This window comes from Lactuca sativa, chromosome 4, assembly GCF_002870075.4.
Source record: "Lactuca sativa cultivar Salinas chromosome 4, Lsat_Salinas_v11, whole genome shotgun sequence".
Lineage (NCBI taxonomy): Eukaryota > Viridiplantae > Streptophyta > Magnoliopsida > Asterales > Asteraceae > Lactuca > Lactuca sativa.
The window spans coordinates 136,364,796-136,436,884 of record NC_056626.2 but is presented as its reverse complement, the minus strand read 5'-3'; the positions used below and the strand labels follow the sequence as shown (position 1 = coordinate 136,436,884).

General features: G+C 37.2%; 1 protein-coding gene across 4 annotated transcripts; it reads right to left on the bottom strand.

The window, feature by feature from the left end:
- Positions 1 to 45,203: 45,203 nt before the first annotated feature.
- Positions 45,204 to 47,955, bottom strand: LOC111886158 (uncharacterized). 4 transcript variants are annotated; one of them, XM_042901169.1, is made up of 8 exons: positions 47,869 to 47,955; positions 47,507 to 47,618; positions 46,952 to 47,049; positions 46,652 to 46,883; positions 46,372 to 46,568; positions 45,876 to 46,063; positions 45,500 to 45,777; positions 45,204 to 45,404 (listed from the first exon to the last, which is right to left on the bottom strand). In XM_042901169.1, the coding sequence occupies exons 3-8, from the start codon at positions 47,047 to 47,049 to the stop codon at positions 45,354 to 45,356; spliced, it is 1,044 nt and encodes a 347-aa protein (XP_042757103.1). In that variant the 5' UTR covers positions 47,507 to 47,618; positions 47,869 to 47,955; the 3' UTR covers positions 45,204 to 45,353. The 4 variants fall into 4 exon arrangements, with proteins under 4 accessions (XP_042757103.1, XP_042757106.1, XP_042757104.1 ...); XM_042901172.2 differs by lacking the exon at positions 47,869 to 47,955 and adding an exon at positions 47,727 to 47,856; XM_042901170.2 differs by lacking the exon at positions 47,869 to 47,955 and adding an exon at positions 47,706 to 47,853.
- Between the last annotated feature and the right edge of the window lie 24,134 nt (positions 47,956 to 72,089).

Below are 72,089 nucleotides of genomic sequence, written 5' to 3'. Positions count from 1 at the left end.
AACCGATTAACAAATCCTTACCTCATAGACGTTCCGAAAGAGTTAGAGTTCAACCCCAGTTTTATGGTTTTCATATTACTACCGAAGGGGAAACGTATATTAGTGATGGTACACTAATAAATCTTGATGAACCTAATAGCTATAAGGAAGCCATGGTAGGCCCGGAGTCTGCGAAATGGAAAGAGGCAATGGATAGCGAGATCCAATCCATGTATGATAACCAAGTTTGGAATTTGGTTGATAATGTGCCTGGACGTAAGACCGTTGGGTGCAAATGGATCTTCAAGAAGAAGACCGACGTGGATGAAAACGTACACACATATACAGCACGATTGGTTGCGAAGGGCTTTACTCAAACTCCCGGAGTTGACTATGATGAGACCTTCTCACCAGTTGGCTTTACTCAAACTCCCGGAGTTGACTATGATGGAAACGTACACACATATAGTTAGCTTCCTCGTTCTATATGTCGATGACATATTACTCATAGGAAACGATATCCCGACTCTGCAGGAAGTTAAGTCCTGGCTCGGGAAGTGCTTCGCTATGAAGGACCTCGGAGAGGCTTATTACATTTTGGGAATAAGGATAGTAAGAGAAAGAAGTAAGAGACTAATAGGACTTAGTCAGAACACTTACTTAGAGAAGGTACTAAAACGTTTTAGTATGGAAAACTCAAAGAAGGGAGAATTACCGATACAAAGTAATGCCAAGTTGAGTAAGACTCAAAGTCCGAGTACCGAAGCTGAAATAGCAGAAATGAGCCGAGTACCATACGCTTCCGCAGTTGGCTCAATCATGTACGCTATGACTTGTACTCGCCCTGGTGTAGCCTTTGCTTTGAGCATGGTTAGCAGATATCAAGGGAATCCTGGCAGAGCCCATTGGATTGTGGTTAAGAATATCCTTAAGTACCTTCGGAGGACGAAGGAATGGTTCTTAGTCCTCGGAGGGAGTGATGACTTCAAGGTGCGAGGGTATAGTGACGCCAGCTTTCAGACCGACAGGGACAACTACCGTTCGCAGTTGGGCTTGGTCTTTACCCTGAATGGAGGAGCAATGACATGGAAAAGTTCCAAGCAGGAAACCGTAGCTGATTCAACGTGTGAATCAGAGTACATTGCAGTGAGCGAAGCGTCGAAGGAGGCAATATGGCTGAAGAACTTCATCGGTAATCTTGGAGTCGTACCTACCATAAAGGAGCCAATGGATATTTTCTGTGATAATGAAGGAGCGGTTGCCTTGACCAAGGAACCGAGGGATCATGGTAGATCACGACATATCGACAGAAAATATCATTTTATTAGACATCGTATAGAAGAAGGACAAATCGTATTTAAGAGGATATCATCAGAAGATAACCCAGCAGATCCGCTTACGAAGGGACTGAGTAGGGTTAAGCACTTGCAGCATGCTAGGAGTATTGGGCTAAAGGATGATATTAGCATAGATTAGATAGTATTAGATACGTGTAATAGATAAATGTAATTAACATTTGATGATTCAATAAAGGAGTTTTACTTATGAGTAGTGTTACTATCTTATGTTAATTGTTTAACTATTGTTTCATTTTGCATGTTTTGACTTCCTGAATAATTGAGTTTATTAAGAATAATCGAATTATTCAAATTGTCCACAATCATTCATATGTTGAAAGTAGATATGAATGAAGATTGTCATGAATTGGTATGTAGATTGTCTAAATGGTGTTAGACATAGCAAAAGATTGTTGCGACGTTCATGAGTGCTTATGAACTAGTTTTGAGCATTGTAACAAACCCGCGGTTACTGGAATCACCTTATGGAATATGATATAAAGGGGTGATCGCAAGAAGATAATATCATATAGTCTTAAAACCTAGATATATGGTTTGTTATTTGTTAATTGGTTGTACATTGATAATGCGAAAACGCATCAGTAACTCGGTGTTATAAAACGCATTGTTGTGTATGGTTGTTTAATGAATAAGTAAATGCATATAAGTCGAAGTTTATCTGTAACTTTTATCCTAAAAAGGTAAAAGCGATATCTCGGCCGCTCGATGATTTGATTTGACTTATGTGTCGGGCCCGGTCAGAACTGAATTGATGTGTTCGATTAAGTTCTATGTCGAATAAATCAGAGATCGAGGAACCTAAATGCTTGACTAATCATGCTATAGAATTGTCAGCATGATATCTAACAGAGGACTATACGATTCCTTATCGAAAGGATAAAATTGATTAGATCAGAGTTTGACAGCGTCTTTGAGAGCTACGATTGCAAATCGAATTGTACTTGTACATATAGTTACTAGACTTATCCAAGTGGGAGACTGTTGGAATAGTGTCTAAGGCTGCAACTATATTAGGCAAGTATTTGACCCGGTTGTGCATGGTCCTTTTGGGTTGCCTTCACCATAGCAACTTGATAGGATGATTTAATAAGAGAGAATAAATATTATTAATATATTATGAGAATAATATAAAGAATAATAATATTGTTATTTGATTAATATAAGTCATAAATTAATTAGAATTAATTTGGTAACTTAAAGAGATTAATTAAATAAGAGGGTATAAACTGTCAATTGTTTGATAGTTAAACTTTAGACTGTAAATCCTTTGTGGATAGAGGTTGGACGAATTCTAGAAGCTGAGGATAGCTTAAAATCATCCATTGCTTATCTAAGGAAAGGATTTGGATTGCTTTAAGAGAAGATTATCCAACTAGGGTTTAAGATGAAACCCTTAAGGAGTCTACAAGTATAAATAGACCCTATGGCCAAGGGAAATCGGGATCTCATCAAGAGTAGAGAACCCCTGGCCGATTTCCTCCTACCCTCTCTCTCACAAATCATCTTCTTTGCTATTTCGTGTTTGTAAGCCATTAGAGGTGTGACAATTGTGACTCTAGAGCTCCAAGACAACAAGATCAAACAAGAGATCCAAAGGTATGCTTCTAGATCTGATTTTGTATTGTTCTTATACCTAATTAATCATTAGAAGTCTTAGATTCAAAGCATGTTTAATTAGAAAGCCTAGATCCAAGCATTAGGGTTTTGCATGCGCACATAGGAAAGTTCTTATGGCTAAAAACCCATCACAATCAAGATCAGCAACCGAAGTCATCATGTCTTAGTCTTAGTCTAATATTTGTTTTTCTATAAGTACTTTCTTTTATCTAGTGGGTGTGTCCTGCGTGGCAACTTTTAACAGATTAGACTATATGTAATCCTCGAGACTCTATAAATAGAGTTCTCTTCTTCTCAATGAAAAACATTTCTCTTACGCATCTTGAATCCTATTACTCATCTTCTTTTCTTCTTATTTATCACTTAAATATAATCTTAATTGTTTGAAATCTCTCTTCGGAGCAAGTCTTTCTAGACTGAATCACTATGTTTGATCTCACTTACTATCTTGGTCTGATTGCATTCCTTGTTAAGAATCAACTTAAGTGTATACTTGATATAATACATGTTGTCTTTTATATTTCCTTATATTTCCTCATCTAACCTTCTAACCTTCTAACTCTAACTTATTATTATTGTTCAGCTTTAATGATCCTTTGACTTAAACTTTATTTCGCATTATCACTTGTTCTAACATTTGTTCAAGTGTGACTCAAGTTTTTCTCTCAACACACTACAAAACTTTGTTGTTTTACTAAAAACCATTTTTATTAGTAAAATAGTCATAATATGTTGTCATATTTTAAATAGTTTGAACACTTGAAGGATTATACTATTTACAAACTATATATTTCAATAAGATGAGTTCATCAATGATTATTTATAAAATGCTTTATAAATAATTTATCTAAAACGGTATACAAACCAGAATTTTTACGACAGAAACTTTGGCCTAAACCTGTTAAGGCACTTGTGAGACTCTCCTTCGCCGTACCTACCTAGCTTACACCGTAAGTCATGTAGTTATAACCAGAGTCTCCTGGAGGGAGAGCGAGGTAATTGTGTATTGATATATATGGGTTTGACACCCCCATACCTAAGTTGTTCGCTACAACTAGAATAGGGCAGTCTAGGGTAACAACTATCTTCCCGAAACCAACGCCTGAAGAACGTCATGACAGGAAATTTAGTCACATCAAGCATGGTTGTAACGACTCACATAGGGATTAACAATGATATTTTGGATTTACGAAATTATACACTCCCGTACTTTACTACTACCATGCCAGTCTTAGGGTTTTAAGACTACAGTTTTTCATAAAATAGGAAATATGGGATTTTATAGGTATACACACTCTTTTTACTTACAAATAAGAGAAAACAAAGAACATGCATGCAATTATTCATAGTTATAGAACAATACTATAAACCACTTTTCACAGGAAATATCAGATTTCATGGAGTTTTACAAATAATTACAAATAAAAGATGTTACAATGCTTTTTATACAGATATGTTTATGAACTCACCAACTTTTTAGTTGACGCTTTTCAAAACGACTTGTATTCTCAGGAATCCAGTAACAGGTAATCAGCTCTGCTATGAGGTCAAGTGGTGCAACCTTATGAAATTTTACTTTTTGTCACTTTCGTGTAACTGATGAACAAATACAATATGTAAACAATGTAAGTATGTATTTTCAATGTATGTCACTTGTAATGCTATGTTTCATTCATATTCAATTGATATGGTACTACACAATGACATCATCCGCCCCCGGACGTTTCCATCGTACTAATTCAGGGGTGTTACAACTCCACCAGCCACTTCCAAAGAGACGCGGAATAGAAACACGAGAAAAAAGTATGTTCAATACTTTCCTCATAGGAACGACAAAAGGCACAAAGAATTGAAGAAATTCCAATACCACGCTTTATCAAATTACATAATGTGGGAATACGATTTTTAAACAATCTCCAAATAAAACAATTTATCTTGAGCGGAATCCAATTCACCCACCTCATCAAGTTGTCATGTGACTCACTGGACCTATCAATTAATTGTCTTAATGCTTCAACAAAGAAATTGTTTTTGGAATCCCCTATACACTGTCATCTATCACAACATCTATTAAAATGAACAGTACCCACCAAATCAACCATAGCCAAGATTGCATGGATTCCCTACCTCTTCTCACATGTCGAGCCCATTCCGAACACCACATTGGCACCGGATCATCTCCTAGATTCATCATGTCCTTCACTAAGAAGTCTTTATTTTTTTTCCAAAGCATAAAAATTAGGATAAATATCTTTCAAATCATAATGGCCACACCACACATCTTTCAAAAAGTATGTCTTATTACCAATGCCAACCACTCTTTTGAATAAGTTGGACAGAAAAATGCTCTTGTCCTCTAACTCAATAGCAATATGAGAAATGTAATACCATACACCCTTTAAAGTGTATCTAGTTAAGGATTCATAGTATCAAAGTGGTTGTAAGAGAATTAACAAAATTCGCTATAACTTACAAAAATAGATTATCTAACTAACAGAATCATTTGTGAATGTTTGGATAGAATAATAAAATAGTTTCCATAATAAACTTGTAAGAGGGAAGGATTTTGCTATATAACTTACGTACAAGGAAGTAAATTGTGAAGTTTCACGAGAAAGATACGTTAAAATATATTGATATGAAGCTATTATAACTTTAAGTATGGGAATATGTACTATGTGAGGTTTTAATGTTCAAATATAAATATAACAAGATTATGACCCGCGTTAAACGTGAGGAACACATAAATAAAAGACAAATTTATATAGATATTACAGAATAATTATAAAAAAGCAGAGTTATTGGTATTATTGAAATATGTAGAAATTACACTAAAATAGGTAAATATATATAGCGTTGAAGGACCTCTTTATAGACAATTTTTTGTTTTATTAGTTCAATGACCTTGCTTGTCACATATACGTACCTTCAAACATTTTTTACTTGTGACATGGAAAACAACTATATATAGCCAACCATGCATGAAAAATGGGTCTACACAAGTATAATCCAACATTTGACAATGTACTTTCAAAATACATTGTTATTTTATGGCTATATTGCGAAATATAACTGTTTATTTCAAAAAAATAGCAACTTATTTATGTTCATTCAAAATGAACCACATAACCCCCCCCCCCCCCCCCCCCACAATATTAAATATAAAGAAACTATAACCAATAAATATGCAACGAAGCTAATCATCTCCCTCCACTTCATCTCTAATATCAGGTTTTTTTTTCCTTAATCTGAATTATTGTCACTATCATCGACAATATTAAGATTCATTGATGGCTTCTTTTTTATTTTAGGGATAATATGACATAAATCATTTATCAGGTTCATCATCTATGTTTATATCTTTGTTTTTTTTTTTTTTTTTGATTTTGATATGCCTTCTTCGGTTTACCACCATCTTTTTTTCAGACTCCTTTTCTTATGAAATAACATTTTTTGTGGAATTCGTTCTACGGTTTTGAGTATGTGTTGGTACGTTGATTTTTTTGAAGTAAAGAAAGTAGGGTTTTTGTTCGATGTTGGTTCCTAGGTTTGGTTCTTATTTTTTGTGATTTCTCATAATCCATTGCGTTTTATTTTTCATCTTTATCTACAATCTTTATGTATAGAACACTTTATCCATATAATCATTTACTATAGAGTTTAATGAAGGAAAAAAGAAACACCCCCTTAGTTTTATTTACTTTGCAGATTATTGAGCCTCTATGCAAAGCTTACAACATAATGAAAAAAACAAAAAAACCCTTATGAGGTAAATGCCAATTACGATTCTACCCCTTTTCCTCTTGTAACAATTATCTCACTTCAAAACTTCAAAAAATATGTTTTTGTATTTCAGCATATTATTGATAGTATGAAAGATCCAAACATTGTTGCATTTTGGTTAATCACAATGCCTCAAATTATGGGAGGATTTAAAGATGATAATGAGGTCAAACATAAAATATGGTGGTAATACAAGGTTCTTCTTCTTCTTATTTATTTATTTACTTATTTTTTAATTCAACTTTATTACGAAACTAAATAGCTTCTTTTGTTGATATTAGTGTTTCTTATTTAGAAAAAGAGTAAATTACATGAATGGTCCTTATGGTTTGGGATAATTTGCGCGTTTGGTCTCTAACTTATTTTTTTAACTTGGAAGGTCTATATTGTTTGTTTTTGTTATGCACTTGGTCCATACTATTTGTTTTTGTTACGCGTTTGGTCCCTATCTTACCTAAAATAATATTATTTAAATAGGAAAAAAATGGTGGGTTAGGTAAGGAAACATGAGGGAGGTGGGATTGTGGGATTGGAGGTGTGTTTATTTAAATAGATTAAAAAATCAAGGGAAAATAGTTGTTTTAAGTAAGACAGGGACGAAACGCGTAACAAACACTAACAGTAGGGACCTTCCGAGTTAAAAAAAATAAGTTAGGGACCAAACACGCAAATTACCCTAAACCATAGGGACCATTCGTATAACTTACTCTTAGAAAAATATGCGATATGATCAACTTCATGATGCTATAGCAATGAGAAAACTTGGATGAGCAAGAAGTGAGATAAATTTATAATTTATTAACTTCAATAAGAAATTAGTTAATTACAGTTTTGTTATTGCATTTGAAATACAACAGAGATTATATCAATGGATCTTGAACGTGCAAGAAATGATCCAGTGGTAGTAAAGAACATTCCTTACTATAAAGCAAAGAGCAAATTAGAGGCAAAAGTGATGAAGCTCAATCCACCACCATGACCTCAAAACTCGGGGGGGGGGGGGGGGGGGGGGGAATCAGTATAAACAAAAGTTTTTTCATTTATTTTTAGTAATTTACATATTTGGTCCCTATGTTTAGTTGATTTTTTCAGTTTTGGTCCCTAAAAGAATCATGTTGTAGTTTTTGGACTTTGTTTCACTGTTTCATAAAACTTTTATGATTGCCTAAGTTAACAGCCTAGCTGTTAGTTTTTTTTTTTAAATGACCATTTTGTCTTTGAACCAAAACTAAAAAACATGTACCATAACAACAAAATTTATATTTTTCTTTTTTTACTTAAGTTTAGAGTAGATTACATTTTTGGTCCTTGAGTATACTTGATTTTTTTTCAGCAGGTTCTGAGGGGCATTTTTGGTATTTCAGGGTCAAATGTTGACTGTAGTTGAGTATACACTTCTATTATACCGTGCATTCATACCTGATCATGTATGGTACCTATTCTTTTTGAACAAAGAATACGGGAGCCTATTTTCATCTTTCACAACATGTTTATATTTAACTTTAGAGCTCACATCAATTGTTGAGAATGTATATTTCTTATTCTAATTCTGTTACTACCGGACTAAGAAAACTTTCTAATGAGGGCGTTCATGTCTTTTGTAGAACCCGTTTGTTATATTATGTCATGCCATCTCTTGTCTTGTCTATTGATTTTTTACAAAGGTATACACACACGTGTAATATCATAATTTCATTATATATAACATCTAATTTTAACATTGCATTTACTGTTTTCGAAAATAGGATCATAGTTACCGATTAAAAAGATGAAACCAAGAACCAAACACAACATAAAAAAAATCAAAAACAACATTATACATCCAAATTATAAGTATTCAACAAAGAACCATACGAATGAGTAAAAACATATAAATTCGAAAACAATATCAAACTTATAGATTAAAAGGATTTAAGGAAGAAGTACATACATTTATTCGACTAATCAGACTGATGGGAAGATTGAGATTTTTTTGCATTTGTTTTCTGCGGAGGAATTATGACATAATGTTTGTGTAAATCGATTATTAAAAAGGTTTGAAATATATATACAAGTCAATATGATGAAAATTAGCAGGTAATCGATTGAAATCTCATTTAAACTTAAAATATAAGATATGATGCTTGAAAGTGTATTGGTTCATAATAATATCCGAAACTTTTGAAATTTGAAATTAATAGTTTCCAAGATTTAAACATATAATATATTTGGAAATCAATTTTGAATGGAAATAGAGCCTAAATTTAAGGTTTATATTAATAAGGAACCAATTTTGTAGTTGTAAGTTTGGAAAGAATTCAAGTATCATTTCCATTCAATTCCTATATTTGATTTCCTAATATAACGGATTGACTTCTTGTTTGATCAAGGTGACATAATCAAATTGATCTAAGGGTGTAAAACCTATAAAGAAAATACAATCAACAACCCAGATTGTTTTAGATGATGTCATAAGGTTTCTCTTTTAATAATATTTAGAGAAGTTTAGAGTAGATTACATTTTTGGTCCTTGAGTATACCTGGTTTTTTTTCTGAAGGTTTTGAGGGGCGTTTTTGGTATTTCAGGGTCAAATGCTGACTCTAGTTGAGTACACACTTCTATTATACCTTGCATTCTTACCTACCCATGTATGGTACCGATTCTTTTTGAACAACGAATACGGGAGCCTATTTTCATCTTTCACAACATGCTTATATTTAACTTTAAAGCTCACATCAATTATTGAGAATGTATATTTCTTATTCTAATTCTGTTACTACCGGAGACATAAGAAAACTTTCTAATGAGGGCGTTCATGTCTTTTGTACAACCCGCCTGTTATATTATGTCATGACATCTCTTGTCTTGTCTATTGATCTTTTACAAAGGTATACACACACATATTTCATTATATATAACATCTAATTTTAACATTGAGTTTACTGTTTTCAAAAATAGGATCATAGTTACCGATTAAAAAGATGGAACCAAGAACCAAACACAACATCAAAAAAAAATCAAAAACAACATTATACATCCAAATTATAAGTATTCAACAAAGAACCATACGACTGAGTAAAAACATATAAATTCGAAAACAATATCAAACTTACAGATTAAAAGGATTTAAGGAAGAAGTACATACATTTATTCGACTAATCAGACTGATGGGAAGGTTGAGATTTTTTTGCATTTGTTTTCTTCGGAGGAATTATGACATAATGTTTGTGTAAATCGATTATTAAAAAGGTTTGAAATATATATACAAGTCAATATGATGAAAATTAGCAGGTAATCAATTGAAATCTCATTTAAACTTAAAATATAAGATATCATGCTTGAAAGTGCATTGGTTCATAATAATATCCGAAACTTTTGAAATTTGAAATTAATAGTTTCCAAGATTTAAACATATAATATATTTGGAAATCAATTTTGAATGGAAATAGAGCCTAAATTTAAGGTTTACATTAATAAGGAACCAATTTTCTAGTTGTAAGTTTGGAAAGAATTCAAGTATCATTTTCATTTAATTCCTACATTTAATTTCTTAATATAACGAGTTGACTTCTTATTTGATCAAGGTGACGTAAGCAAATTGATCTAAGGGTGTAAAATCTATAAAGAAAACACAACGAACAGCCCAGATTGTTTTAGATGATGTTATAAGATTTCTCTTTAATAATATTTAGAGATTCGTAATAACCATACTACGTTATGGAAAATTTATGGTTGATTAAAGCTTTTGTAAAAACTCATTTAGACAACTATACTTAAGAAAGAATATAAACAAGTTATTAATGCATATGGAGAGAGGGGTGAATTTTAACACCAAATTATTTTTAAGTAACTTACTCATGCTTCTAACTTGAATGTTTATATAAGAATTGAAATAATGTCAAAGTAGGTTGTTATTTTATGAAATATTCAACGAAAAACAAAAGGTAGATTATTGGTATGTTGTATAATGGTAAAATACATTAGAAATGTTCGATACTGTCAAACAATATGGTGTCAGCTACCAATGTGTTATTTGGGATAAAACCGAAGTAGGTTGGTATTTCTTGAATTTATATGGAACAAAGATAAAGAATAATGGTATATCATTTCAATGAAAAATACATGAGAAATATGAAAAACCTCAATACAATTTGGATATATGTCATAGTAGTTTATTGTTTCTTAACTATGCATGAATCTAAATGGAAAATAAAGTATTGGTGTCTTTGTTAGTGAAATAGACTGTGAGGAACACTCAATACCTTCCTCATATATTTTTTATAACTTCGGATAGTGCTAATTAACCAAGTTGCAACATTGGATAGCTATATAAGTGTAAAAATGCTCAAGTTGAAAAAAAAAAAAAAAAAAAAAAAAAAAAATCAAAGTAGCTAGTAGATTGAGCATATTGGAGAAATCCTATAAAGCAAGAAAATTTTGAGTATTATTTGTTGGAATCTTTTAGTACGATATATAAGAGATTTTTTTCATTGGATCGTCGAACCATCCATACAATGTGAATAACTAAGCATGTGATGACGACCATAAGACCATACTACATGGAGATAAATAAGTTGTGTAATATGAAGATCTCAAGCAAGAGCCATTAGAGAAAATAGGGGCAATCTTGACTAGATTCCTAATACACGACAATTTTATGTAGAGTCATGTGTACATGGGATCACTAGCATTCATGAGCATGGCAAAATCTTATCATTGTATTGGGCATACACAATTTGTATCTTTATTCATTACATTACATTGATAGATGTATAAGAATATTGTTTTAGTGATATGTGGTCGTTACTCCTTAAGCTATGTGCTTGCAAATGTTATGTTGAACTCTCTTTAAAGGACTTGGATTAGTAACAAAAGGAATATTACAGAGTTACACTATTTGTGTGATCATTTGTAAAATAATGTAAATCTTTTGAAATGAAAAAAACCCTTATGAAATTTACATCAACCACTTTAATATTTCATGTTGAATTAGAATTTTTAATTATGTGGATATGATTAATTAGAAATAGTATATTAACCAAATTAACTAAATGTAAATAAATAAGTTGAAACACCACTACAACAAAAATATAATAAAAATAAATATATTTTGAGTTTCAAAAATATAATTATTGAGGGTAGGAATAATATACATGAGGCCCAAAAATCAATTGCACAAAGTCCGTACAATCATACACCCTCAAATTTGTGGTTGTTTCTCATATTGGGATTCAAGAAAGTTTATACGGCTATAATCGAATTAAACAAATATGAATAAATGATTATTTATGTCTTTTCATTTAATGTAATCGAGCAATGAATAGATATTAACTTAAACAAATGAATTATATTGTTAATTTATGTTGGTTATAAACAAAGGTACTAAACATAAACATATATATTTGAACATAAATGAACATAAATATCTAAACAAAAAATAATATGCAAATAAATAAAACTAAACATTCAACATATATGGACATGTTGTTAGTGGATGTTGTTAGAAAAGAATTAGGAAAATAAAAATACTCTCAAACCATAAAAGAATGTAGAGTACCATCCTCCCTAATAAATGAAATTAATTTTATCACATGTCACTCTCTCATTAATTTAGACACATGTCATTTTTTGGTATTTTTGATTAAATGTTTTTTTCATTTGTCATTTTCTTATATTTTTATATTTTCTTAATTAATATATTATATTTAAACCTCAATTAATAATTGTCATAATTAAAAATAACCAATAAATTATAATATTAGTACTCATATAGTATTTAATATGTTTCCATTTAATTCAAATTTTAAAATTTAAATTTAAAATCTAAAATTTCAAAAGTTAAATAAATTTTTTGTTTAAACTTTTATATTTAATTTTTGTTTATCAAACCCGTATAATATACAAGTCTCACACCTAGTAACTAATGAATATAAATGAATTTTCATGAATATAAAAGAAAGAAATAGACCATTGTTTGTTTTCGGTCATTTAATTAAAAAAAAAAAAACAAAAAATCTATATGAAATTTATCTAATAAATAAAAATATATTATAATATACGTTCATTTACTAAATAAATTTCTTATTGAAAAGTTTTGTTTACAACGCTAAAGTTCGCTGTCCTTTTTTTAAAATATTAATTTAAGTATATTTTATTATAAATGTTTTAATAATATGTAAGAGTACAAAATATTAGAATATTTACATCGACTAAACCCTTTATGTATCTCTATCTACAATAATGATAAGGATTATTATATATTTCAGATTTAACTATATTAAAGTTTGTATGAATCTTACTACTAATAAATCATATGCTCTTTGGTCATAATTAACGCTTTTTAGTTGATTTTTATTGTACTTTGAAAACCTTTTTTTCCCTTTTAAAAAGTAAGAATTTATTTGATTATAAAATTGAAAAATAAACATGAAAATGGGGTTAATAATGTGCATGGATGTGTTCATAGACACAATGATTACATTTATTTTGTGGTCCATTCTTTCAACATGCACAATGAATCAGTATCGGTCTCGTCTTATTAGTTTTAATAAGTTATTTTATTACTAAAATTATGTAAAACAAAAATAGTATGATTAACAAAATACTTTCACTTATACAAATATAACAATTTGTTGTAAAATTTTAAATTAGAATATACATTTGATTTTTCATATTGACAATAGAAAATAATTACACTGCAGTCTGACCAGTGACACAACTAGAAAAAGAAAATCCATACCCGTTTTCTTCAATATCCCTATAGATTTATATGGATTCAGATCCAATATAACTGGATTGAATTCGGATAGGATACTAACAAAATTTTAAAACCGGCTATTCGGGTTATCTATTTTTCTATTTTTTTTCCACACATTAAATTTAAATCCAACCAAATATATATTTCTATTATATTATATTTTAAATTTAAAATAAAAAAAACATGGTCAAAAACAGATAACATAAACCTTGAAAATGAAATACAAGTTTTCTGGGATAGTGTCTGATTCGTCCTTCATGTCACAGCAAATTCTTGAATAGTGTCTAATTTGACCTTCATATCACCTTCATCTATTTTGGTTGTTAGATGTGATATGGCTACCATAACTTCTTCCAGATGAGTTGCTCACATGGCTCGAGAAGTTCGTATGCAAACGAAATTTTGTATCTTTTATACTCTGTCAAAGAAATCCTTTACACAAAAAAATATTTTTATTGGAGTGAGACCGTTAATACAATTATAAGTGCATATAGGCCAGATTATATGAGGATAATGATTTAAAGGGGTAATATATTTTTTGATTTGTACACATCTAGTCATTGATTTTTTTTTCATCCACATTTACCCTTTCAACTTGTTAAACTGTACATATTTAGTCCTTATTACCGGCTACTCCAGGTTAATCGGTAAAAATGACTTAATAGAGTAATATATTTCTCACTTTGTACACATTTAGTCCTTAATATTTTTGTACATATTTAGTCGTTAATATTTTTTTTATTGCAAAATAAGTTATTTTTGTTTTTTTACTCATTCAGTACTTATGAATGATTGCCTTAGGTTTTTCTCACGACATCTTGCGTAGGATAGCCATATGGACTTATGGTGGTGGGATAGGTTGAGGTAATCATGTTATATGTTGTAGGCTAAGATACATGGTGTGGGTCGGCTGTAAGCTGTAGGGACGGAGGCTCAAGAAGAGTGGTTGGGTTAAGACAACATGCCGACAAACCCTAGGTATTCTAGTCCGATGACTGAGTGGATCTGTTGTACGTTGGCATTCCAGTCTGATGACTAATTGGGCATAGGTATTCCAATCTGATGAGTCTGGGCTCGTTATGCATAATAATACGTTTGTTGTATCGAGTATTTTGAGGGAAACTAACTAAACTTTGTACTTACCCAGTTGTTCGAATGCATGAGTGTACACACTCATCAACAATATTGAGGATTTCGCGTTTCTTATATTACTCTTATTTTCCATAAATGTATTTTGGAATAAACATTTTTTCTTAATAATAGATTTATAATTAGGGACTTTTGCCTTATTTAAAAATGAAAATTTTTTTTTTGTGAAAATGAGACGTTACACATAAACATCAACAGTCCCACACACTTCATCAATGATTGTCCCATGTAAGATGTCGTAAGAAAAAACCTAAAGAAATCATTCATAAGTACTGAATGAGTACAAAAACAAATATGCCTTTTTTTTAAACAAAAAAAATATTAATGACTAAATGTGTACAAAAATATTAAGGACTAAATGTGTACAAAATGAGAAATATATGACCCTATTAAGTCATTTTTCTCGGCTAACCTGGAATAACTGGTCGTAAGGACTGAATGTGTACAGTTTAACAAGTTGAAGGGATAAATATGGACGAAAAAAAACTCAGTAACCAAATGTGTACAAATCGAAAAATATATTTACCATTTTAAGTTATTATCCTGATTATATGATATCCAAATTTTTTGAATTGAATTTAATCCAAAAAAATATGAACCGGATTTCACCAATATTCCGATAGTATTTCTCTAGATTTAGACCAAAAATGTTGGATACAATATAACCCGATTTTTAAATCGACTGTTCAGTATATCCATTTTTTATTTTTTATATTTACAACAATAATACAGTTATATCCAACCAACCATATATTTCTGTTATACTTTACTTTAAATACCATTAAAATTTAGGGATTTCAAATAACAATATAACTTGGGTGTTTCGAGGATCGTAATTGTATCATTTTTCGAAATCTATAATTTGTCCTGATAACAATGGGTACACGAATTCAAAAGTGTGATAATCTAAGAACTTCAAGTTAGATTGCATTACATGCCTAATCATAATTAGAAACATAGAATACTAGTTCTGATATGTTTTCAGAGAGACAAAGAGATACAAAATAAGCTAATTTCAAGTATGGAAGTTGTCCCTTTTTCTGGAAAATTCTTCTTCCTTTTATATAAGGAAGAAGGTGATTACACACCAAATTGGTGTCAAAAAGGTTGGTTGAGGGAAGTTATTATAGAAAACCGCAACATACATAATCAAAATGTCGTCAGTAGGTATTTGGAGGGAAAGAAATGTTCGGACCATTTACTGTTATAAAATTTCATTTAGGTTGTGATATGTTTTCAAAGAGACTAAGAGATACAAAATAATCTAATTTCGAGTATGAAAGTTGTCCCTTTTTTCAGAACATTCATCTTCCTTTTATATAAGGATTTTATATAAGGAAGAAGATTATTACATGGTGGTTACACACCAAATTAGCACCAAAATGGTTGCTTGAGGGTAGTTATTAGACAAAGCCACAGCCTACATCATCATGATATCATCGGTAAGTTTTTTGCGTGAAAGATATGTTCGGACCCTTTCCTACTATAGAAATATGTGTAGGTTGTGATATGTTTTTAGAGAGATAGAGAGGTACAAAATAATCTAAATTTGATGTTGAAAGTTGTCCTTTTTCTGGAACATTCGTCTTCCTTTTATATAAGAAGCAAGGTGGTTAATGGTGGTTACACATCAAATTGGCACCAATAAGGTTGGTTGAGGGTAGTTATTAGAAAAAATCGTAGCCTACATCATCATGATGCCATCATTAGGTTTTTGGCAGGAAAGATATGTTTAGACACTTTCCTATTGTAGAAATTCGTTTAGGTTGTGATACGTTTTCAGAGAGACTGAGAAATGCAAAATAATCTAATTTCGAGTATGAAAGTTGCCCCCTTTTCTGGAACATTCATCTTCCTTTTATATAAGGAAAATGTGGTTAAATGGTGGTTACACATCTAATTGTCGCCAAAAAAGTTAGTTGAGGGTAGTTATTAGACAAAATCGAAGCCTACGTCATCATGATGTCACCGCTAGGGTCTCTGCCCCTTGGACCCGCAAGGGGTGCTATCCCTTGGAACCCTATACTTAGGGTGACGCCCCCCAGACCCCGTATTCCTGCGTCCATATTTATCACTCATAATCTTTACACCACACTTCAAGTCACAAATAGTAAAGTAAACACAATCTATCTAAATAGGAATAACTACTAAACTAAAATATATTTATAACACTAAAATCACCAACAAATACAAAATAGAAAAACACTAGTAAAAAATTGATAACATAAACCTAGAAAATTATATATAATTTTATTAGTTAGTCAAATTATGTGTGTCTTTGAATCAGTAATTCTTTAATCTAGAATTTTTGGGTGATGTCTAATCCAGCCTCGTTGTCACCTCCATTTATTTTGGTTGTTGGAGGTGATATACCTACTACAAGTTCTTCTTCATGAAATTTATGTTCAAGAATCAAGAAGTTTGTAGAAGAAAACACAATGTTGTATCTTTTATATATCATCAAAGTATCTTCAAACAAGAACATAATTTTATTGACTCGGAGGTGAATCTTGACCTTTGTTTCGATATTATTCAGCCATTAAAAAATGGGGATTGCAAATTTATCAAAAGTTAGTATATCATAAGCCATTGTGACCATTATTAGAAATTATGGTTACTTTTCTTTACACCAAGTTAAAATATCAAGCTTTTTAAATTCTTCAACACTCATGTAGGCTAAAATGTTTGACGTCATATAATTTCACAAGATGCTAATTGTTGTCCAAATTCATTTTTCGTTTTCTATCATCCTTTAGTAAAGTATAATAAAATTGTAAATTCATCGATGCATACTTGGGGAAAAACAATGCTCTCTCTATAAGCTTCCCGGTAAGTTTCCTGCTTGAGGGCCATATACTCTTGAGCTATCCATTCCACCTTGACTGGGGGTACATACTTCTTTTGAAACCTCCTTGTGAAATTCGTACATGACAAATTCTCTAACTCAACCGAAGAGATGGTATGAAGAGTCAATCGTCAACATTCCCTCACACCATCACGTAGAAGACTCACAGCAAACCTTACTTTTTCCCCCTCCAGGAAAAATCTCATGCGGAATACACTCTCCATGTCTGGCATCCATTGCATGCTCTCAATCAAGTCCTTACCTCCCTTGAATAAGGGAGGATTGCAGGCTACTAAGTCATGATAGATGACATCCTTAGTCCCGTCTGACCAATACCACTGGTTGCCAGAGCAACCGCAATCCGCTCATCTATCAAAACGATCGATTCTTCCTTTACCCATATTCATATTCGAACACTCATCACATACAACTCTCAAGACCTTAGTGGTCCCTAACTTGCTCAGATCCTCATCACTCAAACCCCCACCTGAATTTCTCTCTCTACATAATCGTAACCATATTCCATATATGAATGAAAACATGTTACAACCAATACACAGTGATACCCCCACATTATCTGTTAAGAGAAAAACTTGAACAAACGTTAGTCACAAGATAATATGACGCGAAATAAAAGTTAATATCGAGCATATTGTTAGCTGAACAATAATAAGTTAAGTGTTAGAAGTTAGATGCGGAAATGTAAAGGAAATATAACTGACAACAAGTTATATCAAGTAAACACCGAGTTGATTCATAACAAGGTTTGCATTCAAACACAAGTTGGTAAAAGTGATCAACTTAAAGTGAAGAGGGACTCAGATTATCAGGAGATAATAGATAGAGATGAACGATCTTTGTATTGCAATAATAGTTCAGAAAAATCGTGATAAGTACATGAAGAGGAATACTCTATTTATAGAGTCCCGAAAAGTTACACTGAGAAATAAAGAAATACTAAACAACTGACTACGGCTACCATGAAAGGTTCATCGGACACTACAACATAAACCAGTAATGTCAGGAAAAGTAAACAGTCTTCATGCATCGTTCATCTCTGCGGTGGGTCTTCAGTTCTTTGGTTCACAAAAGATAAGATCAATCTCTGTTAGTCATCTTCTCTACGGTATCATCAGAAATCTAGGTCTACGGTTCCTTAGCTAAAGAGGGTCACTTTTTATTTCAACAATTTCCCCCAAAGTGACCTCTTAGCTATTTTCTTCACTTGTTCATTTTGAGGAACCGGATGATAATTCACTAGAATTTTCTCACTTCAAACAACCATTGGATTCTCTTTGAGATTTCAAACTTGACTTCATCAGTAGTGTGCTTCAATTTTTGCATTGAAGCCAGATTGATGTCTAGTTGCTTCTTGGTCAGTCGATGGATTGGTGTTATCGGAATGAAATATTTGGGACCAATTTGAGCTTTCTTGTACACGACCCCTAACTCGGGGAAGCTTTTTGCACTAATTGACATGTCTTGGAATCCTTCAGTGAAGTTTGGCACAGGTTCGAAGTTAGGAAAATCGAACTTCTTGGCAAGGATTGGATGTATCTCAACATCAATCTTTCCAAAATCGCATACCAATGCCTTAAGGAGTTCACAAGCTCTTTCATAAGCAACTTTCAACTTTGAATATTTTTCAGCTTTGAGCTGAAACACCTGAGATATCAAAAACATTTCTTTAGGGTTCATGTTCACAAAGTCAGCATGGGTTCTGATATATTCACTTCCTCTTCTGGTCAGTTTGTATTGATAAAGTTCAGTTTTCATGAATTTTCTCACTTTGTAGTTCTTTACCCCATCTGGTCTATCATTGGACCAAATTTTCTCAAACTCAGAACCATGCCTAGCATGAAAGAGGTTCAAGCACTAAAACTTCATGGGTAGTCTTTGATCATCCGGAAGACTGAGATCAGATTGTTGGAAGAACGGAAAAAACTTGGAGTTTTGGGAGATGGGTATGTCCCAGTAACCATCTGATGGTGGTTCAAAATAAGTAAGAATTGGTCGATAATCATCATCCAGTAGTCTACAGGTAGGATTTACCCAAGAATTGATTAACGACTCATCCATCATTGTATCGAACCCGTGGGCTCCCCAAATTTGTTCTGCAAACTATGCGGCCCTCCAGTCACGTTTCTTTTTAGTAGTGGTTGGGTAGTCATCAGAATGTTTAGATGACATTTATAGTGGTAAGTTTTTAAAGTAAGGAGGAGTTTGTTGTGGAGAATCTTAAGAGATTGACTTTTGTGGAGACTTTAGTGAAGACCGAGGAGTTGGTTGTTTTGAAGAAGATCAGGGACTTCGTTCCTTGTTGAGATCTGCGGTAGGAGGTTGATCCCGTGGAGTAAATTAAGTCTGATGAACTGAGGGAATCTTAGATTGTGAAGGATCTTGTTCTTGTTCTCTTCTTGGATCTACGGTAGGAGGTTGATCCCGTGGAGGAGTTTGAGACCGATGAACTGAGGGAGTCTTAGATTGTGAAGGATCTTGTTCTTATTATCTTCTTGGATTACTTTCACTTCCCTCTTTTGAGAAAGCAAGCTCCTGCTACTCCTTAAACCATTGTTTCAACCCATCAATTCTCTGAAACGTCTCATTGAACTAGGTTTTCATTTGTTCACAGACCTGTTGATTACTTGGGATCTCCTTGTGGAAGAGTACTTGATAAATCTCCTTGGTAAGGCGGAGGATTCCATCAACACTCTGGTTAGCAGTGAGTGATCTCCTTAACCTGTTGATGGTGTTTTGGAGGACCGCAAGCCCTGATTCATATGCAGTGTGGGTTTCTTCAACTAGTTGTTTAGAATGACTTGCTTGATTGTCAAGTGTTTATTTGAACTCTGTTTCAACTCCTTGACTTCTTTGATGAAGTTTTCATTGTTGGATATGGACTATTTATGATATACGGTTCTTCGGTTGTCAAGATCATGGATACCCATTTCAATTCTTAGAAGGATTCTTTGAGCATTCATCCTTTTTCGTGTCTAAAATTTCAACATGATCAGCAAGTGACTGGAGTGTTGGAGTTTCAGTGCTCTATGATGCTTAGGTGTCACACCCCGAAAACCGAAGGCGGAAACATTTTCGGGGTTGACTCCACGTTGAGTATCAAATCCAATGCACATAGTAAGTAAAGTAAAACAACCATTACATTAGATAAAGAAAAGTTTTACAATTGTTTCAAAAGTAAATTATACAGTTGTGATACATAGTATATAGACATAAACAAAACAAAACTGGACTTCTGCACACTCCATCTTTGGACAAAAGGATCTTCGGTACTTGTTCTAACGCTGACCTAAGAACACAAGCGGTTTTGAAAATCAGCATAACGCTGGTGATTTCATAAGCGGTTTTTGTTTTGTGAAAATGTTTATGTTTCCTTTTCATTTCTGAAAATGTTACACACACCAAGAAAATCCCATATTTTCTTAAAAAGGTTGGTTATTGTTTCACAATATGTAAAGAAAAATTGTACACTGAAAAACACGTTTATCCATGTGAAAATGTACAGTTAGGTTATCTGGTTTGTTATAATGTTCTAGTTATGTACCAATGAACTCCCAGGAAAGTCCCATACTTTCCTGATTATGTATTACCAATTGTGAAAGATGTAAGGTTATCCGGTTTGTTACGCTTTTCTTGTTATGTAAATGTTTCCCAAGAAAGCCCCATGCTTTCCTGAATGTTGGTTTCCAATGTGAAAGATGTATTCTGTTAGACCTGGTTATGTACAAGGTTTCCCAGGAAAGTCCCATACTTTTCTGAATGTTGGTTTCCAATATAAAAGATGTATACCGAAACCTGGTTATCTTGTGAAGTGTGTTAAGTTATTCATTATTACTATTGAGTAAATCTCTGTTATCCTAATTGCGAGTTCCATAACCATACGATAGACTAACTGTGGCAATAAGAAGTCCACATCACCTTATGACTTTCGTCACCCTTGAACCATTTCGGTTCGGCTGTAGCTAGCAGCCAGATGTGGGGTAGTCAGCCCTGTATAGATATATACACTCAAGTCATGCTCTCTAATCCCAGAGATTCTGGTTACGGGTGTAGTCCTCCACTCGCGTATCTCTGTGGAGTGTTCGTCGAGGACGTGTCTCCAATCATACAGGAATAACAAATTTACTAGTAATAATATGATGATCCTCCACTCGCATATCTTTGTGGAGTGTTACCGAGGACAAGACAGTGTACAAGTTTTATGTTCATATGTTCTAATGTCATGCTTTTAACTGATAAAATATGGAAAACCATTTGTGAAATATATAAAACATAACAGTTTATAAACCCATTTCACAAATAATACGTTTACGTAATCTGCATGTTCAAACGGTTATCAGTTGTGTCTATCAGTGTTAAAAGCATATAAAATGTGAAACACACACACGAAAACAAGTTTTGAGTACAAGAAATCCCTTGTACTTTGCTTGTGTTCCCCCCCCCCCCTAAAAATAGTGAAACCCAGTGAAAAAGGGTAGGGGTATGAACTCACCAGGCGAGGAAATGCGACGGTTTCGGACACTACACGTTGGTTCGGGGCTTGATTACTCGCGATGTACCTATGTAAAATGAAATAATGTCCATATATATCTAATTATAATTACAATCACTAATTAGATGGAACATTACACTCCAACGAGGTAAAACACCTCAAAACGAGTGTTTGGAGCGACCCGGGTGACATCTACGGACTTGAAATGAAGCGAGGGACTTGGGATTTGAGTTTACTCCTCAAGAGTAAACTCCCTAATGGATTTTGCGGCCATGTACCCCTATATACATGAGTTCACGGCCGTGAACTCATGTTTGGGTGGTTTTGAGTGCTAAAATGGCTTAAATGGACAAGGGAATGTTGGAATGGATTTTTCTAATGTCATGGATTTAATTGAATCAACATATACATCACATTTGAGAGTTCACGGCTGTAAACTCTCACATGCTCAAACCATATTTAATTTGTGATGCTTAGGACAATCACATGTGATTCTAGTTAATTTTCCAAGCCTTGGTATGAATTTAGGGCATCAAATGACATGAAACTTGGAGTTTACGGCCCTGGAGCATGTTCTATGGCCGTAAACTCTCAAATGAAGGGTTTTGTTATGTTTAAGGTCTCCAAACTATTTTTAGATGGTTCTAGGATTTACCATAAGGCTATTGGTTAAGTTACAAGGCATTCTAACATGTAAAAGTGAGTTTACTCCCCATGTTTGAGGGGTTTACGGCCCAAGAACATACCTTGGCTGTAAACTCATGCTAATACCTCAAAATCCAAGTTTAAGGTGTTCCAAGTCCAGGTTTGCAAGCCATAAAGTCGTATCTAAGTCCCAACAATGATTTGGAAGGGTTAAATTGCTCAAAAACCCCATTATTATGTGTTTACGGCCCAAGCTTGCTCCTTGGCCGTAAACACATGTTCCAGGTCCTAATTCACACTTTAAACATAGATTTGAAGGCTTAAGAGGTTGAATAACAAGATAAGGAGGTTACCTTTATGATTTGGAGCCTTAAATCTTTGATTTTGGACCTTGATCTAGGATGAGGAGAGAGGTTAGAGAGAGAGTAGTGTAAGAGTCAAAAGCTTCAAATGGAAGCTTATAACACTTTAAATAGTGTTCGGGAATTGGACACGGTGAAATTCTACACGATACCGGCTTTAGACGAGGCTTTTGGTCGCACCCGGCCAAGTTGCCGTAACCCGATAAGGTTGATTCTAGAAATGTTCCGATCACTAGAATGAGGTGTTAGAATGATTTCTAAATGCATTAGGACACCCATTAAGTCATTTTAGATAAATACGAATTAATGAATTAATTAAATGACGAAATCGGAATCGAATTTGAAAACGATGATCGGTTGATCGAATTGGATTACGAAAAGAGTTACAAACAATGATACGAAATTTCGGGTTGTTACATTAGGTGGTTACAACAGCTAGTATTTGATCAACCTTAGCATGCAGACTGAGAAATTCTTTCCTAGAGATTGTTATCTTCCTCTTCTTCTTTTGTTTTGGCTTGTAGGTGGAATGTTGAGATCCACTCGATTCTTCATCATCAATTACCATAATGAAGTTGTCTAATGGAAGGAGTTGTTGAATATCATCCAGGTTGTCATCATCTAGACTGAACATAGGAGCTGAGCTTATTTCAATTGTGGTACCATCTTCATTTGAGTCATAAGCTTCTTCATTTGGAAGAGGCTTTGAAGGACCAACAACATCCTCCATGTTGTGAACTTGTTGAACAATGTCTTCCATCGAGGTCATCCATTGTTGAATTGCCAAAATATCATGAGATGTTTTGGAATTGTTGATCATTGAAGCCCAATATTTGGCCACAAGTTGAATGGCTTCCTCCTTCTGCTGTTGTTGCTTCACCTGTTGAGCTTTACATGTCCGCAGAGCTCTTTTAAAAGCTTCAAATTTTCTAAATCCAAACTCTAAATTTGAACGGTATCGAGTCCAAGATTCATCGGATGCGTAGCCATCAAATCCTTTGTTCGCCGAGGTGTCGCTCGGGTTCACGGATCCCATCATATTTGTGCTCCCCATGCCTTAACCGCTTGTAAGTAATGATGGTGGTATACGATTTCTAGAGCTTCCTCAGTCTCCTTGATCTAGAATCAAGTTTGGCCTCTACTCTGTTCTGGCAAAGGCTGAGAAAGAAGTTCCATGCGGTGCAACTTGTGTATCAAGTGTTTGTGTGACTCAGAACAAAATGAAGTGCAACTCCTTGGGTTCAAATACATGCAACCATGATGCCTTGCAGACCTTGGGACGACTCGTAGCAAGTGGATCCACTTGGGCTCCAATTGGGGGTCTGTCTCCATTATGACATGAAACAGATACACTTTCTGTATCTGACTGGTGAGTTCAGATTTTTGAGGGTGAGTCTGCGGTGACTCGAATGGCTACATGAGTCTGTTGAGAGACTCTGGTATGTGTTGTGGTACGCATTTGGCTATGACTTAGGTTTAACTTCAGTTTCTTCCTCCTAAAAACATCTTAGGATTCTAAAGGCTCATCTTGGTTTTCATCAAGAAGATTGATAGGTATGTCATGAACCGGAGCTATAGAAGTAGGCTCTGCGGTTTTAACTTTTCATTTCTTTGACGGAGCAACTCCCTTTTTCACAATGTTCTTTGGAGTTTTTCTTGTGACAATAAGAGATTTGACTCTTTTGGGTTTTGGTTGTGGGTTCTGTTATGCAGTAGTCTGCGGGTCCTATGCTGCGGTGGCTTGACTGGGTCTTGGCGAGGAAGAGTGGTATGGAACAATATCACTCATAGCCATTATATGGTCAGCCACATCTACGATAGTGAGCCCAATAGACTCTAAAATGTACATGGGCAGTCTACGAATGGGACCAAAAATAGTTTGATCTTTAAAAGAAATATATCTTTTGAGATCGTGGGTAGAGAACAGATTGGTGTCATTGCTCATGCTATGTTTAGCATCTTTGTGTAGATCAACCAGACACAGTGACCAAAACCTTGCAAATGTGAACTATGTCATACTTTCTTTTGGTGTGTCCTTGGAAATGTATTGCAAGAAATCATCCCAGATGATTTGACCATAATTGACTGTATTTCCTGTGAAAATGCTCCATACGATTTCCAGTAGCTTGATCCCCATGTTGTCGATCCCTCCAGCTCTGCATGAGAACATCTGATCATAAAATGGAAAACAAATTGTCAAATAGCTTGCAGTTTGTTCTTCTTGAATTCCCCTACACATTTCAATTTCCTCTGGTATCCCATTTGATAGAGAGTAGAAAACACATCGTTCAAGCTTAGAGAGTAAAATTTCGTTGAAGGAAGCATTCTGAGATTAATTATAGAAAGGAATTTCTCCTTGGTGAGAACCACCAAAGAAACATCAATTAGATTCATATGAACTTCTTGAAGATTGTTGCTAGGTCTGAATGCTGAGAAAGCACATTTGAAAAGAACCAACATTGGAACTGCTTCGGTAAAGGAGTCGAATGCACCAAACAAGGGATGAGTTGGAAGGAAGTTGATCATCAGTTTAATGGCTTCATTGTATGACGGATGATCTTAAAAGATTCCTCTGTAGTTGCTAGGTGCAATCAAGGAGAGAGGTCTTTGATTGTGGATTTAGACCCTGTTGGACAAGTTGATCCTGAAGCTTTTAATTGCTTATTTGAAATTCCAAACTTCACCATTTTTGCAGAAAAAAGAGATTGAAGAACTTGCTGAAAGCTTCAGTCAAGAAGGTGACGAAGAGGATAGAGTTTGTCGTAAAGAGTTCAGATAGTGTAAAAGCTATCTTGGGAAGAAATTGGGTTTTTATACCTCCGGATTTCAAAAAGAGTTGGAATTACTTTAATGACAGCTACTAAAGTTAAAAACCCTTGGGTTTTCACCTTTATCAGCTAGGATTAAAATAAATCAAAAATTAAATTGTTTTCAAGAAAAGTGGAACATTTATTGCGTTGCAGGACCATGATGACACGTCGACTAATCGTGGGGTGAGGGGTTGTTTTATCTGCTATAAAAAATGGGGAAGTGGAACAGATTTGACCCCAACGGTTGCGAGACATGACTGGTTGAGAAAAAGGATTTCTTCAAAAGATTGTGTTTATGGAAAATCGATTTATTTGTTTTTATCCGAAAATGGACCTGACTTAGGAAAGTCATTTGAAAAAGAATGAAATATCATGTGTGAAAAAACGAATGTTTCGAGGAATGTTTTTATTAAAGTCCATTAAGTAGCACACAATATCATTTAAAGCACTTGAAAGTTAATGTATGCAGGTTCAGTTAATGCATCTGCGGTAATCAAAGTTGAAAACAAACTTAATCATGAAGGTTAGAAGTAAAAGAAATAAAGGGACCCGAAGAGCATGTAGATCATATGTGTTTTCAGTATACAAAGTGTACTGAGAAGCAGATATGAAGAATATATTGATCAGTTGTTCTAGAAAGGAACCGTAGTGAGTAAATTGCTTCAATAGTTTTGATTTTAAAAGAAAATAAGCAGACTATTCACCACTAGAGACCAGAAATGGTATGAGGTACATATCCTTTCAGGAAGAACTGCGGGTTTGGATTCATCAAACCTAGCATTTCCAAAAATCCATTTAACTGTGTGTAGTCGATTGCTTTGGTAAAAACATCATCTATTTCTTCGTGAGTAGGAACAAAAATAAGTTTGATGTTACCTTTGAGGATGTGGTCTTTGAGGAAGTGATACCGAAGTTCTATGTGTTTCGTCTTTGAATGATGAATAGGATTATAAGAAATCGCTATTGCACTCTCAGAATCATAATAGATGGGTACCCACAACATCTTGTAACCGTAGTCCATAAGTTAAGTCTTCATCCAAAGGACTTGGGAACAATAGTTGGCTGCTGCCACATACTCCACCTCTGCGGTAAAAAAAAAAAAAAAAAAAAAAAAAAAAAAAAAAAAAAAAACACATTTTTGTTTCCTTGAAGACCATTTGACTAATCTTCCTCCTAGGAACTGACATCCACCCGAAGTGCTCTTATGATCGAGTCTGCATCTGTGAAATCTTGAAGGCTGAAATCATTATGCGCAGGGTACCACAGTCCCATTGCTTTACTTCCCGTTAGATATTTTAGGATTTGTTTGACTGCGGTCAAGTGAGATACTTTACGGTCAGCTTGGTACCGAGCATATAAACCCGTTGCAAGTACAATATCTGATCGACTGGTAGTGAGGTACATCAACGATCTAATCATTCATCAGTATGTTTGGTGATCAGCTGACTCTCCGGTAGGGTCAGCTGAGATTTTATACCCAAAGGCCATGGGGACCTTAGGCGAGGAGCAATTGTCCATTGAAAATTTCTTTAACAACTCAGTTGTATACTTTTCTTGATGAATGAATATCCCATGAGGGATTTGTTTAACTTGAATTCCTAGAAAGAAATTGATCCGTCTATTCATGCTCATTTGAAACTTGCTTGTCATGAGCCTTGCAAATTCATCCACCATATCCTGATCCATTGATCCGAATATGATATCATCCACATATATTTGAACAAGCATCAAGTGATTGTCATTTTCTCGTCTAAATAAAGTGGGATCAATCACACCACTTTTGTATCCTGAGGTGACAAGCAACTCAGAGAGATTCTCATACCACGCTCTAGGTGCCTTTTTTAGACCGTATACTGCTTTCTCCAGTTTGTAGCAGTGATTTGGAAATTCTAAGATTTCAAATCCTGGAGGTTGTTGTAGATATACTTCCTCTTTTAGTTATCCTTTCAGAAAAGTACTTTTTACATCCATTTGATAAGCCTTGATGTTTTTATGAGCAGCATACGCTAAGAAGATACGTATGGCTTCCATTCTTGCTATAGGGCATATGTTTCGTCGTAGTCAACACCCTCGAGTTAACTATACCCCTTGGCGACTAATCGAACTTTGTTTCCTACCACCGCACCTGATAAGGATTTATTGCAGTGGACGTCAGCAACATGAGGTAAGTTACCTTCTAGTAGGAGTGGGTCGAAGTGTAACACCGTAAATTTTCAAACAAATTTTTCGTTTTAAAATCACATAATTCTCATAACACATTTCACAAAAATCTCATTTATTTAATTTACAAATCACAACTCTATAATTGTCCGATTAATAATCCAGGATCCTCAAATCATAACTTTTCCACTGGTGTGTACAATCAAGTCGGTGTCTTCCCCCGATCCTGGGAAAAACCTGAAACACATATCACATAACACGATAAGCATGAAGCTTAGTGAGTTCCCCAACATACCACACACAGCTCATTCGCCACTCGAGGCTACAACACAGTAAGACCCTTCGGTCAATATGCCTCGGTGGGACCCTCCGGTCCCATAACTCGGGTAGACCCTCCGGTCCTAACTCAGTAAGCACAGAATAATACACAACATAAATCACATAGACATAATGCACGATATCTCAGTACTCAATACAAACACATAAGACATCTCAGTCACACAAAGATACCACTCATGGTAAGTATAGTGAGAAGACTCACCTCGGATGATGAATAGCCCCTATAAACGCTGCTGCTACGCACCGGCCTCTAACTCTGAGCCAAACCCACAATTAACCCAATTAGGAACTAAGTCCAAACTCTTACTCATTAGGTATAAAGGTAGTCCACTAACCAGCCCATCCATAACCTAAAACCCATTGGGCCCACCAAGGCCCAATAATAAATGGGCTCTCCCGAGGCCCAACTCTAAAATCTAAATGGCAAGTTCAACTCAAGAGCCCAAAGCATATATATATATATATATATATATATATATATATATATATATATATGTATACATATATATATATATATATATATATATATATATATATATGTATACATATATATATATATATATATATATATACAATCCTCTAGTCCATAACTCTATTGCAACATGCCCAAACTACTCAAGGCCCAAAAATAAGACTTAGCCCAAAAGTCTACAGTGAGGTTTCGCGGGGTGTACCTCCCTTGGTACGCTCAGCGTACTCACGAATCCGGATTGGCCATCGGGGACACTGGGGCAGTACGCGGGGCGTACTGGAATTACGATCAGCGTACTCCCCAGATTCACTCTTTCCACTCATTTGGTCTTAATCAGTTAAGACCTTGACTCAAATCACAGATCTGGTTCCCTAATAGCCCTTACTCCATAAAGTCAGTGACTTTAAGCCTTTGCGTGGCTGATATGGTCACAAACACCCAAAACACTCACTCTCTTAACTTAAAATGCTCATAACTCATGCATGGCTTGATTCCAACATCCAAGGCTTGATTTTTATGACACAACACCACTAAATACACTCAAATGGGGTTGGTCATAGTCTCTAGAGCTCAATAACTCATAAAGTCTCCAACTTTGGGACAAAAACCCTAAAATACTCTAATATGAAGCTCAAAACAAAAGACTGAGAAATCTTGGAGCTTTATACCTCATGATGAAGCTCCCAACTCAGATATGCTCAAATCTAAGGCCTGGACTTTCACTCCTTCTTCTCCAAAGCTCCTTCTTTACTCCAAGAACAAACAAAATCACTTAAGGCTCTCAAATGGTCACACATAAGCTCAAGAACGAGGATTAGGATTTAAGAGGGTTTATTGACTCAGGATGGTGGCCAGGAATGAAGCAATCTCATTCTTTATATAGGGACACCCCTCAATTAGGGTTTTCACTATGTGCCTAGTACGCCCAACGTACTAGGTGGCCCCGCTTAAAGATCACGCACATGAGTACACTAAGCGTACACACACGTACGCCCAGCGTACTCAGCTGCCACCTTTCTCAAATGAGGGACTTATCCTGCCAAACTTCAAACTTCCATAGCTTCCTCGATATAACTCCAATTCCAATGAACCTCATGCTCACGGAAAGATGTCGAGATGACCTACACTTCTAGCAGCTCATCACAACCCCGAGAATTCCTCATGCCCGGGTTGTAGCCCACAAAACCTAATCTCGGACAATCTGAAACAGGATGTTACAATTCTCCCTCACTTAAGTTAGATTTCGCCCAAGAAATCGCTCCTTATCAACACATAGATCGAACCCGAAAAACCGAGAATCACCACCGAAAGGACCTCATATCATACAATAATATCTTCCAAAGACACCTGATCCCAAAAGGAACTCCCAACCCCGAAGAAGGACAGACCCATCTGCCGCTGCGGTACTCGATTTGACTCTCCCGAACTTAAAAACTCTAGTGGTCTGTCTCCCTGCCAGATCACCCTCGCAAAATATCATGCTAATCGGTCATCGGTTAACAGAATCTAAGAACGCTCTACCAACTCTAATTCTCTAATCGATCCCGGTCGAACTCAAGAGGAACGAAAAGGTCAAAACACATTAAGGACCCACCGCCTGAACAGCTATCAAAACTCATTGGAAAGAATGAACCCCAAAAAATATGACCTCAAACACAAGAAAAAAGACCATGCTTGCTTGGAAGTATTCTCTGACATCTATAGACATAAGCCCCAGCTTCCTCTGAAATTTCCCCTTCAACACTGAGCACCAAGTCAGCTCCCAACCCAATAGATGAACCTCCAATGGTTACTCATTGCATACTAAAAACACCTCACCGAATTCCTTCTTACAGTAACTATCTTGGCTCATCGTGACACACAAATCACGATGTTCGCTTTACCCTAAGCGAATACTACAACCCCATCTGAAATCGTCTCACCTCTGACCTTTGTCAACTACCACCTACTGGTCCTACGTGTCTCGCGAGTATTCCCATACCGACGAAATTGACCCACTCCTGTCTAAGACATCAAGTGAAGATCAATACCCCTCAAAATGAAATCCATCTAAAAATCCAGAACCTCGCCTCGCTAACTTAATACATGAATTGACCCAAACTCAACTCGAGAGTCTGATTCAATAACAGAATTGGAACCACTCATTTCTAATCTAATACTCAACCCGAACCCACGATTCGCGAATTTATGCACACACCATCTCTCCAATTCCTTCTGATTACGATAATCTCCCCTCAACCTGGGATACAACAATCCTCGACCGACATGGAGACCCCAGTCTCGCCCCTGGTCCGGCAACCAGGTTCCCGAAGACTCAAGCGGTAAGGCTATCCCAGCCTAAAGAACTCCTTTGCGTCATACTCTAACTAGTGAATACTACAGCTCCCCACAAAATAGTATTCACTCTTATCTACTACTGGGTGCTACGGTTCCCCCCATAGGCGTACGAAACCCTCTCACTAACCAGTGAGTACTACGGCTCCCCTCAGTATCACAACACTCTCCTGCTAACCAGTGAATACTACGGCTCCCTGCAGTATCACGACACACTCTTAATGACTAGCGAATACTACGGCTCCCCATAGTACCACGATACCCTTTCCCACTGACTCATGAATGCTACGGCTCCCCGTAGTCTTACACACTCTCTCGTTCACTGACTCACCATGGGCTCACTCCATGGTTTCTCCTGATAATCCCAAGCGATTACTCCCACCCGGATCCACTTTCTCTCTTATCACCCCATAATCTCATCATCAAGACAGCACTACACTGATTTCACCAACTAATGCTCCGAAGCTCAACCTAGATAGGTGCTTACACCCACCCATCTTATGCACCACTCCATGATGTAAATTCTTGAAGGCAAGGTACTTTTCTCCATGATGTAAATTCTTGAAGGCAAGGTACTTTTCTCAGCACAGATACACCCTTAGACAATCCCACTCTGACGACACTTAACTGATGGGTTCCCACTGGAACAAAATCTCTCGGTACTCCACTCGCCATCTCACACTTAAGTCTCAACATGACCAAAAATTAGGACATCATAATCGGGTACCTCGGTACACCATCACAGCATCTCACGTTGTCTTGCCTCAATCACTGATCTTCCACTTACGCAACATGAAACCTCGAAATACTCCCATCTCCTAAATGGAAATACAAAGGAATCGTCAACGACTAAATACACGTTGACGAAAATCCGAAGCTCTATCCTCTACTGATCACTACCCATAGGAAACTACTCATACTGACTCTGAAATTGGTTGACAAATCAACTGTTGCCACTTCTGGAGTATAGATCACAATCTATACCTATACCTGCAAATCTCATCTATTGCACCGTGAACTTAGCGACCCAACCACCTCAAACTCAACATTTGCAAACCCGAAAAATTCCCTATCCCCAATAAATTCTTTGACCAATGGCCAACCGCCGTGGATCCACTCATCCTTTCTTAAGCATATACTCATACATCATCCTGCCTTGCACCTCGCTTCATCCACCAATAACCCAGGTCTCAAGTGTCCACACCACAGATCTCCATAACCAGTTCCCTAACCGCACTTGAACGAATCGTTGATCCTCCCAATAGAATACCCAGCTCTCTCCCACTCAGGGTTCGAACCATCACCAATTGGCATACCAACAATCTACTCCACAGACTGTTTCACCAGTTACACCACAGTTGACTCTTGGAACGTACCACGTAATCACTCAATGAACTTTCCAATTGAAACCAAGCAACTCCAAATATCCCGTAACTCAGACAAAAATCTTGGAATCCTCCCAACGTGACTGCCTCTAGTCATCTCGAAGCCTCATACCGACACACCGCCGGATACCCCAACTGTTTCGAGTTAGCCCTAACCCTAGGTCTGGGAATAATGCAATATCGCCTCTGATCCCTCGACCAACCTCCCACCACGAGAATCATCATAAAAGCAAGAGACCTCACTCTTAAAGTAGATACACGACATAGACAACGAGGGCCACCGCCCCGATATAGTCCTCTTGATCATCTGGAACTATTGCTAAAAGTATGCATCCCTCAATAAGGCACCTTCTTGTTTTCTTTCATCTTAGTCCCACAATGACTCTCTCATGGTATAAGAAATACCTCGCGCAAACATACCGCCCAAAATACTCTAGTGAAAAGTTTGCAACCCTATGCTACCCCACGGGGTTTACCTCCAAACTCTGAAACTGGAAGCTCGCTATCTCTTTTGCTTCTCCCAGGAAACGGAGACAACGCAACTCTTGCAACAGAAGGTAACGTCTCATCTATCGGTCAATTGCACGACTCAGACTGCGATACTCCAATAAGCATCATCTCTAATTATCCCTGAGGCTTGCGACTCCAACTGGCATCTCACCAAAAATCTCTCAGAAACTAACTTGATTTCCCTCTCAAGGTATGCTCCATTGAAACTCATTCGACAGGACCCTCTGGCCCCACGCTCTATCACATCGGATCTCAGTCTAATCAATCACAACGGGATAACTGGTAAAACCAGAAGCACTAACCACCACGAATAATGGTACTCGAACCATGTGATCACCTCTTGATTTGCTACGAATCATGGTACTCGAACCATGTTATCTCCTCTCAATCTGCTATGAATCATAGTGTACGAACCATGTTATCTCCTTCAATTTGCTACTTAGAACCTCTGGAATTCTCCCTTTTCGAGTACGGGTCCTCTGCTTTCAGTAGTACGGTCCCATACTACCTGCCACATCTACCCATACTTTCCACACAGATCGTCCCAAATTTCCTAAGTAGCTGCTCAACCTTCTCGATCACCAATCCCATTAAACTTGGTCGCTCCCCAGTGAATACTCTCCTCTATTAGCTTACTGATCTGACTAAGGTCACTCCCTAGGCTCTTCCTAGGTTCTCACACTTCTCTGCCATCAGCTACTAAAGAACTCCTTATGACGCCAGCCATCTACCTCCTAAATATCGTCATATTCACTTAGTAGCTGACTCTCATCATCAAGAGTTCCACAAAGCACGAAGCAAACAGCATTCAGGCATCGAATAATCTCTACCAACACATAAAACCACTCTAGGTTACAACTCCACTTGCACTACTCACACTCAAAAGGTATCACCGAACTCAAGCAACTCTACCCCTAGTGGGTATCTAACTACTCTCTCAATAGGCTCCTCAGATGCTCATCTAGGTATCTCTCCTAGATTACTCCTCTACTCAAAGCTCTATCTCTGAAATATTCATGTTGGATACTATTACTTCGCACATACTCAATGCACATCACAGATAGCAAAATTCCTAGGCTAAGGCATCACAAATCAGGCAACTCTAGCAAAATTCATAGCATGCATCACTAATATCTTAGTAATAACTCATAACATAAATAAGTAAAGGTATTTTGGGAAATCACCGTTTGGGCTCTGGCTGATTGTGCACACTGCTCCTTCTCGTTTTCTCTTAGAAACTCTTGCTCATTCTAGAAAAATCATTTCTTTTGAAAAAATTTCTCATATCCCCAGTTTGAGTCCAAACATACCCTACGGTGTATCCGAATCCCTCAAACCAAAGCTCTGATACCAACTTGTAACACCGTAAATTTTGAAACAAAATTTTCGTTTTAAAATCACATAATTCTCATAACACATTTCACAAAAATCTCATTTATTTAATTTAAAAATCGCAACATAACTCTTCCACTGGTGTGTACAATCAAGTCGGTGTCATCTCTCGATCCTGAGAAAAAACTGAAACACATATCACATAACACGGTAAGCATGAAGCTTAGTGAGTTCCTCAAAATACCACACACTTGAGGCTATAACATTAGCCACTCGAGGCTATAACATTAGCCACTCGAGGCTATAACATAGTAAGACCCTCCAGTCAATGCGTCTCAGTGGGACCCTCCGGTCCCATAACTCGGGTGGACCCTCCGGTCCTAACTCCGTAAGCAAAGAATAATACACAGCATAAATCACATAGACATAATGCGGGATATCTCGGTACTCAATATAAACACATAAGACATCTCAGTCACACAAAGATACCAATGATCGTAAGTATAGTGAGAAGACTCACCTCGGATGATGAACAGCCCCTATAAACGTTGTTGCTACGCACCAACCTCAAACTTTAAGCCAAACCCACAATTAACCTAATTGGGAACTAAGTCCAAACTCTTACACATTAGGTCTAAAGGTAGTCCACTAACCAGGCCATCCATAACCTAAAACCCATTGGGCCCACCAATGCCCAATAATAAATGTGCTCTCCTGAGGCCCAACTCTCAAATCTAAATGGCAAGCCCAACTCAAGGGCTTGCAATCAGCCGAGCTCAAGTAAATTTTCCCCAAGATACTCATACATGTTATGCTATGTTATAATATGAATTAATAATATGCGAACTGCATTCTAGATTAGGGCTAAGGATCTAGGAAGGATTCCTAATATGCCTATTATATGTGCTTGTAGACCTGCATAATAGTACTGATCAGTCAATGATAGGATGGCCTGTTGTGGTTATGCCTGATTGTATGAGATTTAGAATCTCATGCCAGTATAGATTCCTGGTAAGGGATAGAATGGTTTGATTGGAGTATGTTGGTTAGTTTTTCCATTGTCTGAATGCTGCTTGCTTTGTGCTTTGTGGGACTCTTAGCCATGTGAGCTATCTACTAAGTGAATATGCTAAGTCACATGGGGCACAGGCTGGATAATCTCTGAGTCATGGACTTGACCCTATTGTGCAGCTGTCGTCTGAGTCCAATTATTCTAGGGATGAATCTTTTACTCGAAGGATTATCTTATCTCTATTGCATGTGACTATATTCATGAGGTAGCTAGTTGACATTATTGGGAATCTTTCAACAGTTGAGAACTGGGTGGGTTCAGGGACCTAGGAAAGCCTAGGATATGCTTCAGTGGGTTAGTAGTGACGTTTAGTGAGACTTGGGTGCATCAGTTTGAGTAAGTGACTTGGAGGATTCGGGAGGATTGCTAAGGAAAGTATGGATAGGTGTGGAAGGTAATATTGGGCCCGTACTACTGAAAGCACATGATCTATACTCGAATTGGTGAGAGTCTTGGAGAATCCGAGAAGCTTCAGGAAGGAGAATCCTTGAGTATGTTTTGATTAGTGGTTTTGTGGTTTTTCAGTTTGGAGATGAGCACTCAGGGAGGTAATTCTAGTTCAGGATTTGGTCTTGGCTCAGGTGGTGAGTCAGTCGGGGGAAGGACTGCCAAGATTTTGAGTTCGCGTTGGATTGAGGATATAGAAGTTGTTTTCCGCACTAGTCCCTACCCCATAGGAGCCAAGGTTCGGTTCACTTTAGATCTCCTGTATCGGGCGACAAGGAGCTGCTGGGAATTGATTGCACGATCTATGACGCTTTCTGAATTGGAGACTATGTAATGGGAGGAGTTTGTGACCCGGTTTAGGGCAGAGGATGTTCCAGTTGTTGCAATTCAGCCGTTGGCAAGTAAGCTAGTGAGCGTGACTGGTTGTCAGACCCTGAAGGATATGACTTCTAGAGTCTGAGGATGCGATATCGATTTGGAGCACCTTGGGAAGAGAGGGTCGTGCCAAGTGCGTATAGTAGAGGTTCATAGGAAGAGACCCAAGACTTCTGATCATCGGGTGAAAGGCCAGCAAGGCCAGAGTTAGTGCAGCACATGCGGGAAAGTGCACAACGGAGTTTGTCATTCCATGGGTTTAGGTTGCTACAAGTGTGGCGGGGTTGGTGATGTCAGCAGAGATTATTCTCAGGGGGAAATCTCATTATGTTTTCACGGTGATCAGGTGGGCCACAAGAAGGCCGACTGTCCGAGGAGGAGGGGATGAGCAGTGAAGGCGCCTGCTTTGGCTATCTTGCAAATCTCTGATGGTCGAGAGGGCAGGGCAGGAGCCCCAGCAGATAGGAGTCAGGCCTCGCACTGTCAGACAGGAGAAGTTAGGACTCCAGCAGACGATGTTGTGGGTATGTATCCTTGCCTTCCTTCAGTTTTATTTGTACATTGTTGTGGGAATTTTGCTTTGGTTTGGAATATTGTAGCAGGTTGGGTAAGTGTATCCCTGGTTTATTTCTTTGCTCCTGCTGGGTTATACCTTCAAATATTGTCATATGTCATTGCATACCGTGGATTATAAGTAGTTAGTGAAAGGTCGTTACCTTTTTGCTGGTTCACGGTGTTCAGTGTTCACTCGGTTCATAGTAGAGATCGGTCAAGAGTATTATGTAGAAGGTCTGGAGTTAGTTTTATCAAGGCTAGACCCCCTATATCGATGAAGCATAGTGTTTTCATCATCTGATCTGGTACCGATCGGCGGTGGCCTATGGGAGGACTTATGGGTTCTAGCACTACCGTCGCTAGAAGAGGAGTGGTAGCAGAAAGATATGGGTGTAGTCGAATGGGTTGTTTGAAGGAAATTGTATTTTCACATGGGTCGTGTTTGATTAGAGTTTAGTGGCTCTGCGAGGATTCGTCAAACAAAGTAAAGGTTAAGGATTCTAGTCACCAACATGGGAACCCAAGGAGTTGGTATAATATCATGGAAGGACGATTGAGGTATCGGACTGGATTAGATTTCAAGAGTACTCTTAGAGATTTCTAAGAACAGACGGTCCTAGGGTTTGATTGGTAATTGATCGCTAGCATGGGTAAGCACAGGTTGTCGACAATGGACTATTAGGAAGTAAGAAGGGTTGGGAATCCTTCAATTCTCACGTGTCGTGAAGACTTAATCAAATCTAAGTGGGGGAGAATCGATCATGATTTCAGGAGCATATATACCTGTGAAACTAGGATGACTTCCGAATCCCCGCAAGGGAGGGAGGCGGTCGAGTGGTCGTCTTGATTGAGGATTGGGTGAGTTGAGAGTTCAAAAAACGTTCTGACATTTGGTTCATGCTTTTCCTTAGCATCAGATAGCAGATTTCAGGGACCATGTTAGAGCTCCAGTTAGGACTCAGGTTCAGTTGAGTGTTGTAAGTCTGCAGGTGTAGCTGTAGCATTTACAAGGTTGGCAGATAATTTTAGAGTTTTGTAAGTCTGAGGGTGTAGCTGTGTCATTCACAAGGTTAGCAGATAGTGTTAGAGTGATGTAAGTCTGTGGATGTAGCCGTAGCATTCATAAGTTTGGCTAATAGTGTTAAGAGTGTTGTAAGTTTGCGGGTGTAGTTGTAGCATTCACAAGGTTGGCAGATAGTGTTAGAATGTTGTAAGTCTGCGGGTGTAGCCGTAGCATTCACAATGTTGGCAGATAGTGCTAGAGTGTTTTAAGTCTGTAGGTGTAGCCGCAGCATTCACAAGGTTGGAAGATAGTGTTAGAGTGTCGTAAGTCTGCGGGTGTAGCTATAGAATTCACAAGGTTGGCAGATAGTGTTAGAATGTTGTAAGACTGCGGGTGTAGTCGTAGCATTCACTAGGTTGGTAGATAGCATGGGAGTGTTGTTCGATCATGTAAGGAACAATAGTACCCCCCCCCCCCCCCCAATTAGGGTGCAGCAGTGAGGGCGTGGCAAATCCACGGATTGGTTTACGGATTTCCTTAGATGAATTAGACCTGGTTGAGCTAGTGATAAGACCGTAGGAATCGATGGACCGTTTAAGGTCTTTTGTGATATAAGACTACCCTTAGTCATGTAGCAATCATTTTCAGCCTTGGATTTGGTGATGTCGGGATTCGACGTATGGACTCGATCGGTTAGATCAGGAGGTTGTTAGGGCCATAATGGTAAGATAACTAATGGAAACTATTGACATATGATGATTTCATTCAAAAATCATATGAGGCGACTGTATGGAAGCCTTTGGCTCAGTAACCAGGTAGGAACTCGGTATTTCAGATGACGGGCAGACGAGTTGACGCTAGAGAGGTCTCGGTGGATTTTGGAAAGCAGTCGGGAGGCAGCATACTGTGTTGGGCATATTAGTGTTTCAAGCAGTTCAATGTTTCAGGCAGTTCAGTATTTCAGGCAATTCTGTGTTGCGGGTAGTTTCAGAGTATTGGACAGTATTGGTGCTTTAGCATTTCATGTACAGATGGAGTAACTGATTGATTGAGAAGTGACTTACAGTGGGATTAAATAATCTTAAAGTAGTTGATTTGACCATGTTGCGTAGCTCTCGTATGAGTCTAAGCGTTGCAGGGATGAATCTTCTACTCGAAGGATTATCTGAGCCTTCTATCAAGTATGAGAATTCTATAGCAGGATTATGGTTAAGGACTTTGTCTTTGAATGTTGCATCAAATTCATCAGAGTCGGAAGTTTTGTGGTTGATCAGTTGTTCGACGTGGTTTAAGCATGGTAACATTGCAGTCAAGGCGGTCAATCATGGAGACGGACCATTATGGAATTCAGACTTTGGGAAGGCAGAAGTGGTTTACGAAATCTGGGAGTTCGTCTCTTCGGGATGGAAGTTCGGTACGGTTTTGGTTGACTTGAGAAGGTTTTGATGAGTTTTGAGCATTCTAACACTCCTATCGTGTACATGCAACCCTAGAAACCTTGGATCTGTGTTTGACTAAGATACATGCAAATAACTATTTTTCCAAGGTTCTTATCCTATCTAGCATGGCATGGAGAACTTGAATCAAATAAAGCTAGTAGAATTACTTACCTTGTAGTTGTAGTTGATTGCCTGGAGTTTTAGAGCCTAACACCAATAGTGTGGATGCCTCAAATGGAAATCACAAATCACCACAAACATGGAACTTTGAGAGAATAGTAATCACCTTTCTTGAAATCGGCCCTCTTACTTTACTCACCACAACTAGTGTGATTTCATGAACCAAGGCCTCCTTTATATAGTGTGGTGGATTAGGGTTACATCCATGTAAACCATAATACCCATGTCTTTTCATTTCCATGAGATCCATGGGTTAAAGCTCCATGGAGTATCCATGGACTTCCCATGCAAGCCTAGCCCATTCCAAATAAGCATTAGCCCACACTATATAAATACAAGAGCCCATATTTAATTAGTAATACTTTTGATCTCTAAGTTAATTCTAGATTAATTATAGATCAATACTAATTAAATAATATGATTTTATATTAATATATTAGAAGTTCTAATATATTAATAAATCATAACTTATACTATTCTCAAAAGATTATCCATATATTGTTCGGGTGAAGTGCAACCCAAATGGACCATGTTGGGTCGGGTCAAGTACATACCAAATATAGTTATGGACTTAGACACTATATCCAACAGGTTGTTCTATGCGCAAGATCATTGGTTGTGTTCCTCGGTTCAGTAGTTTTTGTTATGAGTATTGGTAAGGAGCGATTTCGAGGATGAAATCTTATTATAAGTGGGGGAGAGTTGTAACACCCGGTTTCAGTATGCTTCGTTGTTGTGGGTTATGGCCCAGTCATCAGTTGACATGGGGGTTAGGAGCTTTGGGTATGGAAGGATTTAGCCCATATCAGATGTAGTTGTCAGGGTCTAAGTGAACCATATATTCGATTATGTCTTAGGAAGCCAATGTTATGATTGTAAATTAATATCTCGGTATTTTAATGGTTTTGGGTTTTAATCGGAAGGCTTTAAGGCTCGTATGTATTGCTAGGAGCGTAGGGCTTCTCGCCACCTTTTCGTAGATATAAGGTTCGTTGGAAACGGACTTAGGATGAGTAAGTTATGACACTTTGAAGGTTTTGGCAGAATTAGCCCCTAATGTAAATACTTGACAGATCAGCCCCATGCATACAAGGATGTGTGCACGTGTTCAGCTGGGTACGCCCAACATATGAAATTGAATGATTGCGGGTGGTTTTGAGTACGTCGGGCGTACAAAGGGGTACTCGGGGCGTACTCCCTTCACACCAAAACCTTAATTTCTCGACTTGTGCCTTATATAAGCCACATTATATCCTTCCTTATGTCATTTCAAATCAGCCACCACCCCTTTTCACATCCATGAAACCCTAGATTGCCTTGGATGGAACATGGAGCTTAAAAGAAGACTTGTTAGTGTGTACAAGAAGAGGAAGGTGGTGCTCAAGTGTTGATCATGGAAGGGAGCTTGTAGATCCAGAAAGTTCTCATATTTTGCAACCCATTTGAGGTAAAAATCTCTGATCTTGACCTTCCATTTCAGAGATCCTCTTTTGGGTTAGTTTTTTGCCATTTTTATCCTTTTGCTTGGTCTTGGTGAGCTAGGGTTGTTTTAGGGACTCAAACTTGTAGATCTGGACATTTTAAGGTCCCCTCTCTCATAAAGGTGCAAGATTTGTGATGTTTTCAAGTCCAAGCATGAGTTAAGACCATCCATTAAGATCTTTTAAGCTCTAGAGTCCCATTAATCCATGTATGTTAGTAAAGTTGTCAATTTTACTCGAAAAGTCACCTATAGTAGTCAGACTGGAGAGTTGGAGCAAGGGTTGAAGTGATTAAGTGCTTATTTGGAGAGGGTTGGACCTCAGAGGAGTATGTTGGGCATACCCACCTGGTACGTGGCGCGTACTAGCCCCAACAGGTGTACGCTTAGCGTACCAGATGAGTACGCAAGGCGTACTTGGTCTGGTTGCCTCACTTTGTTTTGTTGACTTATGGGCCTTGGACGATGGACTAGGAGTTTTTTAGGGTAGCCTAGTTAGTAATTCATGCCTTTTTGGAGATTGGGCCTTCTTGGGTTAGGTCCAAGATAGATTCGGGCCTTATTGGGCCTTGTGGGCCATTTCGGGTTTGGGCTATTATTTGAATTGTGGATTGTTAGACTAGCTAAGGATGTATGTTTGGATTGGAAATAAGTTATTGGGCTTAGGGTGAGGCCCATGTAAAGGTTTGGGCCATTAGTGGGCCTTTATGGATTTTGGAGTTTTGGGCTTGATTGGTTTTGGACTTAGGCCTTAGTTCTGTATCTTGTTGAACCAGGGGTAAAATGGTCATTTTACTCCAAGTATGGATTATGGAACATGGTATAGAACCCAATTGCTAATTGGGTGATATTGTGGTATTGATAGCTCGAGGAGTTGCCGGGACAACAGATAAGGATTTATTGCAGTGGACTTCAGCAGCATGAGGTGTGTTACCTTCCAGTAGGAGTGAGTCAAAGGCACCAATGCCGACCCACTAGTAGTTGTTTATAGTTGAGACGATTGTCTTTGTGGTAATTATTTGGTATGCCACTATATGTTATGCTTTATATGCTAGGATGTTATGATATTATGTGATAACGGTATGAGGGGTGAGATAGTCCCCAGTTACCGGTTGAAAGAGACCGAAGGGGTAGAGAGTACTCATATATGCCTAGAAGTATGTTTATGATATGCTATTATGTGGTAATGGTAGGGGTGAAATATCCCCCGTAACCGGTTGAGATAAACCGGAGGGTAGGTCGGGCACCAGATATGTCTGACAAGGGTAGGTCGGACACCCCGGTATGACTGATAGGGGTAGGTTGGGCACCCCGGTATGCCTAACAGGGGTAGGTTGAGCACCCTGGTATGCTCAGTAGGGTAGGTCGGGCACCCAGATATGCCTGACAATATGTTTATTGTATGGTATGTTGTATGATGGGAGAACTCACTAAGCTTCATGCTTACAGTTTTCAGTTTTGGTTTCAGGTAATTCTTTTTCAAAAGGAAAGGAACTGGCAGGATCACAGCGCATCACACAATGATTTCCGCATTATGAGATCTTTGGGAGTTGTACTATGATAATACATTTCTATGACATGTTTTAGTTATTTGAAATACTGGTTTTTGATTATGAAATGAGTTAACATTATAGATGTTTCAGACTACTGGTTTTATACTTAATTAAAAATGAAATTTTTGGCTATGAATTTTGGGATGTTACATATAGACTTCAGCTACACATCGTGTAACACTGTTCACAACAACCAACTTTTTAAGTGCTTAATTCCTTAAGACAATAGCCCTAACTTTCCATATCTCGATGAAAGAAGGTCTTAATGGATAAATTTTCCAAATTTATTCATTTACATGTCCCAAACACTAACATCTCTCTCCTAGGTCAAAATAGGACAAAAAAGCCACCGGTTCCTTGAATCACGCAAAGTAGGAGGCCAAAATCAAATCTACATATCATAATAGGTTCGGGCGACCTAAAAACTCAAGCTTTGAACCTGGAGTTGTCCAAAATCCATCCAAATATCATTAGAGGGACCAAAACCCAGATCCACAAAGAAAGGAGCATAAAGCTTAGAACGTGAACACTTACAAAAGTTCAAGAGCATAAGGAAAGGTTGGATCTTCAATTGATCAAACTTCCGATCACCACCAAGGTCTTTCTTCTTGAAGCATCACAAAAATGGGATTTCAACACTCAAAACTCAAGAACACGAGAGATGGGGGCTAGGGTTTCATTCACATGTAGTGGATGCTAATAAGGGCACAAAACCCTAGGATTTATGGTTGTCATATAGCGTCCAAGGCCCGAAATTAAGGTTTTCATGAAAACAGCGGCTACACAATGCTAGTCGAACCTAAGTGCCACGTATCTAAACTTACGTGTGGCGTAAACCTAGAACTTGAATTTCTACATTTACCACAAGGGAAAAACTAAGAAGGGGGTGTTATAATTATAAGTCACAATCATTTTATAGTAGTCTAAACGCATTTGTAAGTCTAGGCAAGAGTTAATAGTTTATTTCATGTTTTGACTTTATAATTCATGCTCTTCTAATCTTGTTAATAATAAAGAATCTATTATAAGTCAAAGTAATCGACTCGTTACCCATCATCTTGAAATTATCAAAATGGTTGAGTGTTGTAGTTTCTCTGTTTCCTAATCTTTTTTGTCGCAAGTATCATCATTAAGAGTATTTTTCATACTTATTTAGCACTTGTCACATAATCGAAAAGACCAAAAATATTAGGTGGAATTCGAGAGGTTAGTTCTTTAAGAGCTTCATTGTCAAGCTTGATATGTTTGCGTTCAGCTTCAAAAATATTGTCAAATGATGGAACAAACATCATACCTAGAATATTGAATGTCCGAGTATCAACTTCAATACCTATTTGCTCCATTTGAACATTAACATTATGTGGCCCATTAACAACATATTTCCAAACTTCTCCATATGTTAAGCCTTTCAGATCATACTTCACACATTTCCTCTGTTGCATACATTTTTCTATAACCAAAATTGGTTTCTAGTTTGTCAAACCCTAAAATCATTTCATTATTTGCAGTTATTCTACATATTAAGACAATCGGGTCCAAAGGTCGTGGAACTTACATGACAATCAAAATATGTTATAAGAACTATTAACATCCATTGAATTTTACTTTATTTTAGAGATAATTGATCGAACAATAATTACCTTACGGGTATTTGTTTGAATCCTTTTTTTTTTTCAGGTTTTAAGAGGAAGAAGATGAAAAACTGTTTTAGTCTTTACATTCAAGAAGATTGGAAGCACAATAATCATTTTATTTTCAGCAAATTTCAAAAAAGCTTTTACATTTTCAGTCTTTAACCTAAAGATGATAACCATTACAATTTTTTTTCCTATTAGCAGAAAAATACTTATACTTAATATTTTTTACAACCATTGTTTACCAACTAAAATAATTAGGGTGGTATAAATACTTACACGAACTCAACAAAAGAGTACTCCAAAACCATGAACACCAAAACAGCCCAATGTGTCAAAATTTATCGTAAGAATTTATAGCCTCTAATTTCTTTTAGTATGTAAATAAAGTCCTATATGAAATAAATTAGAATAATCAAAGACCTTTTCTAAAAGAATTTGCGATTGACATTTTAGGTATAAAGTTTTTCTGAAAAATCACTTTTTTTTTACTTTAGACTAGGGGTGCAAACTCATGAGCTATTCGGAATCAGCTCTGTAAAGCTCGACTCGAAACCGATTTTAAACAAACTCAAGCTGAACTCGAGCATACTGTTAAGCTCGTTTATTGAACGAGCTCAAGCTCAAGTCTATCATTAAGCACGATTAAGCTCATGAACCTAGACGAGCCTATATATATATATATATATATATATATATATATATATATATATATATATATATATATATATATATATATATATATATATATATATGGCAAATTAAGGATTTAAGATATCAATAAACAAGCTTCTTAACAAGCTCGAATCAAGCTTAAGCTTATTTAGGCACATTAAACAAACCAGTAGAGCTTGTATAATTCTTTATGAGCTCAAGGCAAGCAATACAAAAAAGCTCGAATCGAGCCGAGCTCGAGCTCAAGCCTCGTATAACTTAAACAAACCCAAGCCGAGCCTGCTCTGGCTCGGCTTGACTTGGCTCATTTGCACCCCTACTTTAAACTTAAAATATTTGTCATCCAATCCAAATTAACATAACTACATTTTAGGGGGCGTGAATGTAACAAACCAAACATGTGGACAAAAACCTTAACTTTTGACATACCACACAAAAAACTTGGAATTTACTCTTCAATAAATACATCTAAAATTCATTTTTCATCATTTTACCCAACTTTAACATCTTGTTTAATTTCAACAACCCAACACAAAAGGGTTAAACCCCACCCTCTCCTCTCCTCTTGTTTACCAATTCCATCCGTTTTTTTTTTTACCAACAAATTACAAAATCAACAAGAGTGTTTATGTGAAAAAGTAGAAACATCTGGCACCACATACATCTGCAAAAAAGAAACAATTCAGCAGCTATGCCTATGCCTATGTCTACACCTACGATTCCTCACCCATTCACACACTTTTTGTTTTGTTATTTTACCTTGTTAAGTAGAACAGACGTTCGAAACTGAGCATCATCTTTTATAAAACTCCACCACATGTAAGTAAGTGGGATTGTAGTTGCATGCCAAACCGCATGTGCATCAATAAATCCTTCGTATGGAGGAAAATCATATATTTCTAAAAGCATTGCTAATGCACCCGAAACTATCACAAACCATAGTTTTATACGCGATGGATGATGAGTTATTCCACCCCATATTGCCCATATTAGTAGTTGTGCTACTCCCATTGTAACACACACTTTCATGTTCCACCCTGTTAATTTTTTTTTATTTATTTAAATTATTAGTTATTGATTGTAAGAAATTATTTATTTATATACGTATAATGGATTATGGAAATGGGAAAGTTACCATAGTCGAGTTTGTAGTTGTTGAGGTATAAAATGTGGGTGGTGATAAATGCAAGTAAAGGGGCTGAAACCATGACTCTTGCAGCTTCAAGCCTTACATTGAAGCTTCTTAATATGGAAATAATGAGGGAGTATCCAAGTAATGCAATTGCTGAAAAGTAGTCTAGTTTTTCTGTCAATTCCACATCTCTGTGTAACAATAAAATTTGTTATTTGATATATATATATATGAATTTGAATATATTTGGAAAAAAGAAATATATCAATCGGGTAGTGTTTGGTATGTAGTAATCAAAGAGAGGATGGGAATGAAAATCTTGTTTGTTTTATTTTATTATAGTTTATTTTTCTGGAAAAACTTCTTTTTCTTTAGTTTTCAAATTGTGGATAACGAACATGGTAATGGAATTGGAATGTAATGAGTGATTCCATTCCTTTGTGGTTTCATTCCGATTCCATCATACCAAACAGACCCTTATAAAATATAATAAACTCACCTACTATGAAAAACAACACTCCAAAACCATGAATTCAATGCTAGAAGCCCGTATAGATGCCATAAACCAGCATAATCATAGTAAGGCTTTCTATCTAATTTCATGGGTAGCTTGTAATGCAAAAGAATGAAGAAGGAAAGCCACCCATGAAAATGCATTGCTAAATTGAGAGCAGAAAATGCAACAGAAGCAGGCTCCTGTTAAAAAAAGTATTTAATTTTTAAATGTTATTTAGAATCAAAGTTGAGGTGTTAAGATTAATGGGAAGTTGAGAACAAACCTGAATTCCGAATACCCTTTTGAAAGGCCATTTTCCATGATACTTTACTGGTTTTTGACCTAATGATGCTCTTTCTTGCTCCTTTTTTAGCATACAATGATATCTACAATCACTTTGGCAATCCCATTGTTTCCATTGTAGATAATGAGAGGTGGCATTAGATGAGAAGTTGCAGTGTGGAAAGCATGTGTCTCCAACACATCCAATTTTCTCACAGTCTATTAGGCATGATCTAGATTAGGTACAAAAAAGATGTGTAAGTTTTCATTTGAAAGATGATATGAAGATATGAAGGTTTACCTGTATGAAGGGTCAGCATCACCGATGCTTGCATGAAGAACACCCAAGAAACAAGAAAGTGATAAAAGGAAAGTAATCCAGTAGCAATGTAGCAGCATCTGATAAGAAAGTTGTTTTACTCGTGTTAGAATGAATAAGATATGATATTGGCATAATTGATAAAAATAACCGAATCGCATCATTTGGCGAATACTCTAGGCAAAATCTTTCAAACATGAATTCCATATAACAGTCTCAAGTGTCGATTTTGATGATTTGGGAGTGAATTTGTTTGAGCTCAAATCGAAAGTGTAGAGGATATGATTTCAAAAGGTTTGTGGACTGTGGTGTGGGTTTTAGAGATTCGTTTGGTGGGTTTCAAGAACAGGTAACGAAGTCCGAAGGCTGGCCCCATGGCGGTTGTTTCAACTTTTAATCGTGCTCCTATCTAAAGATCGAGGAAATGGATGAACTTTTAAGCTATAAGATGGTATATTTGAAATTGAGCACATCCATTATATCCAGACGTGAAAAGGTTCAACAAAATATGTTCGCAATGAGTCTTGGATTTGTTACCTGCAGCGATGAATGGTTGCGACGGCAGTGCAGCAATGAACGGCGGCGGAGGAGTGGTTGTGAGGTTGGGACTTGGGAGAGCGATTCGATCTGATGCTGAAATTAACAACACCTGGTTTGGATCATAAAAGCAACTGTAGTAAATACCTAGTCAATTAGTAAAGCAACTAACGTGATTATAGAGCATATAATGGTGTACGAATACTAATTTGCAAGCTACACTAATTCCGAGAATCTAATCGCTAATGGCAAAGAGTAGCAGAAATTTCTCAATGGGGCTTGTAAATCAAATATCATAAACCACAGAATGGGCAGATCTGAACCGATTTTGAGAAATAGAAGAAGTGATCTGAACCGTTTACCTTGTGGAACTTCCGCCCGATTCACCTCGTCAGTGCTATGCGTGTGAGTCGAAGAGAAATTATTTGTGAACTTCTGTTTTCCTTTTATCTACCCAACTAGTCCTTCACATATCCATAAAATACAATGTAAGTCCTTCATATATCCGAAAAATACAATGTAGTCCTTGTAGTTTTGTAACAAACGGCCATGAAGTTAAACTTTGTGGTCTTTTAAGTTTGATATCGAGAATTAGGCATGAGCATATGGACCGGGGAACCGGCCGGAACCAGAACCGGCACAGGAACCGGAACCCGATAAAACTGGTCGGGCCGAGACCGGGACATTATTTTTATGGATTTTTGGAACGGGAACCGGAACCGATATAACAGGAACTGGTAGAACCGGCAAAAACCGGAACCGTATGATGCTATTTTTCGAGGACCGATTCTAACATTTGAAGACACGACAAGCACCGGGAACCGGTAGAACCACCGGGTCGGTTCGGTTCTTGATTTTGGCCGAAGCCGGTTCCCGGTTCCGGCCGGTTCAGTCCTTTTGCTCATCCCTATCGAGAATTTTGTATATACTCTTATGAAACGATTAAATATTGTATTTGTCCGATCTAAATTTTAAATATCATGTTTATCTTTGGTAATGTTTTAAAATATCAAATTTATCCAAATCTATTTTTTTTAATAGTTAATAATCATTTTTTATAATTTTAAATCATTAACATCCCAAAATTTAAGGCCAAAATTTTAATTTTTAAATAAGTTATTACATAAAACAATCAATATAAAAACATTCATAATAATATCTCGTGTCAAACCAAAGTGTCAGTAATTAAACAGAGTATCATAAAACCATATCAGAGTCAAATCCCAAGGATCCAGTATGCGGAAAACATAGTGTGATGCGCTGCGACCAAGCCGACTCCTTTCCTTTGAAACAATGTACCTGAAACACATAATAACAACATAGTAAGCACGCATGCTTAGTGAGTTCCCCAAAATACCACATACAACACATAAGTCACTCAAGGCTATAGCTCTACGAGACCTTCCGCTCAATGTGTCTCAGGGGCCTTCCGGTCCCACAATCTGAGTAGACCTTCCGGTCCTACCCTGTCGACCTTCCGGTCCATACCATGTTGACCTTCCAGTCCATACACTGCTGACCTTCCGGTCCATACCCTGTTAAGCTTACGATCCATACCAAGCACCTCATAAGATACATAACATATACATATCACATAGAGACATATATCGCATACTCTTCATAGCACATAAAAATATATAAGACCTTCCGGTCACATATCACATAAGTCACATAGCTCATACAAATATATAAGACCTTCCGGTCACATATCACATAAAGTCTCATAACTCATTCATACACATAAGACCTTTCGGTCACACCTAGTTACCATTCATGGTAAAGTATAGTGAGAAAACTCACATGGCATTGCTGAAGTCCCGCAGACTCCATCCCACACTGTTGAAGTCCTGCAAACTCAACCCCAGCTGTTGGATGACAGATTCCCGATCTGTCAATATCAAAACATCTCCCAATTAATAATTGGGTCTCACTACATAACCATAAGTACATACTTTGGATAATTACTACATTACCCCAGGCTTGGCTTTATTTAAGCCTAAGGCCCAATCCATAGGCCCAAAGTCAATTAGGAATCAAAGCCCAACATATGGCCTAGTTTTCCAAATTGGGCCCAAACCCCTTACATGGGCCTTACCCTAGGCCCATTAAAGTATTTTAGTCCAATTGCTTGACTTTGGATGGCCCATTAATAACCCAATCATCAAGGCCCAAAAGAAGGGCCCAACAATAAACCCAAGTGAAATTAGTGTTTTCACATAAAATGGCGATTAGGGTTAAGTGTTTCTCACTTAACCCATTAAAGACTTAATCCATTAAGGACTAAATCCACTAAGTCCATCATTCTTCTAAATAAGTCATATGGTGTGATTGGGCTTAATCACACAATTCCCTTCCAATGGCCCAAAAGTGGGTCCCAATAAGTCCAAGCCCATAAATCCAATATTAGGGTTTTCTAAACCCTAATTAGGGTTTCCAACCCCATCTTAGCCCATTAGGCCCAATTGATATGTCTTTGATCAATTAAGGTTCACTAGGCCCATTAGTCATCTGTTTGGGTTTTTAGGTCCATTAAGCTTCATTGGGCCCGTTAGGGTTCATTAAGCCCATTAAGCCTCATTGGGCCCATTAGGGTTTCTTACTCCCTTGTCCAAACATCCAAACGAGTCAAAACACCATCAAAGCACACCGCCACCCGACATGGCGGCCGATGGCGGTAGGAGGCAGCAGCCACCACCCTACGGTGGTGGTTTGAGTTTTCTTATTATTATTTTGGCACCATTACAATGTACAACTCGATAATACACACACACACACTAAGTAAACACACACCCGCAACCACCCTTGTGGTGGCCGGTGGTGGCACATGGCGGCAGCCACCACCTCACGGTGGTGGTGATGCCCTTTTTCCAACCAAATAAGCACCCACACACATACTTCTAATGGAATGCAACCACAAATACCTAAACACGTAGTAAAACACACACACAGCCTACACTCGGAACAGAAGCGCAGCCACCCTCCTGGTGGCGGTTGACGACGGCAGAGGCGGTGACAGGAGGACAAGAAGGTGGCAGCAGCTCACGGTGGAGCAAAAATCCCTACGAACACGACAACCACCTTGACTGAGCTATCCACAAGAACTAGCGACCATTTACCTTCATAGAAACGCACCACAGTGGCATCATCTACCGGAGATAACGGCGACAGCGGCGCTGTCATTTTGCTTCCCCTTCATTTCTGTTAATGCAGCGATATCTCATGTCCATCTTCGTCTTCAGCAACCACGGGAGGTACGGCGGTGGTTTTTCCCAATCACACACGTTGTGCATAGCGGCGAACACAACGCAGTTCACCGGAGGAGAGCAGCGACAGTCGTCTGTCGACTTCTTGTATTGCACTTCGTCGCTGGCAACAGCTTCGCCGACAATGTGGTTACAGAGGACTCCAGCTTCAACGATAAGGAAGCGGTTGGCGATGGTGCTCTGGTGAACTCCGACGGCGATAGACATGGCAGCTGGAAAGAGAGATAGAGTGAGGGTGGCGGCTGAATGAAGCATCTAGGGTTAGGGTTTCGCATGACATATATACCCGGCACCCTTAAAACATATATCCATAATAACATAAATGGTCCCACCCTATAGGATTCTTTTCACAGAAAGCCCACAATTTACACTTTTCAACCCTGGCTTTGGAAATCTTCTTCAAATTAAATCCAATAATTACCATTTAAACCCTCAGCATTAAAATCCTTTACACCTTAGGTACAAAATTTACCAAACAGCCCGCAATATCTTAATTATGACATAATCAGCCCTTCCACCTTATTTCCTTTTAAATTAAATCCAAATAATTATCACGGAGCCCCTGTCTTCATAAATATTTACAAATTGAGTCTGGAACTACACTTTTAACCCTCAACTTCCAGATTATGACAATTAGCTCATGGGAGACATCCTTTTATATATAATTATTTATTTTAGGGATTTTATTCGTTCATTAATTTGTTTATTTATTTAATAAATGAACAGGGTGTTACACATTAAAACTAAAAAAACAACTAAACATACGATAATACCCTTCGTTTATAAATAAAATGAATCATTCACACGAGTTTTTATTGTTTGGGTTGGTTATTGTTTGATATCTAAAGTGTTTTTATTCATATTTATCATTCTTGTATTCGAAATCATTTGCCTTGACTCTGCATTTTGACTTGAAGGTGTGTTTTTTGAAAGCCCTCATAAGTACAAATGGCCTTGTTGTCGAGCTTGTCAAATATGGTGTACTTCTATGTTCATGTTCCATTCCCGAAGCAAAGTAATCACAACTTTAAAGGTTTATTTTATATATTTTTAACTGTATTTTTCTTTTTGTTGGATAATGAATCTGAATAATTATATATTCTCAAGGGTAGAGATTACTAAGAAACTTATGCTTGTGACACATGTTGTACTGTGGGAAAGGTTCATCGCTTCAAGACGAAGACAACAAAGTAGGTCAATGGCTGATAATTAATTAACAAATAAAAACATAAAATTACCTCATAATTATTGGATTGCAACCAAAAAAATTAGTAGAAGGCCAAAAAAAAGACACACTAAGGGTTACATATGAACGATCATGCTAAGAAATCTTGAAGGCAAGGATATTATTGTCCATCTAGCTACTTTTTTATTTTTAATAATTTTAAAATATAAAAATGGATTCTTAAATAATAAAAATTGTTTAAAAAATAGATTTGGGCAAATACGATATTTTAAAACATTAAGAATGACAAATATGATATTTAGAGTTTAAGTCGAACAAATATGATATTTAGACGTTTAATAAGGGTATATACGAAATTATCCCATATTTTTAAACGACGCTTCTGAAAACTATTATGTTTACAAAAATAAATGTCATTTAATTTTATTAAATGTTTTCTTAAAAATATGAATAAAATATCTCAAACACATGAAAGATTGTAACTTCATATCTATAATTGTAGTCTTTAGATTATAAGAATGTTTCATCTTCATGGTGATAAGATTATAGGGGGAAGGAGGTGTTTAATGTTGTGTTTGCTTATTCACGCCTCTAACACACACATACATAAACACACACCCCATAGGGGGTAGGTGAGTAGTGTTTCTCAAAGGGTGCTACTATATGTACTCTCCTCACTCATATAAATTATCAAATCATATGGGGTACACAATCATTATTTCACTAATAAGGGGGTATGTTAAGCACTTTAGGGAGTATGTATATAATTTCCCTTCTTAAATGCTAGATGATATGGTTAAAAGCAGTCTGGATGACCAATGAGTGATTAGGGGGGGTTCAATGGTCAGATACGAAGAGAGAAAATTGGGGTACTGAGAGTACATGATAGGTATAGACTTTGGTTGTAAGAATGATGAGGCTCGATTTTTGCTTGATTTTGCTACAACACATTAGTCATAAACTTCTCTAGAAAGAGAGATGTTCATGTGATTACATTTTAGACTTGGGGAGACAACACCTAAATTGATATCGTATGACCTTAGGGCATGTAAATATGTTGTGAAATTAATCACCAACCAACCTAGTAGCTCTACACTCGTGTAACATCCTAAAAATAATGATAAAATTTTCATTTTTCAAACACCAAAAAATACAACCAAATTGTTCCAAATCAACCATTGTATAACTGTGACAACCATCAAAACTTGAGACAGTTCTAGATTTGGATAAACTTAGTTGCACATGTAGGCACAACATATACTAGACTTTGTAACTAGGAGTTATGTTATAACCTACTAGAAACTTAGAAACAAGTATAATCGAAGGACAATGTACTTAGATTTCACATTGGTATGTGAATTCTACAACTACTTAATTGTATGACTATCCATATTCTGGTCATTCCTTGAATTGAATATCTTTGCATGAATCACGTAGACGTATCATGCACTTGACCTAGAAGTATAAATTAGGTCAAAGTCTCATAGGATCTTAAGTGAAAGTTAAAAACTAGGACTAGTATACTTGATTCTTCAATTTCATTTGAGTCTCGAATCCACTACATAGAAATGCCAATAAACCAATAAAAATAAATTACAAACATTATTCCTAACTTGAATAAGTGTTAGGAAACACAAAAATAATTTGAAGTCTCAAAGATTGAATTTATATTGATATCCAAAGATTTATTAAACTCCAAAACCCTAAAAGCCATAAAAACTCATATTTATAAACTTTAACCTTAAAAATTATATAGAAATAATTATGAACCTTATAATATTATCTTATAATAATTAAAATTATGAAAATGCAATCAAGGAAAGTAAAAATTAAGTCGTTGACATTTACCCTTAATTTATAAGAGAAATACAATTGAACCTTGTAAAAACTAAAGATGATTTTTATAAAAATGATTAGGAAGCCATATTTATTCAAATTAAAGCTTTAAAAGCCTCTTAAAACACTCTCTCATCCCTATTAAAGTCGGCCTCCACCTCCAAAGAAAGGCCCTTCCCCAAAAATCTCAAACATCTTTTCTTCTCCAACACTTCATCTTACACTCTTTCTCTGTCATACACCACCACTTCATTTTCTCTCTATTCTTCTTCTCTCTCAAACTCAAGAAATTTTCCAGAAAATATGTAACACCCGGAAACCAGAAGGCCAATTAAGGAAAGAAAAACCCAAAATCAAGAAGGCAACTCGTCGAGTTCAAGGAGAAAAACTCGACGAGTAGGAACAAATTTGGGACGCGGGTTGGGAAACCTACTCGACGAGTTGGAGGGACCAACTCGACGAGTTGGTTTGGGTTTGGGAAACCCTAAATTTGGGGTTTAGCACCCTATTTAAGCATCTTAACCTCCACCTATCAACCTCATTTGTAGCCCCCATCACCCCAAACCCTAGCCACGAAACCTTAATACGTCTTTGAGTGTTTTGAGCTATTCTTGGTACTTCCTTGAGGTTTTGAAGAAGATGAGACTTGAGGAAAGAGCAAGGAATTGAATGAGAAGAGTAGATGTGGAAGTAGAGCTTCATTTCTGGTTCACCTGAGATATAAATCTCTTACCTTGCTTATTGAGTGTTTAGATCTAGTTTTAGGGCTTTTTCTTCATGTTTTGGTTCAATAATGGTGGCCTTTGGGATTTGGATGTCCCCTATGGAAAGAACCTTTAGATCTAGAGTCATTGAGGGACTCCATGGCATAAAGGTGCCAAATTTATGGCCATGGGAGTCCCATGCAACTTGTGAACCACTTTTAGGGCCTTTTGAGATAAATAACCCATGCATAAACGTAAAGTTAGTAACTTTACGTGATATATCAACCCTAGGGGACCATATCTATGGTTTGGAATCATTGAAGTCCTTCATTTTGATATATTTCTCCATCCGATATTTCCATTCCGGGAAACCTTCAGCAGATAACAAACGAGGAATACACGTGGTTGTTCCCATTATGGAATCCAGTTCATGACGAATTGTTGAGTTTTGTGAGTCCATTTTAATTTTTTGATTTATAATTAATTTTTTTATTATTAACTTGAAGAACCAAGAATTAAACGAAAATTAAATCAAGAAGGCTGTTTACTGCCAAGAGTTTACAGTCGTAAGCTTTAATACGGCTGGGGGTGTTTATGGCCGGAAGCTTGTTTATGGCCGTAAATGAGTTTTCGGTGAGATCAGTTTACGACTTATGCAAATTAGCTGTTTACAGCCGTAGAGAGAGTTTACGGTTGTACTCCCTTCAACAGTGAAAACCGAAAACTTCCAGAAAAAGGCAAAACACAAGTTTTTCAGCAAATTTAGTCCCTTTAGCTATGAAAATGTAGAATCACGCCTTGGATGGTGAAGAACTTGAAGATCGTTTTAACCGACAACACGATTGAGATTTGTTTTGACACCGGCAAGCTCTAATACCAATTGTAAGGTCCCTCAAACTGAGAATCCAAACAGTGATCAAACAAATATCAATCGAGCAAACAAAGAATGTAGTAGAAGACAGAATAATCCAAGCATGCACACGTTTTATATCAAATAAACGTGTGATACACCTTGGGGCCGTAAACAGTAAGAGACTCTATGATTTGTCAACCACCTGACAAGACACTGACAAGCCCTATATATAGGGGGAAGTTGGCCGTAAATAGGTTTATGGTCGTAAACCTATTTACGGTCGTACACACTAGCTCAACCGTAAACTCTTACAAAACAAGTAAAACATGACCAAGAGATTAACAAGACTTATAGAAAATATTGCCCAGCCCAAACCACAAAATAATGACCTTTCAGATCTCGACCAAAATGAGATCAAGAAGGCTAAAGTTTCCAACTTTACCCCTAGGAACCACCTATGTGGGTCCAAACCCAAACCATGGACTTGAAAGAGTGAGGTCTTAACCATTAAGCACTTAATCATCAAAGATAATACCCTAAAATGTAGATTTGACCCCATAAGGCTAAATGGCCACGTAAAGTTTCCATCTTTACGCTTAAGCATGCCTAGAAGGAGCTTAAAAGCTCCAAAGGGCTAAATGAAAGACTTAATGGATGCATGAAGCCCTTGAACCCATAAAGTTTGCACCTTTATGCCAAAAGAGCTCATGTAGACCTTAGATCTGAAAGAATAATCACTTGGGACTTTTACTTCCTCAACAACCACCCATCCATAGCTAAAAGCATACAATCTTAACCCAAAAAGAGATCTAATAAAATCTTAAGCAAGGTTAGAACTTTATACCTGAAATTTGTTGGAAATGGAGCAGAGAATCAAAATCTGAAAGCTCCTACTTGAACTACCACCTTGCACCAAGCTTCTCTTCCTTTAATGAGCTTCAAACACACCGAAACACTCCCACAATGAGCTCACAACACTCAAGGAGGCTCTAGGGTTTCGAGATTAGGGTTAGAGGCTCTGGAGGCTGGGAAAAGAATAATATGTTGTTTAGAAAATATTTACTATATGATAGTGAGAAAAAGAAAAAAAGAACCAAAGAACTATTAATATTATAAAAACAATATATGGACAAGTTTATAACAAATGTGTCATTTAATAAAAAACAGAAAAAACTGCCACTATTTACTACTATTTTTATTAGCTAAGATGGTAGTCTCATTTTTATATTTTGACGGGGACTCTTAAACCAGTATGTGTATGCATGAAGCCGCCAAGCCCGATATTATGTTGTCGTCTAGACTGTCATGTCTATCGTACTAGATAAGCACCCTGCAAGCCGCAAGACATAGCCATAGCCATGGGCTAAGATCTTACAAAATTCTCTCGAAGAATGTTTATCCCTTCCTTTCATAACGGATGTTTGGTTAAGCTTATCAAAAATCATAATCACTTTTCAACTTTTAATTTATAACACGTAAGCTAATAAGTTAGGAGTGTCTTAACTTATGAATTTTGTCATTTTGATTCATCATCGATATGGCACCGACATAAATTATTTCTATCCAAACACTCTTTTGAACGTATACCAATGTAAAACCCGTAATAAGAGTTAAATAAACTTAGCCTAATACCCTCATAATAATAACATTGATATGTATATCTATCATGACAATCTACAAATGTCATGAGTTAATACTAAAAGTTAATCAACAACTTCGATATATAAAAAATAAAATAGTTTTTTTTTTCCTTTTTTTTTTTTTAAAGTAAAGTTGAATCCAAGGTTTGACTAGAATATTTGGATATATACAACACCCAACTCCCACCAACTTTTGGTGATAAACTTGAAAAGAAACTTGCATGGCATTGCAAACTTCACACAATTAATCAAACTGATACTTTGGTGGACCGTTACTGTATTCTCTTTCAAATAATTATTATATCAAAAGATGTACTTGTCCAGTGTAATTTCAAAGTATTATTAGTCTAACATACGATATCTTAGATTGAGTGCTGGCAATCTTATTATATAAAATAGACGAATGTTTTAAAATAATATTTTAAAAAACTGAAGAATATATATATATATATATATATATATATATATATATATATATATATATATATATATATATATATATATATATATATATATATATATATATATGAGATTAAAATTATTATGTTATTGATATAAAATTTGACATACTATATTTTACATTAAGTTTTTATATAAAATATTACTATTTTAAACAATATTAATCACGAACTCATTTCATTATTTGCATAAATAAAATTAAATATAATTCTCGTTTAGTGTTATTTTTATCAATTTTTATAATCGTTTAATTTAAAATTTATTTATATGATTATATTTTAATATCAATGATAGATATAAATTTAAATAATCTTATATTATTTTTAATTATTATTGATAAATAACTTAACAATCACTTTTGAAATATTTAATTACTATGACATTAGTTTTTGGATAATATTTTATTAATTTGATATTTTGATTCTGATTGTGTTTAACATATTTAAATATTTTAATTATAAAATTTTTTAATCCATTTTTAAGTTTATTTGACATCTAATATCATATTTAACTTAACAACTAAAATAATATATATTCATAATTCAAAAGTTGAATATAAACATTGTATATACTTCACGGCTTTTAAATAAAAAAAACTAAATATATTATATTAATAATTTGAAAAATATATCATTAATATGATAACACTTTATATTTAATAAGTTAAATAAGGTTGGAAGTTTAAAAGATAAGAGTTTCAAATAAATAAAATGTGATAAACAATAATATATATATATATATATATATATATATATATATATATATATATATATATATATATATATATATATATATATATATATATATATATATATATATATTTCACATCCCCTATTTTTTAAAATCGATTTTTTTTTCTTTTCGTTTTAAATATCATATTATCTTTGTTTGCGGAAAATTGCAGCACAATAAAACAATTTGCGGAAAAGTGTCTCGTTTTACTAAAATATATTGAGTACAAATGTTGTTTGAAAATAACAAAACCCTAATGATGTCATAATCAATACATAACATATTTACTACGTAAACACCTAACGGTCCTAAAACACTATTGCATGCTTGTCTCTTTAATCACTTGGCATCCTATTCAAATTCAAGTAGTCTTAACATTGCTACATGTGATGTATATAGTTTAAGTGGGCCAGATTTAGGAAAACATGGTGAGATATATAGGGTTTTCAATCCCATAATTTTTAATGATAATAAATCATAATTAATAAACATGCAAAACCAACTGTTATCCAATAACTCAACATAAATATCTATCAGACATTTTACTGTTAGTTACCTACCTCGTCGATCCTTACATATTGATCCTATAACAATGACCTTATGAGATCTATCTTGAGGGATCACTGTAAGCAACAAGTTGACTATATTACTACGGAGATTCCTTGGTAACAGATATTAGTCAATAAAGGAAACCATGAGGGGTTATAATACATCAAATGAACATACAATCATATTCATTTGGATCAGTAAAATTCATTAATACTTACAGATATATGTCTGCTAGTGATTCAACAATACTGATTTATTCAATGGTTATCATCCTACTCCGGTAGATGACCAAACTCCTAAAGGATGCCTGATACAAAAACATTGTTTCTAGTTGTCTAATATAGTACTCCGGTACATATCTCGCATGTAACACCGAAAATTTCAAAACTATTTTCCATTTAAAAATAATCGTTTAAATCTTAAAAACACTTTGCTTAAAATCTCATTCATAATCGAATTACAAAACATAACTCCATTTTCACTTGCATAATAAACCAGGATCCTCAAAACATGACTCTTTCTCTGGTGTGTACAATCAAGCCGGTGCCATCCCATGATCCTGAGAGAAACCTGAAACACATAACACAAAACACTGTAAGCACGAAGCTTAGTGAGTTCCCCAAAATACCACACATAACACATATTAGCCACTCGAGGCTATAACTCTGTGGGTCCGTGGACCCTACTCTGTGAACCTTCCGGTTCTAACTCTGTGAACCTTCTGGTTCCATCTCTGTAAACATGCACAACATAAATCACATAGAAATAATGCAGTGCAACACATAACATACATAACATACAAATACTCTGTCACATAACTCTGGTTACCTACTCAAGGTAAAGTATAGTGAGAAGACTCACCTGGTAATCAGAAAGCAATTATCTGCACAAGCGAACCTCGGACTCGCCACCGCCTAACACATAAGGCAAATATCTCTAATTAATACTCGAAGTCCCAACTCTAATTAACCGGCGATTACTCTTTCCCTCTCTAGTCAGGTAATGGGTAAAAGACCATTTTACCCCTCCCTGACCTCTATTACCTCTGTTGACCAAAACTCCCAAAGTCAACATAAGACAACTCAAGTCAACGATCAACACTGACCAGACTCGGCGAGTACACCAGAGTGACTCGGCGAGTCCATGCGGGTTCTCTAAATCCTTTTTAAACCTCTTAGACACGACGAGTTCCCTCTCCACTCGTCGAGTTACTCGGCAACGAAACGCGGGGCAACCCCGACTCGACTCGTCGAGTCTGCCGATAGACTCGGCGAGTTGCTCCCATGACAACCCTCATCTGACCTTATCAGGTCAGATCTGCTTCACCAACCCATAGATCTAACTCCCTCAAAGCCAATAATCACGAAAAGGTCGAACCTTGGGCACTCATGCAAGGTTCTACAAGCTCATTTGGGTGAAACCCTTCATTACATAACAACCCTAGCTCAAAACTCCAAATAGAATGCATAAAGTAGGGTGGAAGGGACTCTCTGGACCTCTTTGGGTCCAGATCTATGACTTCACACTCAATGGGACACTATACTCCACAAATCAAGCCATAAAAGAAGCTAGAAAACCCTAAAATCACCAATCTTACCCAAAACAGAAAAGGGAGAACGATTGATACCTCTATTGTGAAGATACAAGCTTAGAAGCTCTGAATCGACACCCCCCCTTGACCTCCCTTTGCTGGAAATGACTACTCCTTTGCACAACCACTTCAATAATGCTCCAAAATGGCTCTTCTTCACTCTCTCAGCTCTCTGGTTCGATAGGAGTCTCTCAAAGGTGTAGGTGGCCGCCACTAGAGGCCATAAGGGCCTTTAAATAGGTCCCAAACCCGGACAATTAGGGTTTTCCTTGACAGCGCCGACTCGGCGAGTCCAAATACCCAACTGGTCGAGTCCCTTCATTAAACTGGTCCCCAAAACGCGATCCTACTCGATGAGTTGAGGCGTCAACTCGCCGAGTTTCCTTATTCCCCAATATAAAATACTCAAATTCCCACACCTGGATATCCGGATGTTACAATTCTCCCCCACTAGAATCAAACTTCGCCCTCGAAGTCTCACTCTGGAAACAACTCCGGATGCTGCTCACGCATCTCGCGCTCCGGCTCCGAAGTAAGCTCTAACCCCTTCCGGTGTTGCCACTGGACCTGCACCAGAGACCCCTCTTTGTTCCTCAGAACTTTGATCTTTCGATCCTGAATAGCCACCGGTCTCCCAACGTAGTTTAGGCCCACATCCACCTTAATATCCTTTAATGGCACTACTTCCGACTCCTCAGCTATACACTTTCGCATCTGCGACACATGGAAAGTGTCATGGATTTGACCTAGCTCTGCAGGTAGCTCCAACCGGTAGGCTACCCTGCCTACCTTCGCGATCACCCGAAAAGGACCGATATATCGGGGCCCCAACTTGCCCCTCTTCCTGAATCGGATCACTCCTTCCCAAGGAAAGACCTTCAGGAGTACACAGTTACCGACCAAAAATTCGAGCTCGGACCAGCGCTTGTCCGCATAACTCTTCTGGCGACTCTGAGCGGTCAACAACCTCTGCCTGACCTGTTGTATCTGCTCTGACGTCTGAAGTACGATCTCTGTACTTCCCATCACACGTTGCTCTACCTCTCCCCAACAAATGGGGTCCGACACCCCCTCCCCTACAACAGCTCAAAGGGTGGCATACCGATGCACTAATGATGGCTGTTATTATAGGAAAACTCTGCCAAGGGAAAATACAGGCCACAATTTCCCCCCGAAATCTAATATGCATGCCCGAACATATCCTCGAGCGTCTGAATCGTTCGCTCGCTCTGAAGTGTCCACAGACATCACCATGGTAAACTCTAGCTCATTTCTCATACTCATATTCGATACCGAGCACCAGGTCAGCTTTTGGCCCCACAGCTGAACCCCCAAAGGTCACACATAACATGATCCAAAATATCTCACTAACTTCCTCCCTGTGACCACTATCACCGCCCAGTGACACGCAAGTCACGAAATTCCCTTTTTTCCTCATAAAAAAATACAATCCAATCGAAGATCGCCTCAACTCTAACCTCTGGCGCCTGTTGCGTGTATTCTCCTGCGCGCCTTGCTGACCCTCCCGACAGAGACGGAGACCCCATTCTCGCCCCGGGTTAACCACTAGGCTCCAAGAACTCAACACTAGGGCTACTCAAGCCTAAAACTCTTCTGCATCATGCACTTATCGGGTAACACTCTGCCATCACACTCTCTTGCCGTCTAGTGGGTACTATGGCTTCCCGCAACATTACGACAGCCTCTGACTAGTGAGTACTATGGCTCCCCGTAGTATCACAACGCCAACTAACTAGTGAGTACTACGGCTCCCCATAGTACCACGACTCCCTCCCTCTGACTTGTGAGTACTACGGCTCCCCGTAGCATCACAACATCCTCTGACTGGCGAATACTACGGCTCCTCGTAGCATCACGACTATCTCTCTCTCTCTCTTTGACTTGTGAGTACTACGGCTCCCCGTAGCATCACAACACCCTCTGACTGGTGAATACTACGGCTCCCCGTAGCTTCACCCTATACTCTCATTCTCATTACAACGCCACACTATGATCACTAATTCATGCACCAAAGACTATCATAGGTAGTTACACACACACTTGCCCTGATATGCATTACAGACTCTGGTGGCAACCGCCATAAAACAGAACCTACCTCTGCGGAGACCCACTTCTTTAAATAATCCCTCTTGATGACAAAACACGAAGGGCTCCCACTGGAACCATGGATACATGATACATCACTAGTCATCTTAAACCCAAGACTCTAAATAACTCCGAAATCGGGACGCTATACGCGAAAACCACGGAACACCCTAACAGAGCATCACAATGTCCTGCCTCTACCACTGATTCCCTTACTCCCAGCACCATACACATACAACAATACATTTCCTCTGAATCCCATAATAATTTCCTATTTCACTCAATGCGCAACTTCATTGCATCCAAACACTCAATTGGAATACAAGGAAGGCGCTAACTCTTCAGAACAAACTGAGGATCCTCCGAAACCCTTTCCACTACTGCTCAAAATCCAAGCAAGAATACACATCCCAGCCCGGGAGTTGGCTACTCGACAATCTCCTACCCATATTTCAGCCAGAAGTTCTCGACTGCCCATACCATCATTACGGGTCTTCCACTTGAAACGACTCTGACCACCACCAGATTCCTGACCATTGACCACTCACCGTGGAGACACCCATCCTTCTCTCAGACATATACCACATGCATTATCTCGCCCTGCACCTTTCCTTGATCACTAATGACCCTGATCTCATGAATTCAAGCCGCAAGTTTCTATATCCAACCCCTAACCGCTCTTGCATAAATCTCTGGTTCTCTCAATAAACCACCCGGTTCTCCCCCACTTAGGGTTCGAACCATCACTATCTGACACATCAACAACCTTACAAACTATTTTCACCAGCAATAACGCACCTGCCCCTGGAAAGTGCTACGCAACGCTCGATAATCCCCTTTAAGGAAATCAATCGATCTCATAACTCTGAACCTCAGATGAAATCCTCAAGAACTTATCGTCACGACTGCCTCTAGTCGTTCCAAGTCTCGTACCAATCCAATACCAAACAACTCACTGTCCAAAAACATCACTGACTCATAGACTAGACCACGAAATTATCATACTCCCCCACCTCGACTCATCAACCGACGTTCCAACACATGGATCATCCCAAGAACAAGGACCTAATCCCATATTCAATACCCAACATAGATAGGAAAACCACCGCACTGATTAACTCGACTGGACTCCCCACTAATACCTCTACAATACGCCCTACTATACTCAAATAGGTGTAACGTGATCCTCGACTATCTCAGTCCCTACTGACTATCTGCTCATGGTAAATCACTGCCTCGCGGCTCACATGCTACCTGATACTCTGATGGAAAATCATCATCAATGACAACCTGCAGGGTTTACCCTCAAACCCAAAACTTAAACATCATGCCTCTCATGTTCCGCACACGAACATAAATAGCACCACCCAGGTCATAGAAGGTGACATCTCCTCTATCAACTGATTGCCCAACTCAGACCGAAATTCTCCCCTCCCTCTGACTCCTTACCAAAATACTTTGAAAGGCTCTCGACCTCCCTCTAAAGGGATGCCTCTTCGTACTCAATCATGGCCCACAGGCCTAAAACCCATAGCGTCCAATCTCTACATCCTCAATCATAACCGGATAACCGGAGAACCATAAGCATCATTCACTACGAACCATGGTACTCATCCCATGACATCTCTTCTTAATATGCTTCGGTGTATGGTACCCGAACCATAGCATCACTCCTCCATCTGCTCCGATCTATGGTACTCGAACCATAACATCACTCCTCCATCCGCTCCGATGTATGGTACTTGAACCATAACATCACTCCTCAATCCGCTCTGATGTATGGTACTCGAACCATAACATCACTCCTCAATCCGCTCCGATGTATGGTACTCGAACCATAACATCACTCCTCAATCCGCTCTGATGTATGGTACTCGAACCATAACATCACTCCTCAATCCGCTCCGATGTATGGTACTCGAACCATAACATCACTCCTCAATCCGCTCATTAGAACTTTCAGAATACTCCCTGTCGCAAGTATGGGTCCTCTGCTTTCAGTAGTACGGGCCCATACTACCTACCACATCTACCCATACTTTCCACATGGACTATCCCTAAGCTCCTAGGTAGCTGCTCGACCTTCTCGTTCACCAATCCCGTCGCGCGTGCTCGCTCCCCAGCGAAATTCTCTACTCTGCCAGTGCACTCATCTGGCTAAGGTTACTCCCTAGGCTCTTCCTAGATTCCCACACTTCTCTTCCATCGGCTGCTGAAGAACTCCTAATGATGCCAACCATCTACCTCCTGAATATCATCATATTCACTTAGTAGCTGACTCCCATCATTGAGAGCTCCACAAAGCACGAAGCAAGCAGCATTCGGGCATTGAAGCGTCCCCTTCAGCACGAAAAATCTCCTTAGGTTATTATCCACTCTCTTTCCTCATACGTGATGGATATCACTGCACTCTAACAACTCTGCCCCACGTGGGCATCTGGATACCCTCTCGGCAAGCTCCTCATATGCTCATATAGATACCTCTTCCATATTACTCCTCTAATCGAATCCCTTAAAAATTTTCATGTTGGACACTCTCGCTCAGCACATACTCGAAAGCACATCACATATAACAGCAACCCTAGGCTAAGGCATCACAAATCAGGCCACTCTATTCCTAAGATATGAATTGCCTAGCCTGTTTATAGCATGCACAATATCTCATAAAATGTATTACAAATATCTCATAACACAAAATAAGGGTGTTTTGGAAATCACCGTTCGGGCTCTGGCTGATTGTACACACTGCTCTTTTTGCTTTCTCTTTGAAACTCTTATTCGCTTTATAAAAACACATTTCTTTTTGAAAAATTGTCTTAAATCCTCAGTTTGAGTCCAGATTTACCCGAAGGTGCATCCGAATCCCTCAAACCAAGGCTCTGATACCAACTTGTAACACCAAAAATTTCAAAACAATTTTCCATTTAAAAATAATCGTTTAAATCTTAAAAACACTTTGCTTAAAATCTCATTCATAATCGAATTACAAAACATAACTCCATTTTCACTTGCATAATAAACCAGGATCCTCAAAACATGGCTCTTTCTCTGGTGTGTACAATCGAGCTGGTGCCGTCCCGTGATCCTGAGAGAAACCTGAAACACATAACACAAAACACTGTGAGCACGAAGCTTAGTGAGTTCCCCAAAATACCACACATAACACATATTAGCCACTCGAGGCTATAACTCTGTGGGTCATGGACCCTACTCTGTGAACCTTCCGGTTCTAACTCTGTGAACCTTCTGGTTCCAACTCTGTAAACATGCACAACATAAATCACATAGAAATAATGCAGTGCAACACATAACATACGCAACATACAAATACTCTGTCACATAACTCTGGTTACCTACTCAAGGTAAAGTATAGTGAGAAGACTCACCTGGCAATCAGAAAGCAATTATCTGCACAAGCGAACCTCGGACTCGCCACCGCCAAACACATAAGGCAAATATCTCTAATTAATACTCGAAGTCCCAAATTTAATTAACCGGTGATTACTCTTTCCCTCTCTAGTCAGGTAATGGGTAAAAGACCATTTTACCCCTCCCTAACCTCTATTACCTCTGTTGACCAAAACTCCCAAAGTCAACATAAGACAACTCAAGTCAACGGTCAACACCGACCAGACTCGGCGAGTACACAAGAGTGACTCGGCGAGTCCATGCGGGTTCTCTAAATCCTTTTTAAACCTCTTAGACACGATGAGTTCCCTCTCCACTCGTCGTGTTACTCGGCAACGAAACGCGGGGCAACCCCAACTCGACTCGTCGAGTCTGCCGATGGACTCGGCGAGTTGCTCCCATGACAACCCTCATCTGACCTTATCAGGTCAGATCTGCTTCACCAACCCATAGATCTAACTCCCTCAAAGCCAATAATCACGAAAAGGTCGAACCTTGGGCACTCATGCAAGGTTCTACAAGCTCATTTGGGTGAAACCCTTCATTACATAACAACCCTAGCTCAAAACTCCAAATAGAATGCATAAAGTAGGGTGGAAGGGACTCTTTGGACCTCTTTGGGTCCAGATCTATGACTTCACACTCAATGGGACACTATACTCCACAAATCAAGCCATAAAAGAAGCTAGAAAACCCTAAAATCACCAATCTTACCCAAAACAGAAAAGGGAGAACGATTGATACCTCTATTGTGAAGATACAAGCTCAGAAGCTCTGAATCGACACCCCCCCTTGACCTCCCTTTGCTGGAAATGACTACTCCTTTGCACAACCACTTCAATAATGCTCCAAAATGGCTCTTCTTCACTCTCTCAGCTCTCTGGTTCGATAGGAGTCTCTCAAAGGTGTAGGTGGCCGCCACTGGAGGCCATAAGGGGCTTTAAATAGGTCCCAAACCCGGATAATTAGGGTTTTCCTTGACAGCACCGACTCGGCGAGTCTAAATACCCGACTCGTCGAGTACCTTCATTAAACTGGTCCCCAAAACGCGATCCTACTTGACGAGTTGAGGCGTCAACTCGCCGAGTCTCCTTATTCCCCAATATAAAATACTTAAATTCCCACACCTAGATATCCGGATGTTACATCGCACTTCACCAAATATCAATGTTATCGAACATATTTCTATTCTCCATTCCAATCTCACATATAACCTTAATATGATGTTATCCAATATCCAAACTTAATTGAACTAAGCATCCCCTTTAGGTCTTAGTGTATAACTAGACAAGATTACAATACCCATAATCAACACAAATTTCCTACCTATGTAATATCTTTATAATACATGGTATAACTAATATTCTTTCAACTCCAACTAAATATCATTGAAAAACCATAGTTTATAACTAGACCAATTTGATGGGTTTTGAGCATTACATCAATCATATGGTGCACATGCAAACCCTAAAGCTTTGGATCTAGTTTGTCTAATTGTACAAGCAATAATCTTCCAAAACTCATAAACCCTAGATCGAGCATACTATAATCGAAATTAACATATGAACAGGGTTAGAAATATTACCTTGATTGTTATGTAGCAATGACAATCACAAACCTTCTTGATCTTGGCTTTTGAAAGCCTAGTTCCCCAAGTGTTGCACCTCTAATGGAGTCACAAACACCACTAGTAATAAGGATGAACAAGAGAGAGAGAGAGGGAAGAGGCACAAAAACGTCCAATATCTTCTAAGAAAGCTTAGCCACGTTTTTGGGAGCCTTAAGGGTCCTTATATAGTTGAGGCTTCTAGGTTTATCAACTTGGAAACCCTAATCTAGTTGCTTAGTCCTTAAACAGCCCAAAGGATCCTTCCAGGAGGCCCTTTGGACGATTTCTATATGGACTCTCATATAGAATTCATCCATTGCTTCCTTATGGATCCTAAGCCTAACTTTGTAACTATCTTATAATTACAATATCATTCCCCTTTATTTAATTAATCTCTTTTGACGACAAAACTAATTCTTGATCAATATTAATTAAACAATATGATTTCTCTTTTAATATATTATTCACATAATATATTAATAAATCATAATTAATCCTCTTTCTCCTTAATTCATCCTATCAGTTGCTATGGTGAAGGCAACCCAAAAGGGCCATGCTCATAATCGGGTCAAGTACATACCAAAATAGTTATGGGCATAGACACCTAATCCAATAGTCTCCTACTTGGATAAGTCTAATAACTATTTTGCATATATGACTTCATAATCCGATTAGCAATCGTAGCTTTCAAAAGCCGCTGTCAACTCTAATATTATCAGTAACACGTCCTTTAGATAAGGGATCATATATTCCTCCATTCTAGATATTGTATAGACATCAGCCATGAATTATAATCATTCTCTCTGTCTATGTGTTGTTTCCCGATTTCTGATTTATAACCACTGACAGCAGACTACAATTGAACACATCTACTTAATTAAGGCTTGGCCTAGCGCTTAGGGCGTCATCACTAAATCATCTAGGGGCCCACATATATCGCTTTTATCCCACATTGGGTAAGAGGAACGGATAAACTTCGACTTAAATGTTTGCTCGTACTTAATCATCAAATCACACATAACAATATGTTTTATAACACCAAGTTACTGGTGCGTTTACATATTATCAATGTGCAAACTACTTGCAAACTACAACTCACATGTCTCTATTTCAAGAATATAAGATATTATCGTCTCACAATCACTTGTGATAAATTCCATGAAGTGATTCACGTGAGCGTGGGTTTATTCCAATACTCAAATCCTATTTCAGGAGCACTCATGAACACTGCTACAAACTTTTACTATGTCTAAACACTTCAGACAAGCTACAGTCGGATTCATGACAGTCTTACCTCATTACCTACTTCCAAAGTATGATCGAATGTGGATGGTTTGAATATGTTAGATTCTAACATTTTATGCAATGATCCCTTTGTAACGCCATGGCACCAAAGTCACCAAGACTCTGCCAATGATATTACAAAGTGCTCTATTGGAGATTGTTACAAGGCAATTCCATAGATATGAAGTCTCACATTCAAAGTACATTCCTTTGAACATCCTTCTTGCATAAAAGTTTCTAATTTAGAAATAGATTCTCGATATCCAACTCCCAATATGGAAAATTTTCCATATTTTCCATACGACAACTCATTATTAATAGAATCATATCTAATCATAATAATGTCAATATGGTTCATTCATTACTATACTTCCAACTGCCTACAAATGACCAATCCTTGGTGAACCTCAAATTGTCCTTGATAGTTGTTTAATTATTTTAGTCATATCCGGTTCTAGTCCTTTTCCCTCTTAATGCCCTAGGCATTTGGAAAATTTAGAATGATCGAATATTACAACATATGCACTCGATCCTATACCAGAAGCGTATGGGACACGATTCATGAAAAACATGATACTTTACCAGTTTCTTGCTATAATATTTCCATATATAGAATTCTTTTAATTTGAAACTTTTCAACATAACATCCATATATGTCCTTTGACTAAATTTAATTAACATTTCTCGATCTAATCTTTTAGATTTTTCAAATGAAGTATAATATTCTCTCCCTTAATTATAGCAAAACAACTTTTCAACCGCTGCAACTTTGCAAAGTGAAACTTTTGTTTTCTATAATTAATCTTGCTAACTTGTAACACTTAAAATAACAATCATGATACCACCAACATGATAATTATATCCATACCAGCATAACATTTATGCTCCCACTAGCTTTGACACGTATTCAGAAAGTCGTTGGACTTCTAGAAATCAATACTTATTGTCTTCCAAAGTTTATATTTCTAATACGATATGCTTTAATAATCCTTTATCTAAGCTTCTCAAACTTATACACCTTTTCTTGGATAGCTTATATGTATGTCTAAACTAATTCAGAACTTATAGCAATAAGTCCTAAATGTTTAGACTAATTGTTAAATCTCATAATTCGAACTATGAAGAGGGATGCTGTAATCATAATTGAATTTGAGAACGCAAATATCACAATTGCTATCTCCTTAAAATATCTCTTAGTGAAAGCGTTTCCTCACAATCATTTTCATGAAACGGAGAGAAACCTTATGACACTTAGATTTTATGGTGTATACACTCCTATCCATGTGAATTTGTCATAAGCATAATCATAAGATAATGTTTGAGACAAATCCAAACTCTTAAGGACATAACTTTTTCATTCTTAATTTCTTGCCATCAAGGGTCCCACCATTGCTTCCAAGTTATTTAGCAGCTCACCTATATTAGTCAATGCACTTTCATTGAACAAGGTGCTTGCCTTTATGTAGTCAACTGAGAACTTGTAGAACTCATAAGCATAAGTAACTTTACTAGAATGACATAGAAACAAAATTGTTTCAACTAGTGATTAACAATAGGTTTACTCTTGATTAGTTCTTGAAACCTTTCAAGATCTTTAAGACTCCCACTGACCTCTTGACATATAAGATTCTTTTTTCAAGAAACATTTCTTGTCAAACAAATGTTTAAGAGTTAGTGTGGTTTCTTATCAAGATAAACACCTCGCATATTTGGTCCTAGTTGGTCTTTGTCTTATCCAAGACATCACAACTTACCAATTTCAAATGTACAAGAGTAAGAAACTTTTCTACTCCACATTTGATGAGTGTTCTTTAGCCTTTTCTTAAGATTTTGTCACTCAAGTCACAATCTTGGAGTATAACTCTAAGACCCAATTTTGGAACGAAGTATGACTTATCCTTTTGATTTAACCATTTCAACAATTCCGGATTCCTCTTCTTAGTCATACTTATGCACTAAGGTGTCCTTAGAGGATCAATTGTGATACGGTTTCATTATCACTAAGATGATCATAAAACATGACATTTAAGTACTCTCCCTTCTTTTCAGATTGGAGAAAGTTTTATCTTTCTGTTTAATTGATTCTTCTTATTCGTTCTGCTATTCATTGGAACTTTTCCAATGATTCAGAATCACACTTAATCTTGTAAGCGTAACTGTATTTACTAAACTTTTAGTAAATCATGATGAATAGTATTATCGTTTTTGTGGTGGACTTGACCAGTGCATAACATTGTGTTCTAGTCCTTTAGTCCTTCACTTGACTCACATACTTGTGTGAACAAGGAATAAGTCTTAATTTCCCAAATACGAAGGTTCTCATTCATCACACAATACAAGTTGTATGATTCCAAGTTTCTGTCCAATTGAAACTTGGGTGATGAGAATCTTTCCTTATTTGGTAAATTTCTGACACTACCACAAATAACATAACTAAGAATCACAACCCTCTCAACATTTCTAATAATAGAAACAAACAAACATCAATTTTCACAAATGCCATTGCAAGGAATTATAAATAAGAAAAAATCAAAATTTATTTTATTTATAAAAAATGCGGAAAAAACAAGTCCTTACAACGCAATTCAAATGAAAACTATGCTATTACATATTCCTAAGCAATCTATCATAACTCTCTAAGTAGCAGCTCAAAAATCCGATCATTGAACCATGCGATCGAAATCCATTTCTTCGCAATCAGACTTAGCTCACTTTTCCTTTAAGCTTCCTTTCTTTTCTTTGATTCTACAAAATACCAAAATGTAATCTTATCACATCATGTATTAAGAATATCCAAATAAGAACTTAATAGAGTTAGATAGTGGATTTACCTGAAGTAGAGTCATACATCTTGACTCTGCTATCCTCTTCATCCTTCATGTAGGTACGACAACTTTGACACCAATGCCCCTTCTCTTGGTAGTAGAAACAAGTGGACTTCTTAGGAATAACACACGGGACAATCTCAGACTTAGCCTTTATCTTGCTTAGAGAAAACTTTGCTGGACTTCCAATGTTTCCATTGTCCATAGAAGGTTGGGACATTGATTTACCAGACAAATTTGCTTGACCGGTTCGCCAAATCATTGCTGATTCAGCAACAATAAGCAAATATGTAAGATCAATGAGGGTCACGTCGTGGTCCGTCATATAGTACTCTCTAATGAACTCACTATATGAGTTAGGAATTGATTGAAGAACCCAGTCAACAGCTAATTTCCTTGAGACATCGACACCCAACATCCTCAACGTGTCAATGTGTGACTTCATCTCTAAGACGTATGCACACATAGACTTTCCATCTTCGTGTCTTTTTTCCAATAGGGCTTGAGTGACTTTAAACTTTTCAAGTCTTCGAACACA

Excerpts from the sequence above, each read along its gene's own strand:
- LOC111886158 (XM_042901169.1), bottom strand. The coding sequence starts at position 47,049 with ATGCTGCTACATTGCTACTGGATTACTTTCCTTTTATCACTTTCTTGT. Across the intron at positions 46,064-46,371 it reads AGTGTTGTTTTTCATAGTAG|AGATGTGGAATTGACAGAAA; the intron begins GTGAGTTTATTA and ends ATTGTTACACAG. Across the intron at positions 45,778-45,875 it reads CAACTACAAACTCGACTATG|GGTGGAACATGAAAGTGTGT; the intron begins GTAACTTTCCCA and ends AAAAATTAACAG.